This window comes from Rhamphochromis sp. 'chilingali', assembly GCF_963969265.1.
Source record: "Rhamphochromis sp. 'chilingali' genome assembly, chromosome: 15".
Classification (NCBI taxonomy): Eukaryota; Metazoa; Chordata; class Actinopteri; order Cichliformes; family Cichlidae; genus Rhamphochromis; species Rhamphochromis sp. 'chilingali'.
The window spans coordinates 21,341,646-21,398,495 of NC_137942.1; the positions used below are offsets into that span (position 1 = coordinate 21,341,646).

Sequence of the window (56,850 nt, forward strand, 5' to 3'; positions counted from 1 at the left end):
TATTTTAAATCTAAAAATGCAGTTTAACCAGCCACAGCTTATTCTCATTGTAGATGAACATCTACACAGGTGTTACTCCTTCAATTTTTCAACTCCTTCAATTCTGGCAGCCAGAAGATTATTTCCTAGGTGTGTTGCCCTAGATGACATGAGATGTGATGTGGATGAGAACCTGTGGCCAAATGGAGAAGACCGAGTAGATTAGCATTACTATTGTATGTGTATCAGTGGATGGTGTGTATACAAATTCTTGTATTTTGGGATTACTTAGTGCAAAAAAATAAAAAAATACATAAACAAATATTAACGAATTCTGCATGATGTCTGATTCATTCCAGTAACATATATTGAAATTATAAACAGAGATGTGTCCTTGTTTTACACAAGAAAACACTGTGTAATGCTACATGTTGTTAGTGTTTTTTAGGTCATTGTTTTGTGGGTGACAAAGTGTGTTTGTCGGCAGTCAACCTTTGCTAGTGTTCTGGAAGAATGAGGTTATTTGAGACCTGAATGAAGTGTTTTGTTAGTTGTAGTGCATTTTGAATGTGAAATGAACTGCTTTGCCAAGCTGACGGTCAGTTAGGAGGATTGTGTGAAGAGTTTTGCAAAAGTGACCTAAGTATTGAGAAATGTGTCCTAGCGTCTGTAAAAAACTGTAATAACCAAAACGTAATATAATTAGAAATTTCTAATGACTGTGACTTATAACAGTTGTTGTAAAAACACATAATTTTAAATACTAGTATTATACTAGTATTAAGATGAAAAAGATCATTATGAAACTGGAGTTGACATGGAGGCTCATAATTACACAAATGGGCAACAGCTATCACAATAACAGATGTATAATTTATTATTAACCAGTGATAATAGCAAAGAAAGAAACATCTATAATGCCTCGATATTGTCTCAACTGTGCTGTGTAGTTCATTTAACCATATGTTTGCTGTTCCCCTTGGCACTTTAACATTTCTTATCATTTCTATGCTGATGACATTAAGCTGTATATATCTTTTAAGCCTCAGCAGCTGGATAAGCTGTCCACCCTTGTCCAGTAGATTCGGGATCAGCTTCCTAACAATTATTTTGTCTTAAAAGCCACCAAATTTGAGACAATGATCATAGCTCCTTCTGCTTTGTATTCCAAAACCCATCAGTCTCTTACCTAATTATTTTTCAACCACAAAATCCAATGTTCAAAATCTTGGAGCAATATTTGATTTCTCTCTGGGTTTTGACTTGCATATAAAATCCATTTCTGTTTTTCTCATTTAAAGAACATTTGTAAATTATGAATTATATCCTCTATAGCAGAAATTATTCATGCATTTGTGTCATTGCATTTAGACTATTTTAATGCCTTGTTTACCCGCTTAGATAAATTACCTCCTTCATGCCTCCAAGTGATTCAGAATGCTGCAGCCAAACTATTAACACGATCCAGCAAATCAGCTCACATCATTTCTGTTTTGTCCTCTTTACAGTGGCTAGGTATTTACAATTCATTTTAAAATCATTGTTCTTGCATAGGAGCACTTAACAGCCCGGCTCTAGACTATTTATCCCAGCTTCTTATCGAGCACACTGCTGCTCAGTCTTTGATTATAAGCTCAGAATCTGCAGCTTGTTCCGCCTGTGAGACAGAAGACCAGGTGGACAAAGCTTTTCAGTCGGTGGCACCAAGGCTTTGGAGCAGTCTACCAATTACACTTAGCTGACTCTAAAATAAAAAGCTGTTACATGTTGCTACGTTTATTGAATTTCTTCTGTAGCTCAACCTTTCTTTGCATTTTTATTGCATTTAATGTTTTTTCTTTACTCTAATTTCTTGTGACCTGCTTTGTGACCACATGTCTGTGAAAGGCTTTATAACTAAATGTTATTTACTTAGTGTAATTCATTTATACACAAGTGAACACAACAATCGCACTTGGACGTGAACCAAAACGAGCATGCCAAGACCCTTTTGAGGAGGAGGTTTAGATCTGGTTCCAAAAGACTCCGGGGCATTTCATTTATAGTGAGAATGTGATCCAACCTTCTGACCCAACTACAAGGACTACACCGAGGCTTTCCTGTAGTCAAGTACATTTTGAATTCTGGAATGCATCAGAGTGCCGTACATGTTTAGAGTATGCAAACTTTAACAATAAATACAAACATCAGGAGGAAATTTTCCAAGTGATCCACGTCTCCAGAACACAACACCTTCTTTTTGTATGAACTTCAGTTGTTCCCAAAATAGACACATCTGCCCAGTATGGAGGTGAATGTGGCTTATAGTGGTAAATTTTGATTAATATGGAATTTTCTCTGTGTGAAAATATGCCAAACCAAGGGAAAAGGTTTGTGTACTGGAAAGAAAAGGTGAAAAAACATCCAATTACAGCCCTAACTGGGAGAGATGCCACAAACTCCCTCTAGATGAAAGGAGACAGGTGCTTTTGGCCCACAATAATACAGTAACCTGCCACCATTAATTGATAAACCTTTAAGCACCTTAAAAAAATGACAGTATCCTTTCATAAAACTCACATTCTCAGGTTTGCCCTTTCCTGCCGTAACCTTTTTCCAGGTCTGCCTAGCCAGAGCTAGTAGCGGCTTTGTCAAGAAATGTTAATAAAGTTGGCTTTTGTGTGAGTCTTGGCTGAGTTTCCCTTGAATTTTCCCCTGCTGGATACAGGATGTGGCTTTTACAAAATACATATTTCAGTGCAATTATGTTTCCCCAGTGACAAGCAGAGAAACACAGGAATACACAGTGGAGTAATAAAAAAAAGCCTTTAGCTGGCACATTGTAATACTACACAGTTTATGCTTTACAATGCATGCATATTTCATCTAGCGTGATATGATGCCTCTCTGTACAAGGAGACTTCTTGTAAGAATCAAATATCATTATAGCTTAAAAGCCAGGTACCTTCAGTCAGGTCATGATCTTTACCACTAACACACAAACTGCAGTTCACCAGCTTCTGTCACGCAAAAATATATTCACTGTCACGAAACAGGCAGTCATCTTACACATTTGTAATGCTGAGCATAAAGACATTAATATTAAAATAATAAAAGGTGTTCTTTTTGGAACCTGAAACTACCTTTTATTCATTTATAAAGAAAAATGGAAAATCAATCTAGATAGAAAGCTGGAGCCCTTTACACAAACTATGAAAACTTTGTGAGACTGCTGTATGATACTTTTGCAATTAGTACCTGAATTTCAGTACAACAATTCAGCATGTACCTTGTAGTTTTCTTTTTTTAGGCACTTACACTGGTTTCATTTCCAAACTTTATCCTATTAATGACTGTTGCCTATCCATTTGTTTACTGTTGCAACAGTTTTCACAAAACTGAGTCAGTGTGTGCTCAGAACTTTGAAGCTTAAGAAACTTAAAAATGTAGAAGTGCTAAGAGTGATATGAGTAAGTTTGTTGTTAGCGTCTTGTTTTCAGCCAGTGTACTGTTTGGTCCTCAGTGTAACCATCATCTCAGTTCAGAGTTCAAAGAGAACGTTAACAGGAATTATCCAAATCTGTTTCCTGGCACCCAGTTCTGGACTTTCAGAGCAGAGATATAATCCAAAAAGCCAAAATCTCTAATATTTTGACCCAAAATGCCTCTATTCAATCTGGCATACTATGATAAAGAGCAGGTCAGAGACAACTGTGATTAAGTCAACCTAACAAGCCCTTGTGAGCTTTATTGAGGGTTCCTAGCTTTTCACAACTCACATTCTTGACAGCACTCGGAACAGATCACAGGTTAGCTATATAATAATTCCAAATCTGGATGTCAAGCTACATACAAACAGGATGGAAGTTGAAAGAGCAAATAAATAAATACATTTTGTCAGCTCAGAATCATTTCCTATCCACTGACTTTAAAACCTTAATGTGTGACAAGATCCTTCGATCAGAAAACTGTGGCAGAAATAAGTCTTCAGCTTGCTGTGACTCATGCTGTACACACAGAGTCACAGAGTGGTGCTGCACCATGTTGACATGAGTCAGTTTGGGGAGATTCGACATGAGCATATATTTAAAAAAAAGGTCTGTGCTTCAGCATTTTATATGTTGTGTTTATACCAGATTTAGTTCTGTGTCGGGTTTAAGTGATGTGAAAATGAAAGCCTTCTACTTTTATTTGCATTTGTAGCAGAATTGTTGCGCACTTGAAAAAGAATGCCGTGGAGACCAGGCCAACAGATTGCTGCTTTTTTGCAGTTGCAGTGCTACAATCAGAAAAACGATGGAGTTAATTAAATAGCACAGAAGCTTGGAGCAGGTAAATCTTGTGAGGATTCGGCAGAGATGTGTTTTAAGATACAGCCCACCAAATTCAGCCAAACAGATAACACATGAGCTGTTTTAGGACAAAAATTCTCATATAAACTTGTCCTTGACTTTCTAATCTGCTGAAACCCAAACATGTGTTAAACACTACACAGTCTTCTCTGTCCAGAAAAATGCAGTATCAAATAATCCTGTGTGTCACATTGGCACAGCAGTGGTTTACCATAATCCCAAGACATTGGCTCTACACCAGGTCACCGTGGAGGGGTACGGCTCTAATCCAAGGTCACTTTTTCAACCATGTCTGTCCAAGCTCATCATTACGTTACATAATGTTCACTTTTTTAGACAGTGGCACCGCAGAGCTTTTAAGAGTTGCATGTATCTTTATTTGGAAGTGTTGTTAAGCAATATATCCCCAAATGAAATGGTCTGCAAGGGAGCTAAAATCCATTTATTGCAAAGCTGATGAATAAAAAATTAATAATGAAAAAGGAGGGAAAAAAGAAACCAGAGTGTAATCTTCCTGGAGATTTTCTGTCTGAGGGGAGCCTGATAAAGATCAAAAGACTGTGTTGTAAAAAAAACAGATAAACAAACAAATAGGTAATGCAAGGATAAAAAGTAAACTGCATGTGGATACAAATGCAGTGTTTCCACAGTGAGGAAAGGCCACAGTGGACAAAGTCATTAAAAGTAAGAAGCAAAATGATCCTGCCTGCAAGATAAACATACAAAGGCTTTGATAAATGTTAATTAAATGATATATGTTAACTTCCTATATTATTACATAATGTTTATTATTAATGTTGTTATTTTCTCCTGGCAATCCTTTCAAAGAAACCTACTTGTTCAGTCTCTTTCTAAGTTAACTTGAATATTTAAAATGCTTTCTGACCATTTCGCAGACTTGGGGTGAACGTTGAATGTTTTCCACTTGTGAATTATTTCCCTTACTTTGTGTTACTTACGCAACCAGAGCAATGTACGTCCTTGGTTTTTCCGGGCAGACACTGAGCTATTACAGCCTTACACATACCTTCCAGCAGTAAGAAATCATCAGGTAATGACTCAGTGTGACCCACTGAATCTCTTCACAAAGAAAATAATTCAGGATTTAGTGAATCTGAAGAAATCATTGTGAATAGGAGACATTGTTGAAAATCAATACTGAATGGCCGTGATCTTCAAGCTTTCCGACAGCAAAGTATTAAAAACACACTTTATTATGTTGCTTGGGCTCAGGAACTCTTCTCAATACACTCGTCAGTAAACATAGTTCATTGCCTTTTCCACATTTAAAATTAAACTTCTACCAAGTTCTATGCCATTGATGTGGGAAACTGTGGGATGGCCTGAAGAAGCAAATATGAAAGTCTCATTGCCACATCCTTACAGAAAAGAGTAGTGGGACAATTTGGATTTTTATAAGCACACAGATAGCATTTTGGACAAATGAGTGCACATGCTTTGTAACTGGCAATTTCATTTTAATGGAAAGAGACAGAATAGCGTCCAAAAAGCCTTCTGCCTCCTATAGATCAGTTGTGTGTCCTTGTGTATCAATTAATCAACCACAAATACTTCTGATCTCCACTCATATGCAGAGATGGGCAGTAAAGCATTACAAGTAACGCGTTACTGTAATCCGATTACTTTTTTCAAGTAAAGAGTAAATTAAGGGATTACTATTGCAAAAAAGTAATTAGATTACTGTTACTTTCCCGTAAGCACGCTGCTTTACTGCATTACTAAACTGGGATTTTGTATGTGTCTGTGAGTGTCTCATTAGAATGACGTACGAGCGTGCAACCTCTGTGCTAGCAACAGACGTGTGTAGATCAATATTGGATAATACGGAGTGCAGGAGAGAGTACGACCATGCAGTGACAAAAACATTAATGTCCGCTGTACACTCTGCGTGGGAAGAAAACTTCTTTCTATGGCAAAAAAAACAGCAAAAACTTCAAATCTCAGCAAGCACCCAGCACGCCGCCACGGGAATGTGAAATTCACAGAAAAAACCCCCAGACCTCCCCACTGACATGACCCACTCCTGCTAAACAGGTGAAAACACAATTAAAGAGCGACAGGACTTAGTGCTGCTGTATCTTTGATTTTCAAGTTGTGTGTCATGTTTTTAAACAGTAACTAAATAATAAAGTAGCTAATTACTTTTGAAAATAAATAATCAGTAAAGTAACAGGATTACTTTCTCGGAGAGGTAATCAGTAACTAATTACTTTTTTCAAGTAACTTGACCAGCACTGCTCATATGTATAAAACAGCTGTCCACAGAATCACTCTTTTTTCATTCCAGCCTCTCTACCACCATGAGGAAGACCATAGAGCTGGCAAAGGATCTCAGGGACAAGACTGTAGACCTGCACAAGGCTGGAGGGACTACAAGATCAGCAAAAAGCTGGGTGAGAAGGTGACAACTGCTGGTGTGGTTATTCGGAAATGGAAGAAATATAAAATGACCATAAATACTAAATGGACTGATTCTCATCAAAGCGCTTTATACAACATGCCACATTCACCCATTCAGACAAACACTTTCTTCTATGCTTTTTTAAATTGCTTTCTAACCAACATTCATGCTCCGATGGATCCATTGGAGAGCAACTTGGGGTTAGTATCTTGGCCAGAGATATTTGGTATGCAGACATACGGACCACCAACCTTCTGATCAGCAGAACACCTGCCCTACCACCTAAACTACAGCCAGTGTTGGTCTGGAGCTCGACGCAAGACTTTGTCTCATCATCCCAAAACTACAGGGGAGGAGCTTGTTAATGATCTGAAGGCAGTTGGGACCACAGTCACCAAGAACACCACTGGTAACAGCCCCACAGTCAAGCATGGCGGTGGAAACATTATCCTTTGGGGGGGTTTTCTACTAAGGGTAGCGAACAACTTCCCTGCATTAATGGGCCAATGGACATGGCCTTATACAGTAAACTCTTGGATGACAGCCTTCCCTCAACCAGAACCCTGTAAATTGGTGATTTACAGCATGACAACAATATACTGAAAGAATCATGGTGCCAAACTAGTCTATGCATTTTCCACAATTCACAAAATTGAAGTCTTAAGCAGCCATCATACAACAGAAAAATGTTTTGTATTCATAACAATTTGTTTCATCCACTCACAAAGCCTTTTATGTTAGAAGACGGGATGAAGCAATTGTAAAGATGGCTGTGTTCCAAATAATACTAAATTATACTTTCTCCCAAGTGTCCAAACAGCAAGATATTCTAAGAAGGCATGAAGGCATCTTTTCTATATCCTCACCACTCATTTAAACCAATAGCTGGTTGTTAATGAGAACATATAATTGCTTTTAGCTCAGCTTTGAAGAACATGATACACATTGACCTGTGCTTCCTCTCAGCTTATTTGATGTTAAATTACTCTCAGGCTGATTCAGTTTTTTGTTCCGTTTTTTTTAGAACAGCAGCAACAACCATACAATGCAAATAGACAGCGCCTAGAAGTGCAATTAGATCTACCCCTTAAGACAGTAGGCAAAGCAGCATATCATATTGGATTCGTTCTCCGCTACTAATGGGATAAAATTGTTTTTACCTTCTAATCATTAGTACTGTACAGCTCATATTGCAAATGTTTACCCAGTAGTCAAAAATACTGTACAGCAAGTAGAACTGTGTGAGTTGTGCTACAAGCTCTGAAATTTCTCAGGCTGAACCTTTTGCTCCTCTGTAAAAAATATATGCATGTGTATTTCCTGTAAAGTTTAACGTAATCTTTGGACTCTAATGGATATGCTGTGAAATTTAGTTCAGAAAAGTCATCTAAATTTTTAAAAACTTTTTTTTTTTTTTTGAAAATCCTTTTGTGGGAGTCCAAAGAAATCAATAAGAATGTGTGCAAGCTAAAGTAAGAAGGGCCTACGGACTGTACAGCCGATACTGCCTACATGGATTTCTGTTGCTGTGACTCACTCTGTAATGCTCTTATATTCCTGTGTAGCCTCAGACAGCCCTGATCAGCACGTTGGCACTCCTATTTATGCCGATGCGCACCGCTTCCAGCACTTTTCTTTTGTTGTGTGAGTTGTGGCATCCAGCCATGAAGGACAACTCATGAAAGAAACTGTTTGTGTATTGATAACTAACGTACAGTCAGTACAGTCTTTAAATACAATGATTCTTCACCAAAGGGTTTCAGCACATCTGAATCCCTGTCACACAAAGCATCTTTAGAAATGTAGACTTCATGAAGAAGGGGCTCAGGTAACACCCCAACTCCAGTCAAAACCATTCAAAATAAAACCCATCTTCCTCTACAGTCCCACAGTTCGACACGCAAGAGAGCCAAACACTTCACACCGTGATAAATGGTAGCACAGTTCTAGATAGCATAGTATAAAGCATCTGTGTTAATAAACACTTTATTGGGCCCTATATCAATTCCGCCCATCCAAAGTTGTGTTACTTTATGCTGCACTCTCTCACCAAATAACAAATGGGAGCTGAGCTTTAACAAATTAATCTGGTCTGTAGATGAGAGGGAGTTTGTACATAATGAATCACACTGCCACCCACAAAGCAGACTCACACAAACATGTGCACTGAACATTTTGAAAAAGCACACACACACAAACTAACACACGCGCACGGAAGATGAAAAGAGCAACGGGGTGCCCTTGGGGAGAGGGCCAACATGGCTGTTGTGGCGCGTGTTCAATAGATGACTCAGCCCATGTGAAAACACAGACACGTGTATTTTTATTTTTTGTTTCCCAACAACTAAATTAGCTGTGTTATTACCTGTGAATAGCTGGGTTCATCACAGTACAAATGCCTGGGGCGTAGCTGATGCAGGGAGCATTGTTACTGTGGTCTCTCATGGCTTCTATTGCAGATGCAAATGAATAAAATTTTATTAGATGAACACAGTCTGTCTCTTGAGCTGCTGTTGCTGGTTAAAACGACAAACAGCATGCCGTACTGGCTATTGCTAACTTGTATTAATTCTATGATTTAACTTGATGAAAGGCCAAAGTTAAACTTAGGCATTGTTTGATTTGCAAGCTGGTGGGGAATCAGGCTTTGTCACAATAACTTCGAGCCTGAAATTATTTATGAGGGGGAAGAAGCATGACTCTAATACTGTTTTGTGTCTACAATGCTTCTAAATATATGAATAATGTATTTTCAGATTCATACCTTAAGCATTTGTGTACTGCCCTCCAGAGTCCATGCATCCTCTCTCTTCCACTTACCCACTTCAGGTGTAGGGCTGGAGCCTATTCCAGCTATCATAGGATGAGAGGCAGGGTACACCCTGGACAGGTCAGCAGTCTATCGGAGGGCTAACACAGAGCAAACATGGGGACAGAAGAACATGCAGACTCTACAGAAAGGTACCTGAGTCCAACTCAGTGAAACAACAGTGCTAACTGTGCCACCATGTTGCCCTCCAAAGTTTGCTACAATAATTGAATTTATTATTGATATACAGGTTGCTTTCTTGTCTTCAGGTTCTAGCTACAGATTGTACAATCTATTATGGTCAATACTAAAAAAAGTTTCTGTGTTTTGAGTTTTTTAAATTTTTAAATGTTATTAATTATCAGAACTTAAACAGCAGTTTCGCAAAGCTGAGGATTGAAAGGATTTAGATTAATTAAGAAAAACACTAATTAAATAACCAAATAGTGTTTATAGATGGTGCCATTTCAAAAGGGATGCATTAATCAACCACAGCACATTCGTTTTTATTTAGTTCCAAGTTATTCAAATATAGCAACCTCCAGGGCTGGAAATTGAAGGCAACAATAATGAAATTCCCAAAACTGCCATTTAGCAATGGCCATAGAGAGAGTCACCATGGATACCAATGTTAAAACACAACTTTAGAACAACTTTAATGAATATATATGGTTAGAAACATTTTTGTGTTATATTTTCATGTTTAATTCCCATGTTGAAATTGTATTAATGCTTTAAAACTCAGAGGCATGGCTGGTTCAGGAGACACATGCATGATTAGACACTAGATACTATACTATGTGATAGGCTTCATTTCTGACACTCTAAGTCACTGAACTGAACCTGTTGTTTTTATTCATGCTTATGGGTTCCTGTTAAGTTTATAATAAAAACAGACAATCCAAAAGACCTGTTCTCTGTGTTTCTTTTAAATGAGTGAGGTTCTGACATTAGCAGATTATCTAGTATTCTATCTCACTTCTGGCTTCGAAAGACAAAAAAAAAACAAACCCTGTTAAACTTAATGATGCAAAATAGTAGTCTTCAAATCAATGGATGATGTCATAGTGGCTGTGTGCACCCTTTACATATTGGGCTATGAAAAAGGATTTGTTCACTTTATATCTTATTATTTTACACATGGTCACTTAAAGGTTTAAGGCAATCAAATGAATTTTAATATTAGACAAAACTACCCCAGATAAATGCAAAATGCAATGAACAACAGTGACAGCCAATATCTACAAGTGGAGGAAACTTGGAACAGTGGTGAACCTTCCCAGGTGTGACCGAGCTCCCAAAATTACTCCGAAATGTTTACATGTTATCAAAGTCATCCACGAGGTCACAGAAGAACCCAACGCAACATCTAAAGAACTGCAGGCCTCACTTGCCTCAGTCAGGGTTCATGGTTCAACAACAAGAAAGGTCACTCTCCAAAAATGGAAAGTGTCATGGTAAAACACAAACAAACAAAACGACACCGCTGATAAAGAAGACCACACACGTTTGTCTTACATCTAGCAAAGTATATCTTGATGATCTCCAAGAATTTGGGGGAAATAATCTGTAAACAGGCAGGACAAAAGATTTGGGTTTGAGTCCTGTTACATCTGACTAAAACTAACACAGCATTTCATAAAAAGAAATTCAAATCACCAGACATGGTGGTGGTACTAGGATGGTCTAAGGCATGTTTTGCTGCTTAAGGACAACTTGCTATGACTGATGGAATTCTGCTCTTAAGGTTTTGGAGTGATTTGTACATCACAGATTGGGATGTTTTGGTATGATCTTAAACAGACCGTTCATGCTTGAAAACTCTCCACTGTGGCTGAATTAAAATAATTCTGCAAAGAAGAGTGGGTCCAAATCCCTGCACAGCGACGTGAAAGACTTGCCAGTTATCACAAATACTTGAAGTTCTTGCTGCCAAGGGGGGAAATGACTTTTTCACACAGGGCCAGGTCGTTTTGGGTACCTTTTTACTTAATAAATGAAACCATCCTTTAAAATCTGCATTTTGTATTTACTTGGGTTATCTTGGTCTAATATTAAAATAATATTATTCTAAAATTTATTTAATGATCTGAAAAATATAAGGGCTACAATTACACAAAAAAAAAGAAATTATGAGTTATGAAGGATGAAAATATTGTTTCACAGCGCTGTACACTCTGCTGAGACGTTATATTTTATACAAAACAAACCTAATGCATATTGATTTTAACCTGTTTGCTACCACTCTAACCAGCTGATTCTCCCACAAATACACTGGGACCATTATTCACCACCAATGTTACTTCAGTCCAACAAAGTTCAATAATGCATTACCAGGATTCCAATAATGCACTTATATTTGGCTAGATACATTAAGTCTGTTTAAGGAAGCCAGATGGAGCCTAGCAGCACCTAATCAGTACAACACAGAGAGAGAAGTATCAAATCCTTACATCTGAGAACATGTAACAAATTTATTTTAGGTGTTTTGTGGCATGACACAAAAGAATTTACAGTATTAATATTTAGAATAGAGATGTTGAATAAATGTTTACAGGTAAACAGCTTTGCAGTCATTAAAGTAAAAATTACAGAAGCAAAGATGCCATACATTCAACTGTTACCTCACCTAAATAAATAGGATATAGTTTATGACCTTGATTCAGCAACACAGCTATGCTGATCATCTCATTGAAACACAGTGAGTCATTTTTTTTACATAAACTTCTTCATATTTTTTTTTACTGTGGTGTAGGTAGAACTGAAAGGTGAAATTCATCCCCTTTCTTCATTTCCAATTTCACTTCATCTAAAGTCCACTGAGACTCAGAACCATAGTTCTCTTGTCACAAAAGGCTCTGAGGCAATATTCTTCTCAAAGTTCCCTGAATGGCAAGGGTGGTGTTGACAGTTTTCATCTGTAAATCATTTGGAGTCTCAGTTCTTTTTTCATACAAGATCAGACGACATCAGTGCTTCACTGTCTGTTATGTGCTGGGAAACATCAAATATGCACAAATGGGAAAAAGAAAAAAACCCCATAACTGACAGCATCGTGTATCATTTACACTTTGATCAGGAGCAGACATTGGCTTCACTTCATTCTCTTGCAGAACATGTGTGTGTGTGTGTGTGTGTGTGTGTGTGTGTGTGTGTGTGTGTGTGTTAAACATACTCACAAACACATAGACCATCCACTGAATACATCCCAAACAGCTACATATGACACATCATTGTCTTCTATTAGGTATTATTGAAAAAAATAACAACTGCAATTCAGAAACACAAATTTGACAAACGCAACACTTTTTCATATTAAAATTCCCGGCTGTCCCCGTCGTCTGTATGTCTACAGACATATAAAGATTCCTAATTACATTGGCAAGATAGAAACCCTGCCTAGAGCCATTAACAGGCTCCATCTAAGATCAAGCAGACAAATCAGACGTCACAAGAGAGTAGGATCAGTGGCTCTGTTGGAATCTGGGATTCAGTGGAAACTCTCTCCTCTTCCTTTCCCTGGCTTTAAATCTTTATCCATTGCTCAAAATCTGTCATCCTCTACTGCATTCCCCCACCTCAGCTTCTTTTAATAACCGTCCTCTTTATCTCTGTCTCACATTTCCCCCTTCTGTCTCCCTGCTGCACACAACTCACCTCTGATGAAACCTGCAATCTATAGAAATATAGTGGGCTATTGTATCTGGAGCAATTACCAGAGTCATTAGGTGGATGAGAGGTAGCCACTTAGCGATGCTATTGATTAGTGGAATAGTACACTTGTACAGAAGTGGTGCAAGAAAACATACAGGGGTTGATTTAACAAGAAAAATCAGGTTCTCGCTCATTTGTCACTTGCACACCAGTGCCTGTTTTAAGCACTGGTAGACTTTTACCGTAAGTACTTGTAGACTAGCAGGAGCTCAGATGAACAGCTTGATAGGTAAACACGACTAAATGAAAATGGGGAGCTACAATCAGAGCAATTAGCTAACGGAAACAAAAACGAAAACACGCAGGAATAAGATGGTGACATGGGAATATAAAGCAATACCAGCGAGAAGGATATGTGACAGGTCTGACTGACAGTTTTATTATACCAAATCCAATTTTAGATTGCAGTTAGCTGGTGGAGATTCAAGTCTGGATGGCCAATCAATGTCAATCGTAGTAACCTTTCTTTCCTCTATAGCATTTCTCATGTTCGGCAGCACTGCAGTGGGAGCCACTCAGAAAATTGCGCTTCCCCCATGCCTTCTGTCCTAGCATTGGCCGACTAACCCTCATTATATCAGCGCCCACCACCACCACCACTGCACGTAATGGAACCCCAGGCCTTCTAATTTGTGCCACAGGAGTGAATCACCATGAATCACCTTTGCTCTGTTCTTTGTCTTGAAAAGTTCAGCCCACTGGCTCAGAGGCACAGCTCAATCGTCAGCCTATAGAGCCCAGCCAGTATTGATTGGTCTCTACTTCAGACCACAGAGGAAGGAGCAAGTTACAATGTAATTTTGTTCAATGAATTAGGTACCAATAAAGTACTCATGCTTCCTAGTGGCACCTAAATGCAGCTACAGTGGATGAAAGCAAGGCTATTGAAAAAGCGAGTAACATGAGGGCATTTTAGAGGATTTTTTTTTCCACTTACCATAGCAACAGGGTGGAGTATTCAGAAACAAAAGTTCAAATAAGGTTTAAAAGATTTTTCTTAAACATCCTTGAACTATGTTTCTATCTTTGATTCATTTGGCGGTTTATTGTACCTGTAACATACATAGTGTGGCTTACTCAAACTTCATTTTTCATTTGACAGTACTGAAATAGACCATGTCTTTTTGAAACACACTAAATACATTTAAGGACTTGCATTAATGAATTCATTCAATTCAGTTTTGCTTACATATCCTCAATTCATGACAGCGTTCACCCCACAGTGCTTTATATTGTAAGGTAAAAACCCTACAATAGAAAGAACCCCCAACAATCATACAACCCCCTGTGAGCAAGCATTTGGTGACAGAGGGAAGGAAAAACTCCCTTTTAACAGGAAAAAACCTCTGGCAAGTTCAGGGAGGGGCAGCCATATGTGCAACTGGAAGAGAAGAGAGCAGAGAGAGACAACTATCATCAATAAGAATTTGTTGTGGCTAATATCAGTAACAGGGGATATTATTACGATTTCGAGAGCAAGTGGCACCCAAAACCTGAAAGTCAAATCAAAGGCAACATCTTGTGGACTGGGTTGTAGTTAACAGCTGGCATAATTGCCTGAAGAGGCAATTTCTTTTGTACAAAATGGGCGTATTGGTGTTTTTGCAATGTCCCAAGGATTCATTTGAACTAAATTACCCTTCTACACAACAAAACACTGAAATTATGTAATGCCCAAACACGTGTGCTGTAGAAATCCTCTGTTCCAGATAACAATAAACAAGAGTCATTAAAGTGATATTTTTATGTCCGACTGCAGGTTCAGTGTCACAGCAATATGTGGCCCATGGTTGTCAAACATGGCAGATAAACAAAGCACGGCAGCACAACCCAAGAGAACAAAACCAAGAAATAATTGAGAAACACGGTCTGACGCACATGTTACCATAGAGTCAAATCTCTCCGCATAAGCCAAAGCCTCACGGGTCCCTGTAAAACCATTCAAACTGAAATTATGTTTTAGTGGTGAAGTCCCGGAGAGCGTAAGAATGAAATATCAAGCACTCACCTAAGGCAAATCACTGTAATGAATTTTTATTGCTGGACAGGCAATGGGTACTGAATTGAGCGAAGATACGAGCAGTTAAAAACCTGATGAATAATTTCCAAACGTGTCAGTGAAGAGGGAAAGGTGGAATAGGGGCAGTCCAGCTTAAATAATCACAGGATGTAAGGGTCAAGATAGGATCGCACTCATCCAATCATAGGTGCCACTGAGCAGCAATGTCAAGTGAACCTTGCAAGCAATTAAATGATCAGCAGACGGCCATTAAATGGCATGACACGAAATTGCGTTTTAACACTGCGGAGTCTTCCTCTCTGACTCTAATCATTCTGAAATGGAAATCCCCATATTAGCTCAGGGCAAAGGCCTTGGATTCTTTTACCTTCCACTGGCGGATAATCCTGTCTCTGCTCGAAACCTTTGATCCACAGGCAGACAGGTAATCTGAATTCAGATGTACGAAGAGTTTTGATCAGGACTTCTTGATTGCATCTGACACAATGATCTATTTGATCACATACAATCAAAGGGTTGAAATAAGAACTATACACCCACAGTCACTTCACAAGATATCATACAAGTTTTGGCCTTGAAAGATCTTCCTCGAAAATAACTATTTTTATGACGGGACATCAAAGTTTAGAGGGGTTGTGAACTCGTCAATGAGCTTTACAAAGTGAACAACCTGTCGTAAGGTCATTCTCGTATTGTTCTATTACATCCCGCTTTACCCTCTAACTCTTGACTATAACTACTAGCTCAGGATCACATAAAATTCATGTTATGGTCATCTGCTGGCTCACACTCAATAAATGCAGTAATGTGCAAAAGCTTTGAGCCACTAATTATTTCTTTATATTTTGTATATTTTACACACTTTTCTAAAAATAATTAGAAATACAGGTTATAAGGCAAAAACCTAGTCAAGTCAATATTTGACATGTCCACCGGTATTCTTCAGTACAGCCTGTCATGAGCACTTGAAATGAAGGCAATTGAACACTGAAGTCCAGTTGCCTTCCTTTCGAGCATTTAAGACTCCCATGACCTGGATGAATAAGAACTGACACAGACTTCGACACAGCCTCAGGCAAGACTTGTCATTTCTTTAAGTAGTCTTTAGGACTAGTTCTCCAGGCTTCTTGAAGGACATTCAAAGCTCTTCTTTGCATGTTGGCTGCCTTTTTGTTCTGTTCTCTGTCAAGTTGATCCCACACTGCTTCAACAATGTTGAGGTTGTGGCTCTGGGGAGGCCAATCCATGACTGATAGGCTTCCATATTGTGTTTTTCTATCCAGGTATGCTTTTACTCCACTGACAGTGTGCTTGGGATCATAGTCATGCTGACAAATGATGCTCACAGTACTGTGTGTTTGTTCAAAGTGTGATACTTTTATGTGTTCAGAATTCAATCAAACTATGACATAACCTCCACCCGGTTTTACAGATGACTGCACTGACTGTTGTACCTCTCTCCTCTCTTCTGCACATATTGTTGATGATTTGAACCAAAAATGACAAAATTGGAAATATCACTTCATAAGACATGTTCACACTGACTTTCAGTTCAGTTCTTGTGTAATTTGGCACACCTAAGCCTTTGACCACATCAGTAAAATGAGTGTACTGAAACTCAGTGAAAAAGCATCCTGACTCCTTGGAAGCAAAATACAAAGTATTGATTGGTCCCTCAAGACTTAAGCACAATACTTTATATGTTTAGTGATCTGTTAAACAACTACCTACATCATTACACCCTCTATGAGTTTGAATTGCTTTAAAATAATTGCCAATATGCACTATTTTCCTGTAATGCAAAACCCTTTCAGGGGCACCATGTAGAAACATACAGTTTAGCGGCACACTAAGAAATCCAAAAACACTGTTTTCCTTTATCTAGTAAATTATATATTATATTTCAGAAACTGTTTGAAAGGCATTTAGAACATGTCTGGAGGCAGAATTTGTGATGCTTGACCTCTCTTCACAGCTTCCTGATCATCAGTAATATTTACACAAACACATTTGCTACCCCAAAGTCATAAAATACTTCTTTTCCTTATAAATTATGAATGAGATGCGGCCCGTGAATTTAGCCAAGAGCCATTCCCATTTCATATCAACTTCCATCCGCAGTTCAGACTCGACATGCTGAAAGAGCCATAAACAACAACAGATGCAAAACTCTGCAGGATTCCTTGTTTAATCATACAATATGGCTCCAACTACACAAACAACGGGGTCTCCACATACGGTGACTGCCACGCACACCCACACGCAAAACAGTGTCTGATGGGAATTCGGATTAGAGTCAAGGTAGATCATATAAAGACTGCTGGCAAGCAAATATTTGTTGTGCTACCCTCTTGCTGCACTGTCTAGCTAGCTGTATTTACAATAGGACCTAAAATACATACAGTAAATGTATTAATATGTTCATACATTGTGTCGTTTTCACATAGCAACAATTAAAGGAGCAGCTAAACAGATACAGGGAAGAGTGGTTGATGCTAACTTTGGAGTCAGTTGATCAGGATTTATAGTGCACACGGGATCTTGGAGCACTTTACAAGCTGGCAGAAAATGTATGATCTGCCACTGTACTGTACTATACTGCAACATGTCAAACCTTACTTGCTTCTTTTTAACAAGATCAGTGCTCATAACTCTTGAAATGTAACATTTTCACAAGCCAGTTTGCTGTGTTTAATGTAGTTGTAACCCCGTTAGCACTTTCACATTACTTTGCAGTAAAAAGAGCTAAATTAAGAAGGAGAAGGGGAAAAAGCCCTCAGTCTTTTTACTGGGTTCTGGATTTTGCCTTTATATTCAGTTGTAAATTGAATTACACCAGGAGGACATTAATCTTGCAGTTGTCCAAGGTAATAATGAGTTTCTTTAATGTAGTCTCAAGTTCTCTTTACCTTGAGAAATACATTCATCAGTGAGTCTACACATACAAGCGTGCCAGTTTTCTGACAGGTTTTCAGACTAAGTAGAAACCAAGAGTGGTTCTTTCTCCGGGTCTTCTTCTGTTGCTACACTATCCTTCAGCTGGTTGCTGGCGTACATGTATAATGATATTATGATCTTCAATTAAGGAGATTCTCATTTTTGTATTGATAAAAGATCAAAACGAATGGTGAATAATGAAATTGCTTCTCCTAAAGTAACCACATTTCAGAGCACTTTGCTCTCAGCTTGCTGGCTTTGTTGTGGTTTGTAGAGTTTTCAAAAGTGAAATGGGAGGGACTCCTGATTCCTCTTCTGTTGAATCAGCTCCCAGTTTGGATTTGGGGACAGGCACACTCTCTGCTTTTAAGATTAGCCTTTTTGATAAAGCTTCTAGTTAGGGCTGGATCAGGTGACCTTGAATCCACCACTTGTCATGCTGTAATAAGCTTAGACTGCTGAGAGGGAAATGTTCAATGCATCCCATGATGCACTGAGCATTTCCTCTTCACTCAGCTGTTTTCACCTCTTTGCATCTTTTCTCTGTGTGTTCATACAACATTACTGTTTTTAATTATTACCAATTATTAAACTCTGGCGCGCTCTCTCCTGTAGTTCGTCTCATTGTTCTCTTTTCCCCTCCCTCAGCCTGGCTCTGCAGGTGGTTCCATCCTGTTAAAATTGCGTTTTTCCTTCCCACTGTTGCTAAGTGCTTGCTTATTGATGTTGTCGATGTTGGCGATCGTGGCTCAAGAGTTGGGCGTTCGCCTTGTAATCGGAAGGTTGCTGGTTCGAGCCCCGGCTTGGACAGTCTCGGTCATTGTGTCCTTGGGCACGACACTTCACCCATTGCCTACTGGTGGTGGTCAGAGGGCCCGGTGGCGCCAGTGTCCGGCAGCCTCGCCTCTGTCAGTGCGCCCCGGGGTGGCTGTGGCTACAATGTAGCTTGCCATCACCAGTGTGTGAATGGGTGGATGACTGGATATGTAAAGTGCTTTGGGGTCCTTAGGGACTAGTAAAGCGCTATATAAATACAGGCCATTTGTCTGATTATTGGGGTTTCCTTCTAATACTGTAGTGACTTTAAAATATAAAGTGCCACGAGGCACTTGTTGTTGTGAATTAGCCCTATATAAATAAAACGGAATTAAATTTCATTTCTTTTCTATCTAATGAATTGACGTTTTTTTGTCTTATCCTTTCCTTAAGCTCATTCAACAACCAACAGATTTTAACAGTCAAAGGCCCTCGATACATTGCATTGTCTCTTTTGTTTTGAAGTGCTAATGATCCACAGAACAAAAGACTTGCACTAAATTTCAGCACACAGGATGTAGCAGTGTTGCCAAAGCAAGTGCCACAAATTGGCTCTCACATTCAGGCTTTCATCCACACGGTAGTGTGTGTCTGCATGCAACAAGTATGTAATAGGCTTAACAGATCACAGCTGAAAGATCCTTGGTCAAGAGCCTAAGCCAGTCTTGAAGGCAATTACAAGCACAATGCCTTCACACAACATGTAAGCAAGACGGACAGAAAGAGGATTAGCCAGGGGAGGCGGGGGTGGTGGTAGTTAAAGCTGTCATTGTTGAGACTCTCTGCATCGGTCTCGTGTGGAAGCAGAGAGGGGAGATTGATCATTTCAATATCCAAATCAGGATCTGAAAGGCAAGAAACACGGGTAACACACCAGCCCAAAGTTATTTTAGCCCTGACAGGTGATGAGTTTCCCTCAGGCACATACAATAGGCAGACCTGTCAAGCTCTATATCTCATCTCTGTTGCTTGTCAAAGCAATTTTCCCCAACTACAGGTGGGACAGTCAAAAACATTTTCCACATCTGCATTTTGAAAACACCTGCCTTAAAGGTTTATAAATGTAACACTGACATGGTGAAACCTTGAGCAGTATACTAGGATAGGGCAAATACAGGTTAGAGCATTAAAAGGAAGTAAATTACTGTATTCACGTTTTTCTTTCCAAATGGAGCAAATCCTCCAACCTAGTCAAGGCATTCAGCTCAAGCTGCATTGCTTTAGACATGCCTCACTCTCCTGACACGATATACCAAGCATACCCTGTCAATTAGGTGGTCTATTTAAGCAGCAAAATTTCCCATCTCTCCATCTCTCTGTCTGACATACTCTGTTAGTGCATTTCTGCCTGCTGTTTCAAAACCCTCCACCTTCAGCATCTGCCTGTCCCTGCACCTCTGAGCTCCATGGGGATATTTACTCATCACTCCCCAATTACTGTATGCATCATAACCGAGGAGCTCGAAGCGCTTGGAGACTACACAGACAAACACAACTATATTCTCCTGTAGTAATAAATAATTTGAAATGCAGTTTGCCCAACTGGACTGACAAAAACCAGCTGAATCAGTCTTGAAACAGCCTCCTCATGAACAGTAACCCAATTTTATAAGAAGGCATTTTAAAATTCATAGAGAAGTCAAACTAACTAAAAAAGATTTTTTTTATATCTGCATAATAAAAAAAATGAAAACCAATTTCTGGCAGCACTGTTTAAACATGAGTTGTTTAAATGAAATTCAGTGATGGCTAAACTGCTTGTCTTTCCCTACCTGATGTCATAAACTGGATAAACCGGTGGGAAAATGGGCTCAAGTGCAGAACCCAAACGAGGACCACAGAGAATGATTTTACTTTTACATTCTTTATTTACATGTTCAGTGTTAAGTGTAAAGACAAAGGCACCAAGGGGGTGGCTGGAAATCACTCCAGTCTTAGATGATGCAGGCTACAGGGGAGAGACAAGAGGTAGATGGATCCCTAGTTGATGCTAGGGATAGTGCTGGCATACATTTATGATAATGTTTTGGTCTTCATTCAAGGAAATTTGCATGGTGGAAAATACTCACTCTAAAGTTCTCAAACTGATCTCCCTGTTGGAGCTCAGTCTGGGGGGAGTTATTTTTTTCTCCTTATCTTTCCTCATGTGGTGCATTTTCCATTGTTATACCTCTCTGAACTGTCTTCCCCATGTGATGTTTTGTGTAATGTATGTATGGTCGGAGGGTAAGATGGCGCCGCCATTGCGTGCAATAGGTCGGCAGCCTTGTGAAATTTCCCCTTGTGGGACTAATAAAGGTATATCAACTCCTATCTCTAAAGTTTCAAAAGTAAAATAGGACGCAGAGCTTTCAGCTCTCAGGCTCCTCTCAGCTCCCAGTTTGGATTTGGGAGACAGACATTCTCTTTGCCTTCAAGATTAGGCTTTAACTTTTGATAAAACTTATCACTGAGACTGAATTAGGTGACCCTGATCTTGCTTTTGCTGTACTGCAATAGACTTAGGCTGCTGGGGGTTTCTTCCTTTGTCACACAAACCTTCTGCATCCATCGCTACATCCAAGCAGCTTCTTTGTGATCCTACTCTTTTCCTTCTGCCTCTAAGCTCTATATCCAGCATCCTTTGTCCTATTTCTTTGTCTCCAAACTGGTCAACCCGAGCTGTCCCCCTGTCCCAGTGAAAATCTTAGCATCTTCCAGCTCGGCCTCCTGTCTTCTTGTCATTGCCACCGTCTCTAAACCATACATCATAGCAAGTCTTAGTACAGTCTTACAGGCTTTATGTTTTATGGATTAAACACAAACGAGGGTTAATTATTGAACATTAAGGGGCAAGTAGGCAGATTTTGTTTATGCTAAGCTAACTGGCTGCTGGCTACAGCCTTACATTTTATGGATAGATGTGACAGCGGTATTAATCATGTTGTGCAATTCTCTGCCAGGGAGGGAATTTTTCTCTAAAGGTATTTAAATTTGTGATTCTAATTCAAGCAGCATGGAGTGAATTATGAATTGCATTGACCAGTGATGGATTAAACATTCTGTAAAATTCAGATTTGAAGGTCATCGGGTTTGAAACAAGCGCAGCATTTTAGAAAACAAAAGATGATGCTTACCTACATCTAGAACCACACAGGACCCAAGTTGCAGAAGCCTCTTCATTTCTTCATAACATGGGCTATAGGGAATTTGAGCCGCAGTGTGTGCCAGTTTGCATCAAACAGTCATTCTGTGTTTTCCACTAATCTCTTTCCAAATGAAAATGAGTTCACTGTCACCTGAGAATAGAGGTGTCCCTTTACTGTGAGGAAAGTTTCTTTTAATTACACAGCACATTGACACACGCAGTTTAGACAAGGACGGAGGGCTTAGATGCTACAAACACACTGAGTGGTGTAGCGCCAGCATGCATCTGGGGATCACTTACGGCCCTGGCTTACAGTAACTACCTCATAATGTTGGAGAGAGACACGGAGACAGAGCAGTGAACACTAGTGCCAGGAAACATTTTCAGACAACAGTTTGGCTGTGTTTTTATCTCCTCTTGTTCTCTGATTCAATGCATCTGTGAAGCATTGTTTAAAACAACACGGGGACCAGACTTGTTCTGGACGGTCTGCAGAAGCCGATCTGCCGTTTTTTAAACTGGGTGACACTTTTTGTTCTCATAGATTTGCTGTCTTTATCTTAAAGTGCTGCTCAGATAATTTGATAGTATCACCTTGAGTCTTGAACTGACCTGAATTGCTGTTTATATTCATTTTTTAAAATTATTTACATTTTAGCCTAAGCTGTTAAGAGAAATATAAAATGATTTTATGAAATTACCTGTAGTTTTGTCAGCAATAATGTCCTTTTATGTCCTTGAATAAAAGTGTTTGCAGAAGATGATTGCATCTTATTTAATTTTCTGGTTAAAGACTAGGCAAAACTGATTAATTAACTAAGCACCTCACCATTAATTAGTTGGCAAAAACACTGCTTACTGATCATAACTTAAGATTACTGTACAATAGCTTATGAAGATAATGGTGATAAAACAGGCTGTCCTGAGACGTTAACACAATGAAACAGAAAAGCATAGGAACAGAAAAACAGAAGCCAGAGACATCTATAGGAAAGAGAGGGAAGAGGTAATACAGTAAAATTTAGGTATGCATGTGCAGTGGATACAGGGGTGATGGCACCACGTACTGAGCCATCCCTCTATAAAGTCTGACAGGATAAAAAGGACTGACAGGTGAGCTGGCAGACGCTCCCATGAGATATACAGAACTCTTCAATATCTACATTTGCCTTGATCGTCCTGCTCCCCTCGTCCTTAATCTTACCTTCACACCTTTATGTCAGTCTCTCTACCTGTCTGTCTCGCTTTATTCTCTCTGCCTCTCAGCAGGTGCCCACATCAACCCCCAACAGTCTGGCTTTCAGCAAGGCAGCCCTGTGTTCATTTAGAGCTGGTGGTGAGGCTTGCTTCGAGAGGAGAGCAAAGACAGGTGCTCTGAATGTCAACATTTACTCTTTGCCAGCAGAAACACTATTGATTACCCATGATCTAACATGAAGTAGTATAGAGGAACCTTTACTGTCTATAGAAGGGACATGCACCATCAGGCAGGAAGAACTAGCTCCCTCCTGTCACATGGTAGCATTTAATAGGACACACCTCATGCAGAAGGTTAAAATATACAGTAGTGTGTCCTTTCCACAGCAGAGTTTTTGACTTGTTATAGAAGGAAAAGCACTGGTATTTTTATTAAACTGCATCAGTGTGGTAAGTCTGACTTCAGACTTCAACCAATGAAAATATTAAAGCCAAGTGGCTTGCATATCAGATAGACAGACAGACAGACAGACAGACAGATAGATAGATAGATAGATAGATAGATAGATAGATAGATAGATAGACAGACAGACAGACAGACAGACAGACAGACAGACAGATAGATAGATAGATAGATAGATAGATAGATAGATAGATAGATAGATAGATAGACAGACAGACAGACAGACAGACAGACAGACAGACAGACAGACAGACAGACAGACAGACAGACAGACAGATAGATAGATAGATAGATAGATAGATAGATAGATAGATAGATAGATAGATAGATAGATAGATAGATAGATAGATAGACAGACAGATAGATAGATAGATAGATAGATAGATAGATAGATAGATAGATAGATAGATAGATAGATAGATAGATAGATAGACAGACAGATAGATAGATAGATAGATAGATAGATAGATAGATAGACAGACAGACAGACAGACAGATAGATAGATAGATAGATAGATAGACAGATAGACAGATAGATAGATAGATAGATAGATAGACAGACAGATAGATAGATAGATAGATAGATAGATAGATAGATAGATAGATAGATAGATAGATAGATAGATAGACAGACAGACAGATAGATAGATAGACAGACAGATAGACAGATAGATAGATAGATAGATAGATAGATAGATAGATAGATAGATAGATAGATAGATAGATAGATAGATAGATAGATAGACAGACAGATAGATAGATAGATAGATAGATAGATAGATAGATAGATAGACAGACAGATAGATAGATAGATAGATAGATAGATAGATAGATAGATAGATAGATAGATAGATAGATAGACAGACAGACAGACAGATAGATAGATAGATAGATAGATAGATAGATAGATAGATAGATAGATAGATAGATAGATAGATAGATGTAGTTTGCAAGGAGGAATTTCAGAAAATGTGTCCAATTTATCATCGTTAATCATTTTATCATCACACAGACTCATTCGGTCTTATTGCCATGTTATTTTATCACTTTGGTTTGTAGATGCTTTGTAGTTGCAGGCCTGCTCCAAGTCGAAGCCACCATTTCAAATTTAACAAGTCTCCAAGCATATTGCTCCCACTGCTGTTTTCCCAGCATGAATTTTAGCTAATTTAGCATTTCTTGTTCTAAATTTTCTAAATTTCTTTTTTTTTTTTAAAAAAAAAAAAAGAGGAAGGCTTAATTTGATTTGCACACAGCCTTCGAGGTCTGTTGTCTTTTTATAGAGGAAAGTAATTCAATATTTTATGTGAACCCTGGGGCAGCTATTGTCAGGATTCAATCAATGGCATGACGATAAAGCGTGAGTTGGCACTCTTCTTTATTACAGGAAAGGGATGCAGCACAAAACATGTTTGTGGTTGTGTCATAAACGGGACTGCGATGTGGTGCTCGATGTCTCCTGTCGTTCATTCTTACATTAGACAGATTAGTTACTCGGCACAGCTTAGTAATCGATCCAAACAAGCAAAAAGATAAGTAACTGCTATAGTGTTTCCACTAAAGCATTTAAAAGAGTGTGTGTGTGTGTGTGGGGGGGGGGGGCAAAAACTCATATTGACCTCCACAGTTCAGTGACCAATTAGAGGGCAAAGAATGAAAATGTCAACTACAGCAGTCAGTGAGCCGAGGAAGCCCAGAGAAATAAATGCAGGTGTGATTCGAACGCAGATGAAAACAACACAACTTAAAGCAGAACCTTGACAGTCTGTTGCAAATGAGGGCAGAGCTCAGAAATTGCCCTAAATTGTAGCTAGATTGATGGTGTCTCTTGTAGCAGGGAAAAATCAATGTAACACGATATGAGAGATGGTATGAAACATCAGAGATAAATAGATGTGACTGTATCTATTTGTTTGTGGACATATTAATCAAGCCCAGCAGTATATCAAGTCAGAAAATGAATTTCAAACAGGCCAATATAAGATTAGCTAATCAGACAGGTCCACAACTCAAACGAAGGAGTTTTACTGTTTGTTTTTCAGCTTCCGTACATCACACTCAAACCAGGGCCGCGATTTAGACGCACAGTTGTTTTGAGACCAACAATCCCGGGCAAAGTTTTCCTGCCAGTGTATCAAGCCTCCGGAAAATAATGTGGCGCACTAATCCGGAGCTCTCCTTTTCAATTAGTGGGAAGGTCAAGATTGTCAGAAGGAAGCAAATGAAACACGGCTTAGGTTTTAATGAGGCTCCACACTACAGTGAGAGCCTACAACCTTATGCCTGATAAGGTTTTCTCTTTTATTATCGAGTTCAACAAGAAAAAAATCCATTTTAGCTGAAGCCTGTGGTGGATAAAGAGAACTGGTTGAGCGATAAGTGGTTTTCACCTTATTTTTTATTATTTTATTTTTCGCTTTGTATTTTAGGCACTATTATCAGCTGACCTTGGCTTCTCTTAATGCATCAACTTTGTTAGCTCTTGCAAATAGACTCAGAGGAGTGTGTTGACATGGGTAAGCGGTGCATGAATCACTATTTTGCAAAGCACAACCTCCCTACCTTTTGTAATTTATTTATTTTTTCTATTCATGAGATGTAAATACAGAAAAAAAAGACAGCCTCAAAGTCATCCCCGTGTTGCCTATTTCCATGTCTGAGTCTGGAAAAGCTGAGAAAAGATCGTTCATTATCATGTACATATTCCCAGTGAAGGCTGGGATGCTAATATCGGTAACAAGTCTGAGGACTATTTCAGCAGCATATTATGAATGCAGCCCTCCTCCTGCCTGCCTGCTGTGCTCGCCAAAGAATAAAGTGTTCTAGTCTTCTAGGTTGCGGTCTTATTCCAGACTGATTTTAATTTGACTCTTACTTCAGACAAGTCCAATCTCCGCCGTGGTGGGAAAGCACATTCAATCAGCCGCTTATGAGGCAGGTTAGAGAGAGAATGTGAAATGTCTTAGGGAAATAACAGGGGGATTGAGTCTTCATTTGTGCCTATGGGGAGGCAAATTCCAGATAACTTTGCTGGAGACTTATCTGGGATGTTCAGCAGCGCAACAAGCGAATAAGTAATAAGAAGTCAAAGTGCAGGTGCATTTATCAGTTCTTTCGTCAAAACTGGTGAGGAAGAGAGATAATATATAATATATTGGACAATACATTTGATCCTAAGACATCTCTTCTAGCACAGAGAGAGATTCCCATTTTTTGTGAGTAGCTTGAAATCTTTCAAAACATTTCAGGTTTCTTACAATTACAACTTAGAATAGATATTCAGGACATCTCTAATCTTTCTTCATTTTATCAGATGTTATAAAGTCAAAATTCATTCAGTTTACAACAAATATATGCAGAAGAAATGTTCCCATCTCCTCCCCCTGCCCACTTTTAACATTACACTGTACCTAGTAAACATCAGCATGTGAGCACACAGGACGAGCTGTAATGATTAATCAGCCGAGTGATTTGTGGCTTCAGGTCAGCCAGGACACCCTCAGAAGGTGGCGTCAGGTCAACCAAACAGGTGGCCACATTATGAGGTTATGCATTATCGAGTATTTCATTTGCTTATGAAATTTTACATATGTAGACATTTTCAAGCCAATGTGAGCCAGTAAAATAATTTGGCCTTAAAATATATAACAGTTATATTAACAAAAACATTTTTTACGAGAAAATTAGGCACATCAAGATACAGAAGTGTTATTCTGTGTGTGGAAAATGTGGGTTTTGGGAGGTTGTTAGAGAAGGCTGAATAATTCACTAAACAAGCTTCAGGCTAAGTCGGTGAACTTTCTCTGTCTAACAGCACCGGCATGGCAGCAGGAAGTCAGGATGCTGGTAAATCAGCCTCAAAAAGAAAAAACTCCACGTACCTGACTGTGCCGGGATAAACACCAACATGACACGAGTTTGCAACCAAGAAGACAAAAAAAAGAAATAATAATAATAACGCAGGAAAATTCAATTAAGCTTTAGCTGGAAGCATCTGATAAGTTTATGGAAATTAAAGTTTTATGTAAATCAGTAGTCTGCCTGGCCCAGTGCCAGATCACAAGAGGCTGCACTTTATTGCATTTAAATTAGCTGCCTGAGAAAACTAAGCAGCTCCGCCTAACAAGCCCAAAAAACATTACATGAAATCTAGGGAGTGTGCTGCAGATTTTCAAAAAAGAGGTTTCATACCAGCTTCTCATTCCTAAAACCTCACCGTTTGCTCGAAGAGCAATAACAATCTCGATGATAAATCAAAGATATTGCTTCAGCACAGCTTTGCCAGCGCAGGTGCTGTTCGAAACACTTGGTGCAAGACACTCCAGAGACATCGATTATTATTGTTTTACAATTCTGAACAATTCTCCCTTCAATTTCATAGACAACCAAATGAAGACTGTGAGTTAAACTCCAAGCGGAAAGGCCGCTGCAGATTTGAGAGCAGCTCCAGCAGACTGCACTGACACCTTGTGGACAACAGAAGCAAGGACAGAAGCTCATGTGTGCTTTTTTAAAATTTAATCTAAGAATATATAAACGCTACTGTGTGTGAGTCATCTCCTTTTTTTCATTTTATGCATTGTCGTATTGCAAGGATATAAGACGAAAGTGCATTTTCATCAGGTATTTGCATTATTAATGTACTCCGGTAGAAACAAAAATCAGTCTTCAGTGACACAGCTCATATTTGAAAAACAAAATTCTCTTTGAAGGCACCAGTGGATACAAGTGAGCTTTGGTCATCGCTGCATCTGGACGTCCGCTTAACAGACGCTACCTTGAAATGGTAGAGGATGTTGTGGTGCCACTGAGCTGTGAGAAGCCACTGTGACAAGACTCGAGACTGGTCATGGAACCCCTAAAAAAACAAACAAACAAAAACAAATCGACAAACAACATTATCTTAACTTGAAGACGTAGTTACACCCAATCAAATACTAATCAATTATTCTAATCACTGCGGCAAATAAAAGGCAGCTTGCGCACAAGCATAAGGAACAAACAGTTTGCATAAATGTCCCTGTATATATATTTAAAGTCTTACATAAGACCCATGCAGTGAAAAAGAGCCTCAGTATAGCATCAAAAAAATAAAAATACCAAACTGACCTGAAGTCACAGGAGGCAAGGACCTCGGTGTAGTACATGATTTTACACTTGTGGGAGGAAACCTGCAGAGAGGCCAGCACATCATCCACTCGAGGCATGCTGGAGGCTGCGCAGGCTGCGGAGCTTAGGAAACGCCACTGGAGGATGTAGAAGCCGGGCCAGCGTGTTATGTGGGAGCCCTGTTTCAAACCAGAGAAATCTGCAGGATCAATTTGTGTTCGCTGTGACGGAGGATTAAGCACTTAAGACGGCGAACGGGGACAAAGGAAGGTTGTCTGAGACTGTTAAACAAAGACAGATCAAAAGAGCTTTTTATGTCCTCTCTCACCTGCACACTCTCTCCCTCCCTACACATGAGGGCTTTCTCCACCGTGCTGTAGTCCTGGCCTAGTACCCAGCTCTTGTCTATAAGCTGTGGATTAACAGCCCCTAGGGAAGCGATACCATGAGTTTCCTTTCTGGGAGGCTGAGGGGCTCTCCTGGAGTGGTAGATGTTAAATGCCACATCTCCTTTAGACACATCAAAGTCCCATGTGATGACAGAGGAGGCCTCTGTGATCTCTATCAGCAGCTGTAGAAAGATGTAAGAAGATTAGAAACACAGGTCTGAAGACTGCAATTCATTAATCACGCTATATATTTTAAGCATGCAATGCATAGTTGTTCCAGTAAGTGGCACTATTACACAATGCATAAACTCTATTAAACGCAAAGAAATGTCGCCTTTCTTGCCCTGTTGTTAACTCTTATTGTCATAAAACTGGAGGCAAAGCATAAAAGTTGAGACTGCACCTCGTATGGAGCCCCCTTGTAGATACTGGCACTTTTATAGATGGAATCAGTCAACAGGCGGTTTTCTTCACTCTCTAATTCTTCTGCTGTTCTGTACAGAAATTTGGGAACCATTCCTCCTTCAGGAATGTCACACTGAAGAAGAAGAAATAAATGTGATTAAAGCAGAACGCTTACTAATATATATCAAAATATATGTAGACATACTAGCTTGTTTTACAAAAAGCATAGTGTAATAAAGTAATATCTTATGTAATAAGTTTTACTGCAATTCATATGCCATGAACTTAGATATGCAGGTTCAGTTAAAGGATAACCTTTCTCAGTATGAAATGCCATTTTATAGTTCCAACTAGATACAGCTCTTTCACTTTCACGTTTGCAGCTGAGCAACAACTTGTTGAGTGCTCACAGAACTGACTGAACTGTCACAGAATTCAAACACGCGAGTCCTCCTGTAAGGACATCGTGATGTGCCCCAGATGCAATTTTTTTCCTTTATGTCAACAAAAAAAGGAAAGAAAACTGAGCCAGCTGAGCTGAGGCAGATACTGTACCCACTAGCCAGTGAGCACAGTATGTTCTGGTCCTATCTGACAACCTGCAGCTCAAAAATCTATACAGGCCTCCAATATATCATTTCTTCATAACAAAACAACACAGGGTCAAGGGCCTGAAGTGCAAGGTGATGTTCACTGGATTTGTAGAGAAATGTCTACCCAGATGTAGCTATGCTAAACTGGTACATGCTGGTGAAACCACATACTGCAGGTATGATATGCATATTTCTGGCTGGGCTGAGACTGACTTTCACAGGTATGGTCAATAAGCTGAAGACTTAACCTCACCATGCAGTCTCCTTGCAGGAAGTCAGGGATAATTTCTCTGTCAATGTAGTCTACCAAACCTCCTGGACCCTGGTAGTCGTTTCCAGCATAAACAAGGAACTTCTTACGAGTGTTTTCATCAATAAGGGGGCTGACCTGGCGGTGAGACCGAGAGAGCATGCAGGAAAGGGCAAAGTCACTTATTATGGACTGTGAAAGCCAATCCATAATCAATGAATAATTCAAGCATGAAAAATGCACATGTTAGCTGGTTGATGGTGTTACTAAGCATCCATAGTATTTTATATTGACATCATCGTCCCAGTAGCTCATTCTCTTTCTGTAATTTCTTACAATCCTGCCACCCATGCTACTGCATACAGCAAAGATTAAATGTGCCCCTATGGGTTTTAGTTTTACAGTCATCTTTCCTGGTCCATAAATAGATTTTTCTTTGTTTATTAGTTGCTCATTTTTCCAGCATGGCTGGACTGCACTTAGCTATTTATAATCTCTGCATCTGTATTCTACAGCTTTATGAATTCTTCCATATTCAGGTGATGCAGTCAGTTTATTCTCACCAGGGTCCACAGCACAGGGAAAACTCTCGGTGCCCGCAGTATGAGCAGGCGACCCAAAGTTTCAGGGTAATTGGCCTCAACAATTTCGATGATTCTCAACAGCGCCTTAATGCCAGGTCGCCACAGATGACGCATGTTTAGACCGTCCAGATCCACCAGGCAAGTCCAAGAACTAGCGACACATAAAAACAGACATCGCATTGTTTTGGTTAAAGTGCACTGCTGATTTCTCATTAACCAATGGGACACGAGCAGGATTAAACTAAATACGATTTAGGCACCTAATAGGTTGTCCAAAAACTCTGGTGTTTTCCTCACAGCGCCTCAGTCCCTCCTCATTAATGGAAAGCACCTGCAACATTGTCACAGTTAAGCGCCAACTTCATTTAGAATATCTTCACTTTTTGCTTTGTTTCCATGTAAATTAAGTCATAAATTATGTCACCTGTCTCAGCAGCGCCTCCTCACCCAAGGCTCGTACTAAACCTTTAGTGTCCATTTGACCCAGACGCAAAATGTACAGAGGACGGCCATCTGAATGAGAAGGAAACACAGTGAACAATCACAAACTGCACTGCACACTTCCACCTGTAAACAAAGCTGGTGTTTACCGCTCTAGAAAGGGTATCGGTTTAGCATGTAAACACTCAAGGGGAACATCCTGTGTTCAAGTCTTAACTGTGATCAGTTGGATCAGCTGAGCTGTTAAAAGCAATGAAACCTTTTCCAAACATGGGAGTGAAGACATATGGTGTTCAGACTTTGCAGTCAATAATTAACAGGCTGTTTGAGAACTATATAAACACAAAAGCTTAAATCCCTGTGGCTTTTAAGATTAGCTGATAAAATTTCCCTCTGCCTGGAGTAAAAAAGCCTCACAATAATGGCAATATCAACCAGCATCGCTCACTCAGTACCTTTGTCGTGGTGGTGCCAGCCTCCAGAGTAATAATCCTGGAGCAGTTGAGGGCGCTTCCATGTGTCTAACAGGAAATCCACCTGATGCTGTCTCCTCCAGGTCAGTGACTGGCAGAGGAACTCCCTGGCCTTGTCGAGGTTGAAATCTCTGGCCCTGAGGAAGCGTAGCACATGCTGATCCTTTGGAATCTGTACATGAGAGGTGCATCGTTAAAGATGCTGATGAATCCAAAGCATTTTTTAATACTCTGCTGGTGAAAATCTTTGCAAATTGCATGTAGTGCAGTGAAAAAGAAATTGCACCCTAAACTGAATAACTGGTTTGCTTCGTTTGCAAAAAGGTCCTGAAACAGCAAAGGAGCCCCAGACCATTACACTACCACCACCATGTCTGACTCTTGGTTTCATGTTCTAATTATTAAATGCTGTGTTAGTTTTATGCCGATGCAAAGGGACTCAAACCTTCCATAATGTTCATCGTTTGTCTCTTTCTTATTGTTGAACCATGAACTTTGAGCTTATTTGAGATAAGTGAGGCCCGGAGGTCTTAAGATGTTGTTCTGGGTTCTTTTGCGATCTCATGGAAGAGTTGTTGATGCACTCTTGGTGAAATTTTGGCAGGCCATCTGCTCCTGGGAAGGTTCACTACTGTTCCAAATTTTCTCCATTTGTGGATAATGGCTTTCATTGTGGTTGACTGGAGTCCTAAATCCTTAGAATTGGCTTTGTAACCCTTTGCAGACGATGGCAATGACTTTTTTGCACGGGGCCAGGGAGGTTTGAATGACCTTTTTTCCTTAAATAAATAAAACAATAATTTAAAAAATGCCTTTTGTATTTACTGGGGTTACCTGTATTAAACCTATATTAAAATTTGCTGGATGATCTGATAAACATGATAAATATGCAAAAAACTAAGAAAACAAGAAGGGTGCAAATACTTTTTCACAGCACTGTATGTCTCTGAGCATCAAAACTGAGCTAGAGTAAGAGTGGAAGCAAGAGGGAAATAACAGGTTGCGTGAGTGTCTTAGAAATAAAGGCATACTGTATATCGCAGCATCAACTGTTCACTAATGAAAGAAACTGTGTTTGTTTATTTGTGACCTTGCCCTTGTGGGTTTCCTGCAGCCATTGACGCAGCCGAATAAGACAGCTCTCCTGCAGAGGCGTTAAATCACCTAGGTAACGTCTGATGTAGTCAGCATCCAACTTGTCTACAGGCCAAAACACAATAACAGCATAATGTTACACAATATTGCATCCAACAGACTGAAGACTATGGTGCAATTTCAGCGTTTTTGAAAATAATTAGACACGGTGAGTTTTGCAGGTTTTTATCAAACACTTAAAATGTTGCTTCTGTTTGTTTGAGGTTTTTTGGCAGTGCAGTTATAGGAGGATTCCTGCACTGCTGTATAAATCACCCACTGATCTATTTCCCACACTTTTAATATCTCAGTTGGTAAATTCACTCTATGTATTGTTATCTTTTGACATTTATATTAAACCTTTGCTGGGATTAGCGAGCACACACTGACCATCAGGCGAACCGGTCACTAGCTCTGCAGAACATGATGAGTCTTTACAGTGCAGCCCGTCCTTGGCACTGTTCACTGGGATGGCTCTGGCAGCAGAGGGGGGCAGCAGCTGGTGCCTCCAAGTGACTGTCCCAGAGTCAACAGTGGAGGTCCAACGAGGTATATAAGTGACTCCTTCTTTCTCCAGCTCTCTGAGGTAGTACTCAATAATTTCTTTACCCTTCATCAGTTGAAGGAAATGAAAGACTGAATTAATTTTGACAGTTAGGGAAGCATCTGGACCAAGACGTGAAGGCAAATGAAGTAAAATATGCAAACCTTTTTAATGCTACTAGCATATTGCTTCATCGCTATCTTCTCTGCGGTGCTTTCAAAACCAAAAAAGGACTTAATATCCAGACTAGCCGACTGTTCGAAGCAAGTCCAGCTCTCATTCTCTGGATGAACCTGTGGAAGAGGACACGCATATGAATTTGAACTTGAACCAAACTGTTCGACCAAACTCTTTGTTATGTAAACAAAGCACAAGCTGAGGTTTAATACAAAATATTACATCAGTGCATACATGGTTACATATCTCGTCATCACAATTTTAACTGCCTTTTAAGTAAATGGTAGGTTCTGGTGCCAGGTACTGCACATACACTCACAAGCCACTTCATTAGGTACGCCTTTTCAACTGCTTGTTATTGTAAATATCTAATCAGCTAATCACTTAGTAGCAACTCAGTGCATACAGGCATGCAGACATGGTCAACACAATCTACTAAAGCTGAAAACTGAGCGTCTGAATGAGGAAGAAAATTGGTGCCAGATGGGTTGGATTATTGCTGTTGTCCATCTCTTTATGACTACAGCGTAACACATCATTTCAGAAAGCTCAGATCATGCCAAACTGGTTTCTTGAACATCACAATGAGTTCACCGAACTCAAACGGTTTCCACAATCGGCAGATCTCAATCCAATTGAGCACCTATGCAACTATGTGATGCTATTATGTTAACATGAACCAAAATTGATTGAATTTGTGCCACGAAGAGTTAAAGAAGATGAGAAGGCAGCTGTAGCAAGGTATACCTAATGAAGTGGCTGGTTCAGTAATTGCAAAATTACTGTCATACAAAATTCTTACTTTCTTCTGTGCAGACTGCCACATGATACAGAGCAGACATCAAAAAGTTGTGCGAAGCATCTTTTAACAGGGAGAGCAGTATTATAGTAACTCTGACTGAGACAACAGCAGCTTTAAAGACACCTGGTGACACTAGCTCTTTAGTGCCTTGAGCACACTATGGGAGGATCACCTAAGATGAATAATTCATGCACCACATATTGCATTGCCTTTAGCAGGGACTCTGTACCATCCGGCAAGCACTAGGCGTTGTAAAAGTTTATATAAAAACAAAGAAATAAACCTCCTACACGCTGCCACATTCTAAGCACCTGATTACCACGTTTGACTCTCAGACTCACCGTGTAGCTGCACCTCTCACGGACAATGACTCTGTTAGAAAAAGTCTCATTGTGAACCTCAATATGGAGCGTCCTGTCTCTGCGGTTCAGAGAATTTTTTTGGATGAAGTACAGATAATCCACGCCGGCGATCTACATGCAGAAGAAACAAAACATGCTACATTTACAGTTACTGCAAAAAGTCACATCTTTTATCCTCCAATAACACGTGCAAGGCTGAAATGCATCATTTACAAGTATTTCACTAAATAAAGAGCATCTGGTTTTTGTACTTCACAAAAGAAAGATCACATCATAGTAACCAATTCCTTTGCTTTACCGCCCTCATCCCCTATAAGGTCAGAGTGGAAGTACCCGTTTGAGAAGTCGTGGGGCTTCGATGTCGATCGTACAGCGCCTCTCAGTCACCAGCACGCATCCATCATCACTTTGGCTCTCACTTATGATCTCGCTGTCCACAAACATTGGAATCAATGGACACTTTGGGAACCGTCTCACGTAGGCCTGAAAGACATTTATATAGAAAAATTGATTGATTGGGTTTATTATTATGTTGTCTGTATTAATGGCTTGCCTGGGTCCATTCAGTTTGTTCCACTGGGAGCTCTGCCTCAGTGAGGTAGCTCACTGTTAGGAAGGGAAAGCTGCTTATAGAAAACTATAATCACAAAGGCTGACTGAATAGATTTATAGCACTGAACTACTGTGTCAGGTTAGGGTGCTTTTTTCTGTAGTTAGCAACTTTAGTTTATGTAAATGCCTATTAAAATGTTGTGTTTTGCAGACACCAACAGCCTGCAGCATTTACAAGCAGTAATTGCCACGTGTTTTAAAGACCAAAGCATGTGACCATCTGCCCTCGCCACTATCACCAGGGCTACCTGTATGCACTTACTGAGCTGCCAGGCAGGCGTTTCAAGATCTGCAGTAAAAGATGTTACTTAACAAGGGGCAGTGCAGCTTCTGATAGCAAACTATTGACAACTAAGCAAAAGCAGGGGATGAACTAGACCTTTATGATACGGACAGCTGCCTGTGTAATGGCGCGGATAGAGGGATAAGCATTTTAGCATGGGATAGAAAAGTGCCGTCAATGTCTTGAGGAACTGCGTTAAGCAGTAAAATCACTAAGTCAGCCAAGACTTAAGATTTTAAAAGTTTAAAAAGCTAAACTCTCAAAATCACACACACACAGACAACCTCGCACATCCTGCACGCATCAATACAGCACAGCGTATGAACAATCCAATCAACAGGATGAAATTATTCACTAAGAAAATTATTGGGAAATGTTTCTGTGCTAATTAAGCAGCAATGACTGGCGCTGTGCAACAGGCAAACTAACAAAAACAGTATGTTTCACTGATTGCAGACAAATTGAAAGCTCTGTTCTGCCTATTCCCCCTTCAGCATTATGAGCATAACCACATAATGGAGGCACAAAATATTTAATAATATATATAAAAGGGGGGGGGGGGGGGGGGGAGAACATGGGTTTCTAGTGTTTTAGGCAAAGCAAGCCTTGAGGACTTTGTGTAAGCCAAACGTCAGACAGACAGCACTTTTCAGCTCATTCAAATCATGTTTTACTCTTCTGCCGATATTGATCAAATGCATTTCTACAAGTGTCGTGCGTTTACAGGCACCTAGCTCTGTTACATAAAGGCCCCGGAGAGTCATTAAGAAATGTCATGACAGGAACAACAATGGTGTCAAGGTTAAACATTCAGTAATATCCAGGACACTGATTAGCACTGTTAGCCTGAACAACAGCTGTCAGTAGCATTGAGGGAGCTAATGAGAAGCTCTGAGGTAAATGGGAGCAGAAGAGGATGTTAGCTGTTCATTTGGATTCTCCTCTTTAAGCTGTCGCAGGCTTCTTTCTCTTCTTAAAGGAGCTGTTATTTAGCTTTCACAAAGGGCTTATTTTGAGAGTCTTTTCAATAACCTGCAGTGACGCAGGAAGAATTTCAGACCTGCAAATGTTCCATGGGGAAGCATCAAATGGCTTTGGTGTAGGTGTTATCCACACTGTCTATTGTGTTAACTCTGTATAGCAGCTGCACGGCAAACTGTAACCGCTGCAGCATCGCAGTCTCTACAACCCTTCATCAAGGATGTTGTGCAACACTTTGGCTTAATGTGTAACTTAAGAGAAAACACCAAGAGCAGACCGTACAGGTGACGGTGCCCCTCACGGGAATCCGTATTTATTTTTCTTTTGTCCTACTTTTGCTTTGCCTGGTGTTCTTGTGCTTATGGTTTTAGCCCAAAACTGCAATTTGCAGTGATGGGAAAGCAATGCATCGGTATCATAACAAAAAATATTCCATTTAAAGAAAAGCCAGCTTATAGCATGGAATTTTAATGGATTTTTCCCCCTGTGTAACTATTGAATACTGTTGGAATAATGGAAAGTGAGTTATATAAATATAGCTGCAAAGTTTTCTGCTGACAAACTCTCTTTTTCTTAGCGTTGCATTTTGTTTGCTTTCTAAAGGATAAGAGAACTGGTCAGCGAGGCACTTACATAACTTACAGCTGTTCTAAAAAACCATCCTACAAAACAACTCGAGAACTCCCGACCTCTGCCCAGGCAGCACATGATAAGAAAACAACAACCACGCTGAATGACTTACAGACACCTCAAATACACACTCACCAGCCACTTCATTAGTTACACCTCACTAGCACTGGGTTGGACGCTCTTTTGCATTCAGAACTAACATTATTTCTGAGACGCTGGAAACATTCCTCTGAGATTTTGGTCCATATGGACATGACACCATTACACAGTTGCTGAAGATTTGCTGATTTCACATCTTTGTGGTGAATTTCCCAAAGGTGCAATCTATTGGACTGAGATCTGGTACCTGAGGCGGCCAGTTGAGTACAGTGAACTGTGGTCATACAGCTTTGGACATGGTCAGCAACAATACTCAGGTCGGCTGTGGTGTTTAGACAATATTCAGCTGGTACTAAAGGGGTCAAAGCGTGTCATGGAAATATCCCACAATCATTACACCACCAGCAGCCTGAACCGCTGATACAAGGCAGAATGGATCCATGATTTCAAGCTGTTTACAGCAAATTCTGACCTCACCATCTGAATGTTGCAGAAGAACTCAAGACTTATCAGACCAGGCAATGTTTTCCAATCTTCTGTTGTCAAATATTGGTGAGCTTCAGTTTCCTGTTTTTGGCTATTTGGAGCAGCGCTCGGTGCGCTTCTTCTCCATCTGTGCTGTGCACTCTGCTTACGTTGGCAGCCCAGTATCACAGCGTTATGTAAAAGACCATTTCACACTTTGCCTTTACAAATGAAATATACACACGTAGCACTTGCAGTAACAGCAGAGGGAGATACTTTATTTCAAGCCAACATGAAAATAATCATGGGAGGAAGCATTTAAACTGACATCATTAAGACATTTACATGTAAATATATACTAGCCACCTAGCTTAATCGTTTCTGGTTATTAAGGACCCTTGAATGTACTTCATGTGTTTTTGCTTACTACTGACTTCTTGGCTTTAAATATACTATCTCCCCCTGTCGGTAATGCAACCATTATCTTTTTTCCCTCTCCAAAGTTAGAAGTGGACAGGGTGTACCGGCGTGTTTATTACACGTTTTGCTGTGATACTGGGTTGACTTTGGCTGTAAGGAGTGGATCCTTTCAGCTCAAAGCAGTCTGGTTATTCTCCTCTGATTTCTGACATAAATAAGACAAAAAGTCTAAGAAATGTAATTCTAATGCAAAAACAAAAATCACAATAGATCAGCAGTTTGCAAAATACCCCGAACAAGAACGATGCCACGTTCAAGGTCACTTAAATGACTTTCTCATTCTGATATATTCTTGATTAAACCCCACAACCTTTGCATTTGCCAGACTCTGTATAGATAAGAAATAACGAGATTGACCGAAATTTGTCCGTTTTTGATATTTGCGCCAAACGAGCAGTTAAACTGACGTACCAAGTGAAGTGGCTGACTGTGAAGCACTATGGTCAACACTGTTGTTTTAATATGTGCTATATAAATAAATTTTGATTGATTGAGTGTCTATATCAGGGGTCGGCAACCCTTGGCACGTGGTGAAGGGTTAAGTGGTGGCACGGCATGCAGTGAAATAATCTGAGAAGGTGTATTTAAAAATAAATATCTAAGGCTGGGCCACCAATGCACATCACAAATTAGCTCACACAGAGCTAATGACAATACAGCTAATGGTCTTTTATGACAATTTGGACGGAAGACTTTGTGCAACAGAAAGATCGTGCTGTATGTGCCCTTTGCCTCGAGAGTGTTGTTTGCCGGACTTCCAGTGTTAAACGACAATTTGAGACGAAACATCAAAAAACCTTCAAGGATGAGGCAGAGAAAGTTGAATCAATTACACGTGCTGTGTCAAGATATGAGAAGCAAGCAAGTACTCTAAAAGTTTTTACAGCTGCAAAACATCTGGTACTGGAACTGAAGCAAGTTATCGTATTGTTAATGCAACGGTTGATATGGCACTTTTTTAGATGGCACTTGTCATCAAAAAGGTTGCCTACCCCTGGTTTTTGCATAACCATTCAACATCAAGGCCAGTTGCCAAACACTAAATGGCAAGTCTGGTTTTGAAAAAAGGAGTCTTTATTGTGCTGTGTGTTTTCATGCAAAAAGAAAGAAAAGCACCCTTCAAGTTATTGTATTTAAAGCAGCACGAGCAGGAAAGAAAAAATATGCAGCATTCCAGTAAAGTCAATAAACATGCAGTACAGACTGCAAGTAAGCAAATATCAAAAATGAGACAAATGACTATCTGAGGCAGACAAGGCTACTGACTATTTTCTGAAAGTGTCTGGTCTCTTTTACATTGCCACCTAACCATGGAATGAGCTGGAAAACTTTTGAAATCTAAAATTTATTTATTTTCATGAGAGGAAAAGCTGAACAGCATTTGGATTGCAAAAGGTCAGTGCCCTAGAGTGAAAAGCAGATTGCCAAACTTTGATCCCTAGTTTGTGTATAAAGGATATTTTGCAAATATGAAGCTCATATTCAATGCTGTGAGCTGGAAGGCTGCATATATACATACGCACACAATCTGTGAATTTAAAAGATTCCTCAATATAAGCACGTCACTTACCGCCATTATCAACTCAAACGGGTGCTTGTAGACCCGAACAGGGGACTGGTACTCCTGCACCATGGCTGAAGCTCAGTCAGCAGCAAACTCTGTTAAACTGCCACAGAGATATGACACGGCAGCTGTCAGTATAGATTAGTGGAAAGGGCACGTCTTCTTCTTCTTAAAAAAAGTCTACATAACATGAGCTGAGTAAAGGTCAATGAGGGGAGAAAGAGAGGACAGTGACATTCACATGACCATAATTAGGGTTGAAATATAAGCTGTGTGCTGCAGAAGGAGAATTTCAGAAAGTTTTTTTGGAACCAGTTGGGATGTTTTGATCCATAGAGAAAATGTCAAAATTCAAAGTTTGTTACAATGTAATGACACATAAGCAAACACAGTGTCAAGCGGTTTCTATAGCGGAAAGAAAGACACTTTGACTTACAGAAATGTTTTCTTTCCGTGCCGGCAGGTTGGCTTACTGTAGCTGTCCAACTATATGAGGGTCCATGTCGTCAGCTGAGAGAAGAAAGCGAGCCTCTCGCCTACTTTCCTACAATGAAAACCGCAAAAGAAAAACATTTCCTACCCGTCACTTTGACCTTACGGCAGACTTTTGACTCCGCCCCCTTTCGGCCAAACAGGAAATCAACGTGATGTTTGAAAAAAAAAAAGTCGTTTTGGTCGCACATTTTCAAGCAAAATTTCATCCGACACTGACAAACACGAAATGAACAAAAGACTGTAAATTCGTGATTTTTTTTTTTTTTTATCTGTCTAACATTATTGAATATTTTCTACCGCCTTTCTGGACTCGGACACAAACGTAGGAGGGCATATATACAAAGCTTTTTAAAGCTGTTGTTGTTGTACCTTACCAGACGACATGATAAACACGGAAAATGTTTTAAAAAATATGTCAAAAGTTTGTTAAACAAAAATAATGTGTATTGTTGTTTATTAGTTTGTTTATATTGTTGTTTATTAGAAAAATGACAAACTTCACATTTTTAATCTAAATTTGAAGTCAGAAATTAATGAAACAAAATATTTAAACGACTAAAACGAATTCTGTTCAGAAATGCATGTAAGTTGCTGGCATTTGTCATCTTAATAGAAAAATAATAAAGACAATAATAAAAACAATGGGCTTTACTTGTTTTTCTTCTTTTTTAAAACTAAATTGAAAAATTCATGGATAGCAATAATTATTAACATATAGTAACATACAGCACAGTAATAGCAGTAATTATATTTATAGAATTAAATGTGTTATTTTGATCAAACAGGTTGCACATATTGGTATGTTTATTTGCAAAAAAAAAGTGGCTCATTTCCCAGTATTGTTGATTTAGGTCACGATCCTTTCATTGGGTCAGAAAGACAAGAGGGGTCATGATTAGTTCTCTAATCTACAGGTGAAACTATATATATATATATAAATGTGTGTGTGTGTGTGTGTGTGTGTGTGTGTGTGTGTGTGTGTGTGTGTGTGTGTGTGTGTTAATGAGAGTTAAGGTAATAGAAACAAAAAGAGAATTATGATTATAAACTCATGGCCAATAATAAAAAGCTGAGCAGAGGGGAATTCTGACTGTGTGGTAGGATGTCCACATCTAGCAGCTTTAAAAATCTGTGAAAAAAAACCCAAAATCTTTACCCCTTTGAAGAAAGGGTTGGATTTCCTAGAGCTGAGCCCTTCCATTGGAGCACAGCGTAGCTCTGAGTAGCTCTTCAAAGCCTTGTTCAAATGAATCAGATTGAATAGATTGCTCATCATCTCTAAACTGTGCCTCTGGTTTCCAGCAGAACATTTCTCACTAAGTAGTGCTGTTATAACATAAAACATGGCATGAAAGCAAAGTGAAACTATCATAAGTCAAATTGTCATTCTAAGTGAAGAGGGACTCCTCAAGTGTCAGATCATGACTAGACTGAAGCTTTCTCTAAAAGGCTTTGTAGATAACAGATAAGTTGTATCTAAATCAGACTCAGGAAGGTGATAAGTGACCATGCCATCATCAGCCACTAACCTCTACCATTATTAAAGATTTGTGGGGCATAAAGCCAAACACTCCAGACATTACAAGAAGCTCTCTGGAACACTGTCACATTGTGCTGGGGCAACGAGTGTACTCTGCAGACCAAAACTTTCTCAAACACATGTATATTTCATTAGACACTTAAGCCATTGCTCAAATTATTAAGCTCATTTTGTCATTTGCCAATTTGTCAATTAAGTTAAGAACTAAAACGACAAAGATTATTTGCTACTGGCCACAGACCTTTGGACTGCACTGAATATACAATAGGCTTATTAAATCCATCACTGCTGTTCTGCCTTGTTAGAGTGATGACAGGTATGGCTTTGGTTACTGGGACATATTTTTCATGGCATTATTTTGCAAAGGTGTTTACTGTGTCCTCGCTGCCTAACATTTGCCGTCCCATGGAGATACAGCTGGTCCCACATTGAGACTCCAGAAGCAGCATCTGTGGGGGAATTCAAAGGTTCTGGATCTGGCAGCCTACAAAAGGTAGTGCGGTCCAGCGGGGGACATCCTGAGAGGGGGAAGTGGAGTTCAGATAAGCTGTTTCTCCTAATCAGCCTCAGGCACAAAGAATAACGTTACCACAGAGCAAGCTGTTCTTACCAACTGTCTCTGCAAAAAATATGGATCAAACTGCACCTCGGTTGTGCAACTGCACTGTCACTCTGTTTTTTATTTCTTGCAAAGTACCACAAAAGATGTGACATTTGTTTAGTTTAGGTTTAGGTTTTTTCCCTTTTCCTCTGTCAGGTTGTCAACCGTTTTAAAGGTTTGGCATTAACAAAACTATGATTTCAGCTGTTGATGGTGCTAAAAAACTGAAACTGAAATCACGGCGAGTGTACTTAGAGACTGAAAGACTTAATAAAATATGCTTTACATAAAACTGACTGTGTACTTCCGATGAAACCAAAGTCAGCCATTACTCCAAGACAAGTTTTTCTGTTTTCCTGCGTGGGTGTTTTAGTTGTTTTCACCGTGGGTGTAAAAGTTGGTGTGTCTCTACCATTTGATACTCTAATTATGATCAAGGGCCATAAAAAGCATCCTTGACTCTATTATGACAAAGATGATTACTTTGAAATTCATATCCTGCCATATTTCACAGCCTAGGCGAAGAATATCACAAACACAATGACTCATCTACTCCCTTTGACTAAAATGATCACCTACACCCTCAGATGTTTGTGGTAATAGTCTGACGGGGGAAAATGCACACGGAAGTTTACTGATTGTTTCCTTTGAGCTCGGCTCATCACCTCTCTGAGCTCATCTTTCTTTTCAGTCCCTTCTCAGCTCCCATGTCTAATTAACTGTAATAATGACTAAAGCACTTTAGATTTATTTCTGTCTTCAATGCTGCCCAGACTTCACAATGACTCCACGCATTTCAACCATACAGTAGAGCATTGCATTCATGCATTGGTAATTCAGAGCATAAATACATCTCTTTTGATCTGCCTTTCAGCTTGATATGAATAAGGATGCCCAAATATGATTCTCACAAATGAAATTGTCACGCAGTTTCCAAAATTAAAGCACCTTACAGCCTTGGAGAGTCTGTATTTAAAGCACATAAAGCCATAAATATCAAACAAAAATCAGGAGAAGCTGGATTTTAGTTGTTTCTGCTTGGAATATATATTACATTTTTTATTTATCTATTTTTGTTCAACATTAATTGAATAAGCAAAATGCATGTGCAGTAATGCAGATGAGGCTCTTTGCAGTTAATTAGTTTAAGTGATTACAGGTTCCTCACAGTTTTTCTCTTCTGTTTCTCCTGGGAAAGCGCCTGAAGCAACAAGTCAGTGTTCATTAAAATGGAGGCTATTTAAGAGAAAAATAATAGGCCGAGCTGTGAGGAATTTCAAATACTTTTCAGACAAACAGAGAATTATTCTGGAAGGCTCCATGTTTAGCAGCATGAAATAGATCATTTGAAATTCAATTTAAATACCCCCTACCTGTTCATACCCAACGTGCAGCGGATGAAAAAGACTCCACTGTGAATTGGATGTCTATATGCATACCTGTTAATTTATTTTAAGACGAGTATTGGATGTTTTCAGGACGCCCAGCAAGGGGTCGACGCCCTGCAACTGCCAGCGAGTGTGTGGACCACCTAATTACAATACTGTGCAAAAATCTTGAACCACCACTCATCTCTTTATATTTTGCTTCCAAGGAGTTCCAGTTCTCCATGAAGGACTTTCGAAGTGTTTCTTTGGATATTGACTGCTTGTTTCTTTGTTTTCAGTCGAGTCCTTGTACCTGACCAGAGGAATGCTTTCTTGTTTGTTTGTTTGTTTGTTAAGTCACCAAACACGGACCTATGAATCATTCAAGCATCAAAACCAACTCAAACACACACACACATAACAGAACGTTTAGTAAAGAACCAGCTATAAATTTTATCTGTTACAAAAATATAATTTGTTCCCATTTTTTTTAAGTTGAATCTATTGAAAATGCCAACGATAACACAGTGTGACAGACATAAAATTATATTTTTGACATGATGATCACCAAACAGCTGATAACTAAACGCATATCTCAGCTTGGTGTGCAGTGTGTCCTTGAAGAATCTGAGGAAACTGGATAAGTTGAGGGCAAATGGAGAAATGGCAAACCTAAAAAACTATCCAGATGAACAGTAGCCATTTTTAAGGAAGGAAAACAGGGAGAAACGGTTGAAATATGAAAAATTCCACAACAGCTGAAATGAAAAATAGCAGCAACAGATCTTATGTATCGATGAATCCAAATCTGATCATTCTGCTTCAAAATGTCACCAATATGTGGCTGTATGTATGTTTGTTTGTATACGTTTCCATAAACCTGCATCCATTTTCCATTTTCCTGAATTCTTTTAAACACTGACACTGATCACAAAACGTTTAAAAAATGAGCAAGTTGACTTTCAGCTCACAGCTGTAACCCACCTGTTAACTAGAAATGGACAAGAAAGAGTGATAAATTAGCTGAGCAGTTATTAAGTAACTGGAGTATTTAACCAAACACAGTGATGGAAAAGTCAGACAACATGAGTAATAATTGCATGGTTGAAAGTAGAAATAATAGATAAACTGTGGCAATATTGTATTCTTATTATAATTATTTATTAACAGAAGGACCTGGGAGGGTGGAGCTACACTTGTTAGCAATGTTGCCTCACAGCAGGAGGGTTGCTGCCTAGCTGGAGCTTTCATGTGCATGTTCTCCATGAGTCATTATTTGTTTTCAACAGGTGGGTCGGTTTTTTCTCACAGTCCAGCGCACCCGTGTAAGGTTAACTGAGGTTAACTGTGGAAGAAGGTGTGGATGTGGGTAAATGGTTGTTGCAGTCTCTGTTTGAACTCAACTGTAGCTGGGTAAGCAGTTAAGAAAACTTACTTAACTTACAAAAATACTTGGTTAAAATGTGTGTCGACACTACTGCAGTTTTTTAAGCTTTCATTAAAAAGGTGAAAGGTCAGCACTGTTTCGGCGTTCGACGTATTATTTCTTCAGGTTTCATTTCTATTTACAGTGAAAGGATTCCACATGTAGTGTTAAAACAGTCTTTGAGTAACCACACTGGGAACCACACAGATTCTGTTTGTAGTGGCTGTGATGCATTTCAGCTCAGTTCACTGTGCCGTGTTAGCTTTCAGTGAGATCCAATTAAGGAGCGTTTTGCTATCATTATCATAAAAAGCTTTACAGAAACGCAGTCTTTAACAACATGCATCCCCCAAATGAATGCTGGCCTGAGGATTTGGCAGATAGTCAGATGAGACCTCACACACTTAGTCAGACAACATAAAGGTTAAAATAAAAGGACTGCATTTAATAGCCATTCAATCTATGGCAGCTCCCCAGAGCTGCTTTTCTTTGAATGGGGGAAATTGTGCGTTAGATGGAACGCAAGGCCAATTATGTCAGGCTTGATAAACCCCATTAGCACAGCATGTTATGACCTTTTCATTCCTGGCATTTGGCACTCACATAGATGGTTGTTGTTCATTTGCCATCCACTTGAGGTCCTCAGTCCATTGGCAAAAACTAGAAAAAAATAACAAAACAAAGAGACATTTTATGTGATGTTAATTGTTTTTTTTTTGTTTTTTTACTGTCGTATTAATTCCACTGCTCCTGGAACACAGAGATCACCCCTCTCCTAACAGGTGGAGGTAAGTTCTGTATAAGCTGTAACCCAAGGTTAAACTGTCTAAGCATGATGCTTCACCACAATGTCCAATTTTAGACTAATATCAGTTTTTGAAGCTTCTCCTTAACATATCTGTGGTGCAGAGCGCCTGTGTTTCCAACTCTGGGTTCTATTAGCTGTGAGATTAAGATGAAGTAAATTTTAAGATTTGCAAGAAGACAGAAAAAGTGTAACAGTATTTTATTTTAATATTCCTACCACTTTAGTTAGTGGTGCTTCAGTGTAGCAATAGCACATTGTAAAGGGTGAACGTAGCAATGAAAGGAAACTCATTGACCTGCACAGTACAAATGTTCACAATCTGCTCTGTTAGTTTCAGAAGAACCACATTTTTACATGCGCCCTGTGCCTGGGAGATTTGTTTTTTTTATTATTGGGTATTTTATTGAAGTGGGAGGAAAATGTGTAATTATTTAATTTAACTGGTGTAATACAAATGCAATGTCTGAGATATTCTGCATGTTTTTTCCTCTTTCTTTTTTTTTTTTTTTTGAACAGCACAACAATTTGCTCCACTGGCCTCCTCCACCCACACACACTAGCCTGTGTATTAGCAGCATGCTTTTGCCGAAGACATTCGTGAAGCTAATCTTAAACCAGGCTAGCGAGGAAAAAAAGAACAACAAGCATGAGGCATTTTTTTGACTTTCTCGGGGAAAACAGATCAGAATTATTTCGATTAATGTTTGTCCAAATAAATGTACCAATTTTAAAGATGTATTCAGAAACTGATTCACGGATATAAACAGTATGAGAGATATTCATATGTTTACTGAATGGCCACTTTATTAGTTGCATCTGTTCAACCACTTGTTAATACATATGTCTAGTCAGCCAATTACATGGCAGCTACTCAATGCGTTTAGGCATTGAGACATGGTCATCATGACCTGCTGAACCGCCTGCTCTGCTGGCATTTTTCCACACAACAAGAGAATGGCCAAAAAAAGAGAGAAATTATCCAGTGAGCAGGAGTTTTCTGGAAGAAAATGTCTTTTTTATGCCATAGCTTTTTTATGCCATAGTATAGAGCCATAGCTCTATACAATCACACAGTAATGAAATACATGCCATCCATCCCCTGTAAAAACTCTACATCAGAATGTGGCAGCTTCTATTACACCCCCTAAGGTGAAAAAAATGAAACAGAAAAGAAATGAGGTATGATTTATTAAATCCCATGCCTCTCATCTAAGAAGAAAGATTCTTGTAGTCCATACTCGTTCAGAGAAACATCAAGCAGAGTAGGGGAACTTAAAATTTGCAGACTAAAATGCCTCTAAGACAGAAAATCATGTTACTATGTCTTGGCAGCAGGCAAAAATAATTTCATGTGAGAGGAATACATTTCAACATCAGATTAAAGAGGCTGTGGAGAATAGGAAACAGACCCAGCAGACAGTGAAACAAGATGAGAGACCAATCAGCGAGCCCACACATGCAAAACTATCCTGAAAAATACATCAGATCTCATATTCTTTGAGGGAAAACAGATATATTAGCCCTGGAAATAATACATGACTACAATTAGTGGGGCATTTGGTGCACAAACAGTGAGCAACTTTAAAGTATGCAACTGTTTTTTGACAGCCTGTTTGCCACATGCTAGTATAGGTGCACATGGAAGTATCTAGAAAGCTGCAATTGCCAGAAAACGTGCATTTTCTACAGACTTGGCAGCCAGTTCTGACTCAGGTCTTATGATAGTACACAGAGGTCTAATTAGTAAATCTTTAATGTGCTGGTCTTCTGATATAAAGACAGATTCAGGGTTCTGAACTTTGAGACACAAAATGACAAATGCGTCTCCAGACATTCGTGTCAGAATCAGTCATCTTGATGTAAGCTTCCACTGCCCTTTCATATTCAAATGAGGAGGACGCTGGAGCGTATAGTATCTGGGCAGCTGCGGGAATGTGAACCCATTCAGGAGGTTTAAAGGAGCAATGATCATCACCTCAGATTAGCCGTGTTTGCTCTTCCTACTGCATTCCAGTTCTGGAATGTCAATAGTTTATCGGACATTTTTCACCCATTAAGGAACACCATCTTACGATCTTGCGTTCATGAGGTGTTTGTGTATTGACTAGCTCATGGAAAATATTATATCCCTTATGCTGTTATAAGGCACAATTAAAGGCAGAAATAAAAACTACAAATTGTTGGGGATTTTTTTTTTCTTATTTTTTACTTTTTGTTGGTGGTGATGATTGAAGCCATGGCTATCAGATGCTTAACAGTAATGACTAAAAGCAGGAAAGGGAACAGCTAATCTGCCTCTGTCCGAAGATAGCAAATCACCACACATTAAAATCAATAAATAACAAGTACAGTTCCCAAATGCCAAACTAATACTTTAAATAGCTGCTTGTCAAACTCTAAAGAGAAACAGACTGTAGATTAAGCATCTGCAAAGCTCAAAATCTGAGTTTGTTCATTTGAAAATCGACTGGGACTGAACTGGTTTAAATTAACTTCCTGCTGTGATTTTTTCTTTTAATCTTGCGTTCACATGGGGCAGTGTTTTAAGCACAGGCAGGCTGCTGGAAGGTGATTTTTCACAGCAGACATTTTGACTCGGGGCTCCAGGGAAAGCACAGGTGTATTGATGTTTCACAAAAGCAGGCCCTCCCTTAAGTAGATTGTAGTCATTACTAACGCCCCCAGGCTTTTCCCACTGTGACAAGTCAGAGTGTCTGCTGTGAAAAAGGCCCACTTGGGAAAGGTCAAGTCATGGCTGAGACACGCATACGAGGGACAGTCGCTGTTTGGTGTTTGCGGGATTTCGTAAATTACTAAAGTATCTGCGTTGTGGCATAATAAGCTTGTGGCATGTGGTTCCTTGGATTGCAGTGCATTAAACTCACTTTCATAAAGATGTTCCAGTGCTCAATATTGCTTAAAGCACATAATGTAACCTTTGTCAACATTCGTTCTTCTATAGAGCACAGTGTGTAGGAGACAATATTCAGTCATGTGTTCTGATTGTCTCAGCTTTATTAAGCTATGAGACCATTCTGTGTTGCCAGAATTAACTTGGTGTCACATGATCGTTGTGACATGTACTTAGTAATTTCTCAAAGTGGCTATAATGGCTGCGTCAATTCAGAAAGCTCTAACAACTTAAATTAGATCAATTAAGGCCAATCAAAGCAAGACATTATAGCAGGTAGCGTGACAGTTATGTTCCAGACTGAAAACCTGTCCATGCCAGTCTGATCCATGCACCAAGACTTGGTAGCAAGCTTGATATCGCACAAAGAAACACACTCATACACACTCCCTTCCTCTTTCTGGGTCTACCTAGTTTTAGGAATAAAAGAAGACTTTTATGTAGCTTAAATCAATTGAATAAGCATCTTTTTATAGTACCATTTTTTTAATAATTATCATGGGTTTCTTAGTTTCTCTCTTAAAAACGAATTGGTAGTGACAGAAAATGAAGCGTCTGTCCAAAGAATCTGCGAAAGAAGACCCAGAGACGTTTCATGGGATTCACTCTTGCTGCTTTCATCTCATTTGTAAAGATCAGAAAAACAGATCACACACAGAGGTCAGCTCGTGTCCCACGGGGACCTGCACAAACAAACGCAGCACTTTCTGTGATACAACCCATAACTGAGTAATGGATTAATCCAAAGCACCAACCGGGATCTTGTGGGAATTGATTAGCCGAGTGTTGAATCATTTATCAAACACCATCTTACGCCTGCTCTTAGTGTACCGTGGTACACATCTGAAGCTTTTCAGGCAGAAAGAACATCTTTAATCATGAGTAAACATCTTAATGATTTACCACACAGGATGTGCATGTTGGCACAACGCCACTTGCCGCTTAGAGACATCATCCATGACAAGGCTTGTGGAAGGCTGACAGAAACACTGTGCAGGAAAATCTGCTGTAGAAAGCAAACTAAAAGTCTTTACTGTTATTTAGACTTAAAACTGCTATTTACAACCTTTTTAATAAGCTTTGTGAGAGCACAGAGATTGTCCAATCACAGCCTGACATCTGTGTCTTGGTACAAAGACCTATGAGGGGTCTCTTCATGCTTAATGATTATGTGGATCTCTAAGAGAGTGTTTTTTCCCTAATAAACCAACACTAAACAATAAGAGCTGTATAAATTGTAGCTGACTGGGTGACATTTATATATTATATATATAATAATGTGTTATGAGTGTCACTGTGGTCAGAAGTAGTAAAATATAGCAGTGTACCAAAAATGAAAAAGTACTGTTGTAGTCACTGACTTTTTCAGTGTGTCACTGAACATAAAAGTCATAATTCCTCTTCAGTAGCTTAAAACTGCAGAAGTCCGAGCCCAGAATCATGCACATTCTAGATTAGTGGTGTCAAACATAAAGCCTGGGGGCCAAAATCGTCCTGCCAAAGACTCCAATCAGGCCCGCTGGATGGCTTTGGAAAATATAAAGGACGGCATACATTTTGTGGCTTTTAACTCTATTTTTTGTAAGTTTTACAGCTTTTGATTCTGGTAACGTCCTCCGCAGCCATTCATACAACACCAAAGTGGATAATTAACAAAATTGATACTTTTAAAACTACAGGACCATGTGGACAGTGAGCTACCAGAGGTTTTTCCTGCAATTTTACACATTTGTCATGTAGAAAAGGGAGATGTGCTTGTTTAATCACAGTTTTTTAAAAAAATCTTATATTAAGATATCCCAGGGATTAAATGTGCAGTTAAGCTTCTTTACATTGACAGAATGTGCAGTTTCACTCGTTCGGCTCACGTAAGATCAAAGTGGGTTGTACCAGTGACTGATGAGTGCTAGGCGTGAAGTTTGAAAGATGGCAAAGATCAGGTCATGAGTGAGAAATGAGATGATGAAAATGAATGCTTAGGCTGGTTTGGGCATCAGACCCAGCTTATTACTTTCCATTTCTGTTTTGGTGCACTCGGGCATTTTTGGCCAGTATGACCTGTTTCAGTGCAAGTATTCATTGACTTCTAACTTAATTTTCCTGCTTCAGGGACAAACAGCGTTTAAACACCGGCATGGCACTTTAACTATTTGTGCTACTGATTGCTGCGGCGCTCTCTATCTTCATCTCTTCCCCAGCCCTCTCACCTCCCGCATCAATCCGAAGTTTATTTAATAATTCATGAGGACACGAAGCGTGCCGGCTGTAAAACTGCGAGACACCTTTGATCCTCCTGAAAACTTTTACATCAAGGTCCTACCAACACTGATCCAAGAAAACATGTTTTTTGATGATTTCCCGTTTGAGAGCTCTCGCCTTTTCCTGTGTATCTCTGTATGGTCTTTGTAGAGTACTTCGAGGTTGTCCACAATAAAAACTTGAATATATTCGCTTTGCCTTTTCCCCCCTTCTGTCATTACTCTTATCTATTGCCACCCTGGCTTTTAATCTTGCAGCCTACTTTTCAATCATCTGTCTCTCGTCTATATCTTCTTTCCATTTGATTCATTTTCTCTGCAGGTGGTGGTCAGTCTTTTTCCACTTTTTCCCCCCTATGCCTAATTCCTCTCACATCTTCTCAATCACTTCTATTACAGTTTGACAGTCCAATCAGACAGCAGGGTCATGAGGGCGGATGGGCTGTCTATAAGGAATAAGGATCTTTCTCTCTCATTGCCTCCCTTTGCTCTTTCCACCTACCTTTTTTTTTGTCAGGACTGAATGTATGCAGTCACAGAGGCTCTCAAATCAAGCCAAAAGATTTTCCACAGACAGCCAGCTCTGCTCTTCAGGCAAAAGTTGCCACTTTTCCACACCCTAGCTGAGGATCGATGAAGAATTGGTTCCTTTATCTCTAGCTTTAGACGCAGATCTAATAAATCCAGCGACAGAGTGGCTTTCGGTATTGTACGGAGGATGCGGCCTGGAAGTCTGTGCCTGCAATTGCCAGCTGGCAGTTCAAGCCAGGATGACTCGGTAACTGAGAATGACTGTGGAGTATCCTCTTGACTTGTCATTGTGCACTACGCTGCTACTCAGGACATGCATTACTGAAAAAATACATAGAGATATGTCAAATGTGAAATGTGATTTACTCTAAGAGGGTGGAATTTCCTGCAGAACGAGGCACAGCCTGCAGGCCATAACTCTGTCAGCAGGAGGCTGGAAATGTAGAAAATATCAACACGCAAATGTGAAAAAGGATTTACCACACACGTCTCCCCTTGTCTAGGAAAAAAAGACACATCTGCATATTCAGCTTGACTTTACATTTCTGTAAAGTCGACAAACTGACTTTAAAACAAATGATGGCACAGCTTAATACGTACGATGGGAAAGTCAAACATTTAGGGGGAAAAAAAGCTTGGCAAACTTGGCTGTAACAAAAGTATCTAACACCTACGAGCCCTCAAAATAACATGTCATATCTAATTTCTCCGTTTCAAGACTAAAGAAGACTATATTGTTGTTGTGCTGCAGGGCAAATACAATTATACTGGCTATGCATCCCTTGCTTCTATGGACAAAAAATGAAAACAGACATAAGGTGGATCCATAAAGCCTTATTCCAAAAAGGATTAAATGAATTTTTCACCTCAAAATTCTACATGCACAAACCCATAATGACAAAATAATACAAATACAAATAATAAACAAAAATATAAAATATACATAAATATTCACAGACCTTGCTGATGCACTTTTGGCAGCAATTACACCCTCAAGTCTTTTTGAGAAAAGACTAAGCACACCTATTTCTGGCCTGTTCTTATCTTTGCAGAACCTCTACAGCTCCATCGAGTTGGATGTGGTCAGCGATTTTCAGATCTCTCCAGAGATGTTCAGTGAGGTTCAAGCCTGGCAGAGCCGGTCAAGGACATTCACAGACTGGTCCCAAAGCCCCTCGTTTGCTATCTCGGCTATGTGCTTAAGGTTGTTGTCCTGTGGAAAGATGAACCTTTGTCCCAGTTCATGGTCCAGAGCACTCTGGAGCATCAAGGATGTGTCTGTACATTGCTGCTTTCATCTTTTCCTTGAACCTAACTAATTTATCAGTTTTTGCCCCTGAAAAACATCCACATAGCATGATACTGCCACCACCATGCTTCACTGTAGGGATGGTACTGCCCTGGTGATGAGTGGTACTTGATTTCCTCCAGACATGATTCAGGCCAAAAAGTTTTATCTTTGTTTCATCAGAGCAGGGAACTCGCACGGTCTGAGAATCCTTCAACCCACATGAGCAAACTCCAAGTGGGTTGTCGTTTGCTTTTTACTGAGGAGTGGCTTCAATCTGGTTACTCTACTATTCAGGCCTGATTGATGGAGTCCTACAGAAATGGTTTTCTTTCTGGAAGGTTCTCCTCTCTCCACAGATCAACACTGGGGCTCTGTCAGGAGTGGCTATCAAGTTCTTGGTCACCTTCTTGAATAAGGCTCTTCTACCACAATCTCTCAGATTGGCCAGGATGTCCTGAGCATTTGCGTACAGCTCTGCGCCAACGATCCAGACAACACGCTGCAAAGACCTCTGGTCCTGTTTAGTGCAGCGCAGTACAGCAGTACCATGCAGTGATAAACAGTTTCAGGAAAAAGGAGATCTTGTGAAAGTCTGCCCAGCCTTTTTAAACATAGATGGCAGTGGAGGTGTGTGCAGACCAGGAGATGACCTTAGTGATATTCAACCCCAGATGTTAGAAGCTAGGGACTCTCTGTGCACCTCTTTTCTTCTTGAAATCTACCACAATCGCCTTTGTCTTATATTTAGGATGAGATTGCTGGTAGAACATTATGCTGCCAGGTTTAGCACCTCCTCACTGTATGCAGTCCCATCATTGTTGGTTAATCAAACCAATGACTGTTGTGTCATCCATTATTTTGAGCATACATCCACCCTTTAAAAGTACCTTATGTTTGCAGATGTATGGTGTTAGAAAAATACATATAAAATCTTTACAAATGATAGATTTCTAGTGCTAAACAATCAATAATAATTCTGCCTCTTCTGACTCAAACTGCCTCAACAGTGTGTAACCTTTGGTGAACTTTCTAGCGAACCATGAAAGAGTTTTAACACCATCTGTGGGCAACACTGCAGATCAAATTTGAAGCGTATCCTGTTTTAATTATAGTGTGTGTTCTGGTTTGGCTGTACTGGGGGGTGTGAAGCTGAAAAATCAACATGAGTCTGTTTGCTTCAATACTTTCTCTGTTTGCACTTTCTAGTTCTCATATCGCTAAGGCCTCCAGTTAAAATGAGGTATGCTTTATTGTGGTAGACAATGGACTTTGCTATATAGCAGCAGACCAATTTTAAAATGGTAAGCACGTGCTAGTAAAAGACAAAATACAGTTGTGGTCCAAGGTTTACATAAACTCATCATAGACATGAATGTCATGGCAATTTTGGGCTCTTAATGATTTCTTTAAACTTTTCTTTTTCCAGAGTGGAATTATTCTACAGCATGAATCTTTAACAACTTTGAAATTCAGCAATTGGATGCACAAGTTTCAATTTATTTTGGATTACCTCCAAAAATATACATACAGGGTCAAAAGTTTACATATGCCAACCCTAAAAATAAGTTAAAATTCCTTTCGCAAGATACTTTTGGCATTCATCAGCCAACTACTAGAGTAATTCTGGCAGTATATTTGACCGCTGTTCTTGGCATAACTGGTAGATTTAATTTAAACTGATCATAACACTTTTCTCCAGGAGGCATTAGGTTCATCCATGTGGACTGCTGCAAATCTCAGTCAAGCTTGAATGTGTGAATTTTGGAACAGGAGCTTCTTCCTTGGTTGGAACCTTCTCGTTTCATGGAGATTTAAAACTTCACAACTTCACAGTGGACAGAGACACTGGTGTATCAGCATTTTCCAGTTCATGGCAGGCTTGAGCCTTGGTGAATTTTTAACCAACTCCCTCACATCTGAGGGTGACAGTTTGGGTCTTCTTCTAGGACATGGCAAAGTATTGACACATCTGAATAACCAGTAACTTCAAACAGTAGTTTCAAGTGATGATATTGGAGTCTGCAGTTGCTTAGGAATGGCCCATAAAGCTTCTGGGCTGACCTTCACAAAACCCTGACCTCAATTTTATTGAAAATTTGCGTGCCATGTTAAAAAGCCAAGTTGATTTGTGACTGTATATAAACACCACAATACACAAACGCTTTATTTTTTGCTACCTCCGAGTAGATGATCAGGAGTTAAGACACTGAAACTGGAACAAAGGTGCACCTTTGCTTCCTGAAGGTTCATATATATATATATATATATTTGCAACCACATACCCTAAAAATGAGTTCACATAGCGCACATAATCCACAAAGTGTTCATTGTGCACCTCTAACACCTTAGAATGTCCACAAAACATTAATTTGGGTTGATATGGCATGATCATGTTGCATAGCAACCCTGTAACAATGGACTAAATCTACAAATCAAACAAAACTGTAATCAATTATTTTTTATAGCTGATAGACCACTTAGTTGTTATTCAGTTGTGATGAACAAGTTGAAAACAAAAGGTTGAAATGAAGGAAAGCAAACAGACTGAAAAAGTATGTAAATCTATAAACCCACAGATGACATTCTCCACCAAAGGCAGTTCAGTTCACTGTTTCTGAAGTTATCTGCATCTGCACCAAACTGAATGGATTCTTAAACAATGTGTCACCTCTGGGGTAGATTATGTGTAATTATGCTCAAAGACAAAAAAGGAAGTCACCAGATACCACTGGCTCGGTTCTCACTGTGGCAGAGATACCGTCTGCAGTGACTGCTGGAGAGGTATCCTCTAACAGAACTACATTTGAAAATCATTTTTTCATACATATTGGTGAGCAGAAACAATACAGTTCATCTGCCAAGTGATCTGTTTGTCTCTCACCAAGAATACCCAAAAACTATCAGATCAAAATTAGAACTTGTTGGAGACGTGGGGTCTGGCAAACCAGTGAACCGATAAAACTTTGATGTGGTTCACCGTCTTTAAAATGATGTGACTGGACGCTGGCTTTGAAGGAGGACGAGTACTTTGAGTGCTGTTCTAGTTTAGATCACAACCTAACTAATATTTCTTTTCAGTCCATTACGTCCATCAGTCCAAGTACTCTCTCTATGAGAGTGTCAGTTTTTCACACCTATTGTTATAGAGAAAGATATCCACATATAGCGTGCACACACGGGGGGGCAGAACCATCATGTGTGATACATTTATCTTTGTGGGAGGCAGCGGTGAAGCAGCATGAACAGAAGGCAGCACAGCCCCCACTCCATCACCCATACTAAAAAGATACGGGCTGAAGAGAGAGAGAGGGGGGGGGGGGGCTGTTTGAAAAATAGTATCAAAACTACACCAATGTTAAGGATGGGAATTGGTCATGGAGAAATTTTCTTTAAAAAAAAATAGGGTGAGGAAATAAGAAAAAAGGAACCA

General features: G+C 39.5%; 1 protein-coding gene across 1 annotated transcript; it reads right to left on the bottom strand.

Moving 5' to 3' along the window:
* Window positions 1–25,459: 25,459 nt before the first annotated feature.
* On the bottom strand, window positions 25,460–40,803 carry sec14l1 (SEC14-like lipid binding 1). The gene is made up of 16 exons (XM_080906247.1): window positions 40,629–40,803; window positions 40,199–40,295; window positions 35,412–35,561; window positions 35,058–35,189; window positions 33,902–34,030; window positions 33,584–33,803; window positions 33,150–33,259; window positions 32,042–32,231; window positions 31,570–31,658; window positions 31,406–31,476; window positions 31,125–31,296; window positions 30,565–30,699; window positions 29,717–29,851; window positions 29,253–29,495; window positions 28,925–29,103; window positions 25,460–28,673 (listed from the first exon to the last, which is right to left on the bottom strand). The coding sequence occupies exons 2-16, from the start codon at window positions 40,259–40,261 to the stop codon at window positions 28,589–28,591; spliced, it is 2,103 nt and encodes a 700-aa protein (XP_080762373.1). The 5' UTR covers window positions 40,262–40,295; window positions 40,629–40,803; the 3' UTR covers window positions 25,460–28,588.
* Between the last annotated feature and the right edge of the window lie 16,047 nt (window positions 40,804–56,850).

Coding starts and splice junctions, on each gene's coding strand:
- sec14l1 (XM_080906247.1), bottom strand. CDS start 40,261: ATGGTGCAGGAGTACCAGTCCCCTGTTCGGGTCTACAAGCACCCGTTT. Junction 35,562..40,198: donor CGTTTGAGTTGATAATGGCG/GTAAGTGACGTG, acceptor AATGTCTTTCAG/GCCTACGTGAGACGGTTCCC. Junction 32,232..33,149: donor AGGAAACCCACAAGGGCAAG/GTCACAAATAAA, acceptor TCTCATGTACAG/ATTCCAAAGGATCAGCATGT.